The 61,216-nt window shown below is 46.0% G+C and overlaps 3 protein-coding genes and 1 non-coding gene across 5 annotated transcripts; all 4 read right to left on the bottom strand.

Annotated features, from left to right (window-relative positions):
* Positions 1-477: 477 nt before the first annotated feature.
* Positions 478-2,304, bottom strand: LOC123130406 (SNF1-related protein kinase regulatory subunit gamma-like PV42a). Its single transcript, XM_044550310.1, has 3 exons — positions 1,705-2,304; positions 1,268-1,607; positions 478-1,175 (listed from the first exon to the last, which is right to left on the bottom strand). The coding sequence occupies exons 1-3, from the start codon at positions 2,223-2,225 to the stop codon at positions 720-722; spliced, it is 1,317 nt and encodes a 438-aa protein (XP_044406245.1). The 5' UTR covers positions 2,226-2,304; the 3' UTR covers positions 478-719.
* A 7,764-nt stretch (positions 2,305-10,068) lies between these two features.
* Positions 10,069-15,396, bottom strand: LOC123129518 (5'-nucleotidase SurE-like). Its single transcript, XM_044549654.1, has 5 exons — positions 15,242-15,396; positions 14,255-14,349; positions 10,605-10,672; positions 10,408-10,451; positions 10,069-10,171 (listed from the first exon to the last, which is right to left on the bottom strand). Exons 1-5 carry the CDS (start codon positions 15,394-15,396, stop codon positions 10,069-10,071), a joined length of 465 nt encoding a protein of 154 aa, XP_044405589.1.
* Positions 15,397-17,737: 2,341 nt separating this feature from the next.
* LOC123132849 (U6atac minor spliceosomal RNA) lies at positions 17,738-17,866 on the bottom strand. Its single transcript, XR_006465077.1, has one exon. It is a non-coding gene; the product is annotated as a U6atac minor spliceosomal RNA (small nuclear RNA).
* A 375-nt stretch (positions 17,867-18,241) lies between these two features.
* On the bottom strand, positions 18,242-24,258 carry LOC123132354 (protein PECTIC ARABINOGALACTAN SYNTHESIS-RELATED). 2 transcript variants are annotated; one of them, XM_044552128.1, is made up of 11 exons: positions 23,859-24,258; positions 23,728-23,778; positions 23,546-23,636; positions 22,537-22,613; positions 22,026-22,114; positions 21,227-21,346; positions 20,104-20,235; positions 19,740-19,883; positions 19,520-19,643; positions 19,212-19,403; positions 18,242-18,923 (listed from the first exon to the last, which is right to left on the bottom strand). In XM_044552128.1, the coding sequence occupies exons 1-11, from the start codon at positions 24,195-24,197 to the stop codon at positions 18,561-18,563; spliced, it is 1,722 nt and encodes a 573-aa protein (XP_044408063.1). In that variant the 5' UTR covers positions 24,198-24,258; the 3' UTR covers positions 18,242-18,560. The 2 variants fall into 2 exon arrangements, with proteins under 2 accessions (XP_044408063.1, XP_044408064.1); XM_044552129.1 differs by having other exon boundaries at positions 20,104-20,220.
* Positions 24,259-61,216: the final 36,958 nt, after the last annotated feature.

Genomic DNA, 61,216 nt, shown 5'->3' with positions numbered 1-61,216 from the left:
GGGGGAGGTGGGGAAGACGGTTCGAGCGAGGCGAACGTGGAGCGATACGTAGGTGTAGCATTGCTCAGGGGAGGAGGGAGGGGTTTTGGTTGGAAGAGTAAATTGGCCCAGGCCCACCCAGGGGAGGAGGGAGGGGTTTTGGTTGGAAGGGTAAATTGGCCCAGGCCCACCCATGAAACTCAGGGGCGGATGTTTAGTTGAGAAGGAAGGAAGGAACGTAGCTTTACGTATCAAGTTACGTAGGTCTAGCATTTTTGGTGAGGGAGACGGTTCGAGCGAGGCGGACGTGGAGCGATGGCTCACACATCAGCGACAGAAAAAATGAAACGGCTCGCTGGAACGTGTCGCGTCGGGTTTGAAATGAACGGTATCCAGATGGTGTGGCGTTTTTGTAAATGAAACACGCATTGCCATGCAATTTTTTTTTTAGCATTCCACCAAAAGAAGAGGTATCCAGATAAACGATTCGAATCCTTCTTGCCGAAAATTTGATTGGTTAATTGAGAAATTAAGGTTACATCCAGTTGAAAGGCTTTTAAAAACACAAAGAGGAAAGCACCAAAAAGTTATGCTAGTGGCAAAGTCTGGCTGAAACAATCTAAAACCGAGACACGTTACACTACACGACAGTTCTAGCAAAAGACGCGCGGCATGGGCAGTGTGGGACACAAAACGTAACACGCCCGCCCACCGTCGGAAGCACACCGCTAAATGTTCCTCTAGGACGACACGATGCCGTGGAGCTCCATGTCCTCGCCGATGGCGGCCTCCCTGACCACCCGGAGCACGTCGGTCAGCGACACCACCCCGCGCAGCATCCCCTCCTCCTCCCCCTCGTCGTCGACCACCCACAGCCGGTGCACGTGGCTCGCCGCCGCCTTCTCGATCACCTCCCCGAGCGTGCTCTCGAAGGAGCACGTCACCATCTCCCGCGGCCGCGGCGGCTTCTCTTCTTCGTTGCCGGTGCCGGCGTCCACGGCGGTGTTGGTGTCGCCTTCGTCTGGGGATTGGACGCCGGCCGCCGCGTCGAGGGGCCTGCTGCCTTCGCGCCGGTACTCGGCCACCTTGTCCTTGAACTCCGCCACGCTGGCCCCCAGCCACGACCGCAGCTGCGCCACCGGGCAGTCGCGCAGGTCCGTCGCCGAGAACGTCTCCACCACCTTCTTCCCTCTCCCCTGCCAGACAAACAGAGAAGCCGTGTCAGGTTGATGAACACGAACAGAACGAACGGAGCGACATGCAGGAGGAAGGAGCGGCGGCGTCTTACGTCCTGCAGGATGTAGGCGTCGACGGGGGCGTCGACGACGGGCACGGCCGTGAGCGACGCCGCCCGCATCGTCCTAATGGCCTCGATGACCTTGGTGCGGCTCGCCACCGCGAGCACGGCCTCGCTCGCCGCGCCGAGCTCACGGACGGTGCGCGACAGGACGCCGCCGAGCTCCGCGCCGTGCGCGCGCAGGAACCTCACCACGTCCATCTGGGTGAGCATCCTGTACACCGGCGCCGACTCCACCAGCTCCACCGCCACCACGTTGTCCGCCGAGCTCTCCAGCGGCACCAGCGCGCGGTGCACGCCCTTGCTGAACGTCTCCATGCAGTCCAGCAAGCTTGAATCGCAGTTAATCACAACAAGTCAGCAATGTGTGCCGGTTCAGTTGTATGATCTGAATTTCGCGAGGAATTAAAGCGGTACTCAGTAAGTACCTCGTGTTTGGGTGGAGCGTCCACAGGGTGAGGCCCTCCAAGGAGTGGCCGATGACGGAGGACACCGGCACGGACATGCGGCGGTCGAGGTCGACCGGCGGCGAGCCACCGCCATCCTCGACGGCGGTGGCGTCGGCGTCGTCGTCGTGGCCGGTCTCAGCGATGTGGGTGAGGATGTCGAGCATGTTGACCATGCCGATGTAGTGCTTGCGGGCGGCGCCGGTGGCGGGGTCGGACTCGACGATCAAGGAGCCGCCGGCCCCGATCCAGTGGCCCGGCGGCGCGGCCACGGTGGCGGCGGAGACGCGGCCGGCGAGGAGCGCGTTGGCCGCGTTGGCCAGCGTCGCCGTGTAGGGGACCTCCACCAGCCGGCGCTTGGCGCGCGCCAGCTCCACCACCTTGCGCTCCCGGAGCACGCCGCACAGGCCCGCGCGCGCCTTCTTGTTGCTGTTGCTGTCGCCGCCGTGGCCGTGCAGCGCTTCTTGCTGCTGCTCGTCGGCGAACGCTCTCAGCTGCGCCATTTGCCAATTCTGAAAGTATTTTTTGGAGGTCGTGGTAGTAGTTCACTGCACCAGCACTGGAGTGAGGAAATGTGGAGATCAGCGTCTGTCCGACACGAGTTTTTAATGCCTCCGGATCGGGTGTTTCGAGTGAGGGTGTACGTGGCGAGCAGCGAGGCTGCATCGCCTGCCTAGCTGCCGTGTGGAAAGCAACGTGGTGTAGCGAGCCACCGACCACCACGTCTAAAGTTTCGCTGTAGAAGGGAGTAGCCACATCAAGCATAGAAGTATCCCTTTTTTTAGAATAGGAAAACATATCTCTAATGGAATATAAAAAATATCATTATCAACATTCAACATAAGCAAGTGGTTTTTTCTGTGCCTATGTTTGGCCAAAGCATGAAGGCGGCCTCCTCATTATGCCAGATACTATCCAATTCACTTTTGATACTATTCATCCTAAGGGTCATCTAACTTTTTCTTCTGAGAAAAAAAATCTTTAAGGTTATCATATTCAATAGTTAAATCTCTTTTTCTTCTTCTACAAGGCAGCCTCAAGATTGATACTCCAACCTTTGGTTTTCTTCCTAAGAAGTATAGTTTTATTCTGCTAGATCTTAAGGTTGAAGTACCAAATGTGTGGGCATTCCAAACATTATGACCTTGTTATAAAATTAGGGTGATTAAGCCACCATTTCTCAAACATTCTCTAGGAGTTAACCCTCCTAGCACCAGTATCCAACAAAAAGGGGTGTGATCACTTTCCATTCTAGGTAAACCACTTAGAGCTGAAAGTGAAAATGAGCACCCCAATCAGTAGAAAAAAGACATCCATGGCAGAAAAAATAGTGTCCATTTGATTGTGTACAACCAAAAGGACAAGTAAAAGTAACGATCCTCGGGAAACACATGTATTTTAACCAAAATAACCATCAAGACAACAAAAGTGACTATTTGGAGGCGCTAGTTTGATAATATTTCTAGTATTTGATCGATAAAAGGCAAAGAATAATGATGTGGCACCTCTGCCTCCGGACAGCCTCCTTGTCGTCCTTTCCTCATGTATTAACGACGATAGATGATACTACTAGCTACCATACAAAGGGGATCCCACGGACACGGTCCCCACACTTGAACGTTTGTTCTTACGCGGGGCTGATTAAGGATGGTATTTATTTTGGAAAGAGGAATACCTCTTGGCCTCTGAAAGAACAATGGCTTTAAAACGAACAAGGCATCTCCCCTCCATGATATGCATTTTTGAGGGATTTGTGTTCAAGTTGATTCATTATCTATCGGTGTACTAAAGTAGGGGTGCTTTAGTACCCCTGACTTGTGCAAGCTCCCACTACTTGTCCACCACTCCACCTCAGCGACCAGCCCGTCACTTATCAAATAGGCGTCGAGTGGGCATGCTGTTTGGTGAGCTCTATCTGGGCACGTGTCAGCTCACCGCCGAAGAATCAACTTTAATGACACCCGTCCCAGAGGCATGATAATATGAGGTAGCTGAACAAACGACACAGAAGGAGAGACCCCTCTTGCCGGAGATCACCACCAGCATGGCACCTCATGGCGCATTTAATGCTTTTGTCCTAATCCGGCAGGGTTAGGTATGATAGCCCTGTAGCCACTATTCACATCATGTAATCACCAAATTGCCATTGTGGTGACCCCTTAAACTATAAAAGGAGGCTCATGGCTACCTTTACAAAGGTCGACACTTTGCTCATTTACCCGCATAGCTACACTTCCCATGCATCCTTCCCGGCAAGTTGCGCTCCTTTGTAAATTGATCTCAAACACTTCCAATACACCAAAGCAGTAGTAGGGTTTTAGACTTCACGGTGGCCGAAACCTAAGTAAATCGCTTGTGTGGATTGCTGATTCTGCTCTTTGTGCTCGTCGATCCCCACAGTCAAACCGCAAAGGGACCTTTGCCAGTTCCATAGATCGTCGTATGCATGACATTATCCCTGTTGTTTCATGACGAATAATTTAGGTTTAAACGGTAAAACACCATTTTTCCCTAGATGATGAAGTTGTTGGTATTGCGGTGGTTGGTATTTTTATGATAGAAATACTTTTTGATGTGTATAGCAAGCATAACAGAAAGAAATAACTCCACAACAAGAACAGATAAAATGGGCAGGGCAAGGCACCCCTTACTTCTAGTAGGTACCATGTCAAACATAGCCATGCATCCCTTCAGAAGCGCGCGGTGCATCGATCCCCAATTGCCACCATAGTGGCTGATGCAAATATTGCGAGGTCCATAGAATAGGAAAGCAGAGCCACGCTAGGGCTTGCCTAATGACTAACACAACGCATCCATAGCCACGTAAGCCTGAGTGCGTGGCCAAATTTCTCCAAGTCTTAAGAGGTTGACAAACCTTTCATCATCCTACAAGAATCCTCACCTCACCAAAGACGGGCATGGATCCTGCTATTGATCCACTTGGGGCGTGATTGATAGATTGTATCGATCTTATGCCTCCTGCATCTATGGGTCGCTTGAGCCTGCATGAGTTGAAACACAGCTTGGGCCATGTTCTACTGCGTTCAGTAGCCTGTACCGAATAACTGGTCATATTTCCGCATGGTGTTTGGTCACCTGCATCTGTGGTTTCTAGATGAGCAGATGCAAAGCTAAAATGTTTAATTGTGTGCAATGGGGTGTTCTAATCACCCCTTTCAAACATGATGACCTTTCCACCCATATGTAGCACACTAACGAGCACATGACAATATTAGCATCTAACAACATAAGCACATAACATCATAATGATTAGGGGTATTTGTGTTGGGCATCTCATGCCACTGCACACTTATTAACATCAGGGGTTGAAACACCTTATCAAAACAATAAGTTTTGGGTATCCCATGCCCCTAACCAACACCAAAATGTACAGTTCACCACGACACTACTACTACTACTACTACTACTACTACTACTACTACTACTACTACTTACTTCGGACCTTGACAATGTTCCACCACCTAGGCATGCTTAATGCCGTTGTGCCGCTTGCTAGTCAAGTTTATGCGGTCGAAGACTTTGACCTCTAAGCCCAACCCGTCAGCTTCAACATGATGATGTCACTGGGTATCCTTTGGTGCTTGCGGCTGAACTCACTCCAGTTTTGCCCCCATGCCACATGGTTGCCGAACTCGGTGACCAGCATCCATTGCTCACAATATCGATAGGCAGTCACCGGCATGGAACAAGGAAGGAGGGGTGTGGATCTAATCCCTGAGTGTCTTCTGGAATATTTTCGGGGCGAGAAGCATGTCAACATCGTTCTCGTCCATCTAGACATAGAAATGGCATGCCACCCTTGTCGCCTCCACCTTGTGCCCAAGCTTGGGTTTGTGGTCATGCTTTGTAGAGGCAACGTCACCGCCTCCTGTCACCCAGTCCCCACTGGTTGCAAGGGAGCACATCCTTGAAGTCGCCCAGTGGATGGTAGCCACCCCCACGACGTTCCATTTGATCTTTATCGCCTTATCACTTAAGTAGACATAGATGAGTATCATAGTAGAATCAACCAAAGGAAGTGCACAAGCACAATTGAGCATATATATGATCCTACAATGAAGCACATGAACAAAGCAATGCACAAGCACAATAAAGCGTATTTATGATGCTACATTGCTATGATCCAATATATCTATGACCCTACATTGAAGTACATACACAAAGCAGTGTACCAATACAATGAAGCATAACTATGATCCTAAATTGCTATGTTCCTCCACTGCTATGATCCTACATTGGAGCACACTGAAGAACATAAACAAAAGTAGTCCACAAGCACATGAACAAAGCAGTGCACAACCATGGACCTACAAAGACATGCATAGTGCACATTGGCACGATTTAATTCATGACAGTGAACAACCTTGGCATGATCTAATCCATGGAAGTGAAGAGCCTAGAAATGTGGCATGTTTAATCTAATCTAATATGTGAATCAATGTAATCTACAAAATTGAAATATTGTACCCGCTTATCCAATCCCATGGGATCTTACCAGTGTTGTTGGAGGTGGAGAAGAAATCGCCGCGAACCATCCTAAAAAACCTAACCTCCTATGCAATCTTCACTTTCGTCGCGCAATCTACACCTAAGAAGCATGTACGGATAAAAAAACTTGCATTGTTTGCCTCCTCGGGTAGAGCAAGTGCCGCCAGAGCCGAAGAAGACGCTCACGGTGAGGAGGCCGCAATGTCCATCACAAACCCCAACCTCAAAGCTAGGGAAGTCCACATCACCGCAGAGGAAGTTCTGACCGCCACAACCGTCGAGGTACCCACCGCCGACGAGTGTTCAATACAAGCTTTGAGTTGCCTCATGCAAATGGGGGAAAGGGACTTCAGCATCCTCTCCAACAGGTAAGAAACCCTACCAGCCTGCCGGGGGTGGGGGTGGGGTGGGGGGAGGAGTCGAGCGGTGCACTGTTGGGAGCGCCAACGGCTATCGAGTAAAACAAAAGGGTGGCAAGAGCAATGGTGTTTGGGCGGTTAAGTGTTGGGGGACGTAGTAATTTAAAAAAAAATCCTACGCACACGCAAGATCATGGTGATGCATAGCAATGAGGGAAGAGTGTGATCTACGTACCCTTGTAGACCAACAGCGGAAGCATTAGCACAACGCGGTTGATGTAGTCGTACATCTTCATGGCCCGACCGATCAAGCACCGAAACTATGGCACCTCCGAGTTCTAGCACACGTTCAGCTCGATGACGATCCCCGGACTCTGATCCAGCAAAGTGTCGGGAAAGAGTTCCGTCAGCACGACGGCGTGGTGATGATCTTGATGTACTACCGTCGCAGGGCTTCGCCTAAACACCGCTACAATATTATCGAGGATTATGGTGGAAGGGGGCACCGCACACGGCTAAGAATATGATCACGTGGATCAACTTGTGTGTCTATGGGGTGCCCCCTGCCCCCGTATATAAAGGAGCAAGGGGGAGGCCGGTCGGCCCTTGTGGGCGCGCCAAGGAGGAGTAGGATTCCTACTCCTAGTTGGAGTAGGTTTCCACCTTTCCTAGTCCAACTAGGAGAAGGGGGGGAAAGGGGGGAAGAGGGGAAGGAAGGGAGAGAGGGGCCGCGCCCCAAACCCCTTGTCCAATTCGGACTGGGCTTGGGAGGGGCGCGCGCCACCTCCTGGTCCTTTCCACTAAGGCCCATTAAGGCCCATTGCTTCTTCATCGTATTCCCGTAACTCCCCGGTACCTTCGAAAATACCCAAATCACTCGGAACCTTTCCGATGTCCGAATATAGTCGTCCAATATATCGATCTTTACGTCTCGACCATTTCGAGACTCCTCGTCATGTCCCCGATCTCATCCGGGACTCCGAACTCCTTCGGTACATCAAAACTCATAAACTCATAATATAACTGTCATCGAAACCTTAAGCGTGCGGACCCTACGGGTTCGAGAACAATGTAGACATGACCGAGACACGTCTCCGGTCAATAACCAATAGCGGAACCTGGATGCTCATATTGGCTCCCACATATTCTACGAAGATCTTTATCGATCAGACCGCATAACAACATACTTTGTTCCCTTTGTCATCAGTATGTTATTTGCCCGAGATTCGATCGTCGGTATCTCAATACCTAGTTCACTCTCGTTACCGGCAAGTCTTTTTACTCGTTCCGTAATACATCATCTCGCAACTAACTCATTAGTTGCAATGCTTGCAAGGATTATGTGATGTGCATTACCAAGAGGGCCCAGAGATACCTCTCCGACAATCGGAGTGACAAATCCTAATCTCGAAATATGCCAACCCAACATTTACCTTTGGAGACACCTGTAGAGCTCCTTTATAATCACCCAGTTACGTTGTGACGTTTGGTAGCACACAAAGTGTTCCTCCGGCAAACGGGAGTTGCATAATCTCATAGTCATAGGAACATGTATAAGTCATGAAGAAAGCAATAGCAACATACTAAATGATCGGGTGCTAAGCTAATGGAATGGGTCATGTCAATCACATCATTCTTCTAATGATGTGATCCCGTTAATCAAATAACAACTCGTTTGTTCATGGTTAGGAAACATAACCATCTTTGATTAACGAGCTAGTCAAGTAGAGGCATACTAGTGACACTCTGTTTGTCTATGTATTCACACATGTATTATGTTTCCGGTTAATACAATTTTAGCATTAATAATAAACATTTATCATGATATAAGGAAATAAATAATAACTTTATTATTGCCTCTAGGGCATATTTCCTTCATTAAGGGCATCTCCAGCCGCGCCCCCAGGAAGGCCTCCCCAGGCGTTTTTTTGCACCGGCGCCGAAAAATCGGCCCAGTCGCGCCCTCAGGAGCCCGATTTTCGCCGGCTTGGGCCGAAAACAGCGCCGGCGGACCCAGGCCGAACCCGGCGCGCTGGGGGGGCGCACGTGGGCGCCCGGGCGAACTGTTTTGGCGCGAAACAGCGGCGGGCCCGCCGCGTCAGCGACTCTACCCTCTTCTCGCCCCTTCGTCGTCCTCATCGCCTCGTTTCCCGCGGCGAATCAATGCCAAAGCTGCCGCGCTGCCGCGCCGGTCAGCCTGCGCCATTGATGCCTCACGGGCGGCGCAGTGAAGACCGGATGACGCGCGTCCCTCGCCCTCCCTCGTCCGCCACGCGTACTCACGGCGGCTCGCGCACGGGCGGCACCTCGGCCTATATAATACGCGCCCCAGCGCACTCGGCGGCTCGCACTCTCTCGCTGTCGTCGTTCCTCCCTCTCCTCTCTCTCGCCGTCTCTAGTTCATCACACCCATGGCCGAGCGCTTCCCAGGCGACGGCGCGGCGGCGAACGGCTTTGGCCGCCGCCATCTTCATGAGAACGAGGCTCGCCTCCTTTTCGAGGCCGAGTACCGGTCCCGCCGGACATGCGGGTGCCCGGGGCGTGGAGGATTAGCGCCGGCGGCGTGCCGGTGCCCCCGATACCCACCGACGCGGCGCGGCGTGCGGAGATCGCACGCATCCACTCGTCCCTGCCGCGTGCGGCGAGGGAGGGGCCACGGTACGTCCCCGACAGCCCGCTCTGGGAGCCTTATTTCCGCCGCCGTCACGCCGAGCAGCTCGAGGCCACCAACGGCGTCGAGCCCTCCGGCAGGCTCAACGCCGTCGGCCGGCGTCGGTGGTGGGGCGTGCCCGGGCGCATGTTGGAGGCCGTCCTCAAGTACATCGAGGGCGGCAACACACCGCGCCTCGAGTACCCCGCTCCCCCGTCCTTCCCACGCCGCCGGGGAAGCTCCTGGACCCCGAGGTGCATGGAGACCGGGGGGTCCTCCTCCTCGTCCGGCGGCTCCCCCTGCCTCCACATCCGCCCCGTCAAGCCGGAGCCCCAGGGCACGCCTGTCAGCGCGCGCACCCGCAGCTCTGGAATTACCTAAATTTCCCAAAGAGGAAATGAGGAATATTTCAAAAAAAAACTATTGCTTACGCAAATCACTGGTGACTCCTGCTTTCTTATATCAGCCACAGCCATTTCAGATGCTGAAAGATAATTATGAGGTTTCAGAGCTTCAGGTGAGCAAACTCTGCTGCTTCTTTGTTTCACATGTTGGACAAAATCATTTATTTGTTGCGCTTTTTGAAGGTTTTGAACACATCAGAAGTACAGCAAGCTGCCAGTTCGTTGTTACTTTGCAGATAACAGTATTTCAAATGATACATGATGACAATATCACAAATATGAAGAAAAAAGACATTGAATAAATAACATAATATGAACATATAACAAATTTGTTATCACGTTCCAGAATGTACAGATGCCTGAAACGTTTGGTTAAAATATGAATGTACTATTTGCACATTAAAATGATAGTAAATACAGAGAATTATATTAGAAGAAACATCGCATACCAATTGTATGACATAGCTAATGCAGGAATCCCATATATAAATGCCTCCCTAGCACCAGCAACTGTTCCAGAATATACACTACACACGAAAAACACAAGTGCTCACAATTCATTGATAAGATCAAAGCAATACAATTAAGTTGATGGTAATAATTCCAATAAACAGTTAGACTGCCCAAAACACCGCATGTGGTTCTACTTGTTGCTTTTGACCTTTAATGGTTTCTATTGATACTCTGGCATCGGTTAACATCAAGTAATTTTGATGAAAAATACAAACATGTCATTTTGGCATGCACATGCAAAGATACTTACACATGTAATCCACAATTATTGCCAATGTTGATTCCGCTAAGCACCTGCATTAAAAATAAAATGAAGAAACATGGAATCCGAAATTATTTCAGACAAGATTATCGGTAGGTAGTTATGTACACAGAGAGCCACTTCTTACACACTTGCGTAAAACCATAAAAGAGCATAATAATCCATGAAGAAACTCCAAAACTTACCAAATCAGGAACCAAACCATCAAAGAGCTTCCCAGAGATGCCTAAAGAGGCACAGTCAGCGGGAGTTCCTTAAAATCAATAAGAACAAATGAGCATCTAACATATAATCTCATTGAAATCCAAATACAATTAAGAATTACTGTTATATTTATGAAGAGAAATTCTTCATTCATCATGTAATAAGGAAAATAGCCTCTATCCACCCCCACCCCCCCAGGCTATACCCCCGCATCCATCCACCGTTTGATTCACTTGATGCACGGGCAATATTCGGTTGTTGAATGTAGCTATATGTTTAGAGTATTGTGATAGCCATATGGTCATTAACTATAGCAATTATCCCCTAAAAAAATTAACTATAGCAATTAGGTCTGACATGTACAGTGAAACATAGCAGTTACACGTCAGACGAGCATATAACATCTATCATTCAATGGGACGATCTTTTCACGTATGAATCGAAGACGCCACATGTCTTGGCTACATTGGATGAATCAAATCACCCTCTTTATCTCCTCCTTGTTTCAACTAACCTATCAAAACCACCTTATCTTGAGTTTGGATAAACCCCTGTTACTACGGACGGATGCGATTGTCTAGTGCTTCCGCTGTTACTACTGCATAACTTAACTGGAAATATTAAAAGGAAAACTAGCAGTAGCAGAGGAGCAATGAAGAAGATAGCTGACAGTATTGAATAAATCTTAATATCACATTGACTCCAAGTTTCTCATGTAAAATAAAGTATAAACAGTTCTGTTTTATGTCTATAAAGACCACAGCCCCACATTGACACTATCAAATTTGGCAAAAATAGTATCGACAAAGCTTCTTAGGAAATCATGGCACCGTATATAATTCTAGTCTTCTCCTAGTCTGGAATCGGTTGCAGGTAATGATAAAAACAAATGGTCTGTGCGAATAAGCTGGACCTAGCACTGGCATGTGTCCTCATTTAACCATCAACAACAACAACAACAACAAAGCCTTTAGTCCCAAACAAGTTGGGGTAGGCTAGAGGTGAAACCCATAAGATCTCGCAACCAACTCATGGCTCTGGCACATGGATAGCAAGCTTCCACGCACCCCTGTCCATAGCTAGCTCTTTGTCGATACTCCAATCCTTCAGGTCTCTCTTAACGGACTCCTCCCATGTCAAAATCGGTCGACCCCGCCCTCTCTTGACATTCTCCGCACGCTTTAGCCGTCCGCTATGCACTGGAGCTTCTGGAGGCCTGCGCTGAATATGCCCAAACCATCTCAAACGATGTTGGACAAGCTTCTCCTCAATTGGCGCTACCCCAACTCTATCTCGTATATCATCATTCCGGACTCGATCCTTCCTCGTGTGGCCACACATCCATCTCAACATACGCATCTCCGCCACACCTAACTGTTGAACATGTCGCCTTTTAGTCGGCCAACACTCCGCGCCATACAACATTGCGGGTCGAACCACCGTCCTGTAGAACTTGCCTTTTAGCTTTTGTGGCACTCTCTTGTCACAGAGAATGCCAGAAGCTTGGCGCCACTTCATCCATCCGGCTTTGATTCGATGGTTCACATCTTCATCAATACCCCCATCCTCCTGCAACATTGACCCCAAATACCGAAAGGTGTCCTTCCGAGGTACCACCTGGCCATCAAGGCTAACCTCCTCCTCCTCACAGCTAGTAGTACTGAAACCGCACATCATGTACTCGGTTTTAGTTCTACTAAGCCTAAACCCTTTCGATTCCAAGGTTTGTCTCCATAACTCTAACTTCCTATTTACCCCCGTCCGACTATCGTCAACTAGCACCACATCATCCGCAAAGAGCATACACCATGGGATATCTCCTTGTATACCCGTTGTGACCTCATCCATCACCAATGCAAAAAGATAAGGGCTCAAAGCTGACCCCTGATGCAGTCCTATCTTAATCGGGAAGTCATCGGTGTCGACATCACTTGTTCGAACACTTGTCACAACATTATTGTACATGTCCTTGATGAGGGTAATGTACTTTGCTGGGACTTTGTGTTTCTCCAAGGCCCACCACATGACATTCCGCGGTATCTTATCATAGGCCTTCTCCAAGTCAATGAACACCATATGCAAGTCCTTCTTATGCTCCCTATATCTCTCCATAAGTTGTCGTACCAAGAAAATGGCTTCCATGGTCGACCTCCCAGGCATGAAACCAAACTGATTTTTGGTCACGCTTGTCATTCTTCTTAAGCGGTGCTCAATGACTCTCTCCCATAGCTTCATTGTATGGTTCATCAGCTTAATTCCACGGTAATTAGTACAACTCTGAACATCCCCCTTGTTCTTGAAGATTGGTACTAATATACTCCGTCTCCATTCTTCTGGCATCTTGTTTGCCCGAAAAATGAGGTTGAAAAGCTTGGTTAGCCATACTATCGCTATGTCCCCGAGACCTTTCCACACCTCAATGGGGATACAATCAGGGCCCATCGCCTTGCCTCCTTTCATCCTTTTTAAAGCCTCCTTCACCTCAGACTCTTGGATGCGCCGCACAAAACGCATGCTGGTCTCATCAAAGGAGTCATTCGGTTCAATGGTAGAACTCTCATTCTCCCCATTGAACAGCTTGTCGAAGTACTCCCGCCATCTATGCTTAATCTCTTCGTCCTTCACCAAGAGTTGGCCTGCTCCGTCCTTGATGCATTTGACTTGGCCAATATCCCTCGTCTTCCTCTCCCGGATCTTAGCCATCTTATAGATGTCCCTTTCACCTTCCTTCGTGCCTAACCGTTGGTAGAGGTCCTCATATGCCCGACCCCTTGCTTCACCAACAGCTCGCTTTGCGGCCTTCTTCGCCATCTTGTACTTCTCTATGTTGTCTGCACTCCTATCCAGGTATAGGCGTCTGAAGCAATCTTTCTTCTCTTTAAGCGCCTTCTGGACATCATCATTCCACCACCAGGTATCCTTATCTTCGCTTCTCCTTCCCCTGGACACTCCAAACTCCTCCGAGGCCACCTTACGAATGCAAGTCGCCATCTTCATCCACACATTGTCCGCATCCCCTCCTTCCTCCCAAGGGCCCTCCTTAAATACCCTCTCCTTGAACACCTGAGCTACCTCCCCCTTGAGCTTCCACCACTTCGTTCTAGCGACCTTGGCACGCTTATTCCGCTGGACACGAATCCGAAAGCGGAAGTCAGCAACCACCAGCTTATGCTGGGGTACAACACTCTCCCCAGGTATCACCTTACAGTCTAGGCACGCACGCCTATCTTCTCTTCTCGAGAGGATGAAATCAATCTGGCTAGAGTGTTGGCCACTACTAAAAGTCACCAGATGTGATTCTCTCTTTCTAAAGAGGGTGTTAGCTAGCCTCATTTAACCATGCCAGAATAAAATAAAATAAATAAACAAACAAAAATTACACGCAGTAGTAACCAAATATCCTTCTGCCACTAGCTGACATGCTGCACTATAGTTGTCGGTGCAATCGTCTTAATTAATTAATGGTAACTTCTTATTAAATGGCTGTGTGAGTTGGCTCTACAACTGCGGAGCAAATCTCGAGGCAGCGACGGGACGGCAACCCATGCAATGGTATAGCCCACGGGTGGCAAAAAACCTGGCATGTATGTAATATAAAAAGATGAAACTCATAAAACTAAACCAGACAAACCTGAAACTCCAAATGCTGTAGCACCATTGATATTGACACGTTTACAGCGAAGTGCAGAACGCCATGTAATGCAGTGGCTAACGCCCGACCTGTCTCTGCATTTTACGAGAAAAATAAATAAACAGCATTACAAAATTGGTGCCATAAGGTGGGCGTGATCGATTGCAATCAGTTGTTATATTGATTGTCTTTATTTCTTTCTTTATCAATTCAATAGTTACCCACTCAATTAAAGGTGGGTTGAAAACACTAATTTAAGCTAAACATTGCATTACAAAGTTCTTACATATGAGGACGACATTTTCATACCATAGGGACAAAATTTGTCGCTTTTTAGCTACTATAGCATGTTTTTGAGCCCCGCCACATCAATAATGAATGATATGGATGGGGCACATGTATATGTGACGAGTCAACTTTTTGTCTAGGAATGGCGGTGTGACGGTCTGGTGATCTCGTCTTCATCCCATTCCCACCCGTGTTGTCGAGGTCGAGGTGGGTCACTTGATTACACTCTTCCTTAGTACTCCCTCCGTTCCAAAATAGATGACCCAATTTTATACTAAAGTTAGTACAAAATTGAGTCATCTATTTTGGAACGGAGGGAGTAGCTTTTACCACTATATTTGTACCTCTTCTCATCATGGCGGCGATCTCCTGGATGATAGCGGCATGTTGTGATCTGTTCCTCAATGAGTTGGAAATAATTGCAACCTCTTTGATACTATCCGTCTCAAGAATAAACAGAATCGAGCTTCAATCCAAGGCTAATGTGATTCCCTTTCTACAAGCGTCAAGTTCCGCTGCAAGAGCATTATCGCATGTGAATGAATGTCAACAAGACGTGAAGATGATGCCTCCCAAGCTATCTCGAAGGACCGTACCAAAGCCTCTTTGTATTATCCGATGTGCTCCCTCCCCGCCTTTAAATCCGCTTCTTTACTCTTTGAAATGGAGCCCCACGACGCGGTCCCTCTCCACCCCAACGCATGCGCAGCGACAATCTCCTTGAAAATTTTGCCGGGGCGGACGAGCGAGGTGTAAGCAACATAGCTCTCATTCCATACCTTCTTAACAGTGAGGCAACGAGAAGCATGTGATGGCCTATATGAGATGTGTATGGGGAGCTCTTTCCTGTCCATACGGGATTTGCACGTAGCCATACTGGATATCCCACTCAATGAAGTGTGTTTTGAGATCCCAATCCGGCCACTCATCATGGGGCTGGATCCTCCTACACAGTGTCCAGTGCATCACGGTGATATCATTTCCTCATTGCGAATGAGGGCGGCCTTCTCCTCATCCATGGTCCTCTCCTCCTCCTCCCCGAGAGCGGCACCCAGTTTGGGCGCAGGGGAAGCGACATGGCAACGGGAGGGAAATGAAGGATGTGGACGGCGATGAGGAAAGTGGAGGTTGTGGGCAACTGTGGTCTGAGCTATTCGGACACGACGACGGTTATTTCATAGCCGTGCCCCGTGGGCAGCAGGGGAAACGTGACGAGCGATGAGAAACTTGGCGGGAATAATCCTGGGAGTTGGCACACGGTGACTGCCATTAATTGGCACACTTCTAGATGCCATGGGCACCTGGCTGAGTGGTCGTCTACACCATTTGCAGGGAGAGGAAAGTGACGGGTCGATGACCCCCGGGTAGGCTCAAAGAGACAAGACAACATTTTCAAAACAATGTCGGGGGCAAGCCCCGGTGTGCCAAGCTCGTTCGGCCGGCTCAAGTCTGTTCGGCTGGAGCCGTCCGGCTAGCTCAAGCCCGTCTGGGTGGCTGGCGCCTGGCTGGAACCCGTCCGACTGGAACAGTCCGGTTGGCTCAAGTCCACCCGCTCGAGATGTTCGATTGGTTCAAGCCCATCTGGCTGCCTAGAGTCGTCCGGCTGCCTGGAGTCGTCCGGCTAGCTCAAGCCCGTCTGGGTGGCTGGCGCCTGGCTGGAACTCGTTCGACTAGAACAGTCCGGCTGGCTCAAGTCCATCCGGCTGGAGACGCTCTTTCAAGCCCATCCGGCTGGCTGGAGCCGTCCGGTTGGAACCCGTCCGACTGGAGCCCATCCGACTGTGGCCTGGCTGGCTGGATCCCGGCAAAGTCAATTACAACGTCTCATCGGACCTGCGCGGACACGACGGCCATGCTCTACAGTAAAGCACTAATGATGAATGGCAGACACTGTACACGCGTCATGTGTCATTTCAAATAGTGATTTCTTAGAGTGATTGTTAGGCGGTGTGGGCCATCCCTTGTCCCTTGGGCACCAGTTTATAAGGTGACCTAAGGAGCCCTCCCAGGGCATGGATCCACTCTCTCCCTCATGCTCACACACATGCGCGCGCGAGGTAGAGAAGAGGGCTAGAGCTCCTTCTTCTTCCTCCACCCAAACAGCTCAAGGAACAACCATATACACTTCATATACATCAGACATGCAAGAGTATGGATCTTGCCTCCACGTGAGGGGCCCGAACGTAGGAAAATCACCTTGTTGTCCAATTCCGTCCCGGTCTCCCGGATCTCCACCACCACCCAATCACGATTTGCAAGTGACCCCCTTGCCACCACCACCCAATCACGATTTGCAAATGACCGTGTGCCAGAGCAATGAGACCATGCGTCCAAGGTTTGTAACAAAAAAAACATGTTATCAAACTTCCAATGCGTCCTAGATTTGTAATATAAGCACATGTCATCGAACTTCCAAAAAAACAGTGTAACAAAAGCATGGATTTTTTTTAAAAAAAGCATGGCAAGTATAGGTGCAATAGACTGAATTTGTTTGCAAAACGCAGCAAATATGAAAAGTAATTTAAAACGTGATTTAGTATAAGGCGCTGCAGATACAAAACAATCAAACAGCTTAACATTTTGACGAGTACAGTGAAAAAGGCAGCACATGTGATTTTTTTTTTAATGCGTGACAAGTATGAGTGCAAAAGCGCAGGAAATGGTAAAAAAATTTGGGTAAGATCCGCCGAAGCGGGTAGCCTTAACCGCAGTGTGCTAGAGGAAAATCACCTTGTTGTCCAATTCCGTCCCGGTCTCCCGGATCTCCACCACCACGCAATCACGATTTGCAAGTGACCCCCTTGCCACCACCACCCAATCACGATTTGCAAATGACCGTGTGCCAGAGCAATGAGACCATGCGTCCAAGGTTTGTAACAAAAAAAACATGTTATCAAACTTCCAATGCGTCCTAGATTTGTAATATAAGCACATGTCATCGAACTTCCAAAAAAACAGTGTAACAAAAGCATGGATTTTTTTAAAAAAAGCATGGCAAGTATAGGTGCAATAGACTGAATTTGTTTGCAAAACGCAGCAAATATGAAAAGTAATTTAAAACGTGATTTAGTATAAGGCGCTGCAGATACAAAACAATCAAACAGCTTAACATTTGACGAGTACAGTGAAAAAGGCAGCACATGTGATTTTTTTTTAATGCGTGACAAGTATGAGTGCAAAAGCGCAGGAAATGGTAAAAAAATTTGGGTAAGATCCGCCGAAGCGGGTAGCCTTAACCGCAGTACACGATACGCAGGAAATGTCCGAAGACCGTTCCCGTCCCTGTCAGGGGAGATGCCAACCGTCTCTCCTTTTTACGAACACGATACGTGAGGCAGCGCTTCCCCTTATAAACCACGCAGCACACCGCTCGGGTAGCGAGGTGGGACTAAACGGCAGCCCAGGCTGCGCGTCTTCCCCTGCGCTGCGGTTCCCTCCCCTCGAGACTGAAGCGGACGACCGAACCTGAATTTTAAAATACCGCTGGCTCACACTCGTCGATCAAAATACAATAGCTTTCTTCGTGACTAGCCCGTGCCAAGAATAATACAATATCTGGATCAAGAGACCGTGCTTTGCAAAGTGTACACAGAAGCATACCGATCTTGGCGAGGCAGTAGCCTAAGATAGCCAGGAGCACAAGAGTACAATATCTGATCAGAATCAGAAAGGATTAAAAGAAACTGAGAACTGGCTAGCTCAAGAATACGATATCTGAATAATCAGCATTTCCCTTTTGTTTCTCGTGGGGTTTTATCGCACGATTAATCAGCCAAGAACGCAATATCTGTTTCGATAAACCGCGCCTCTGCGCCGTGCGTGAAAGCACCAATCTATCCGGTGAACCACTACTGAATTCTGATAATCTACACAACACAAAAACTTAGATAGCCAAGGCCGCAGGAGCACCTATTGCTAGTAGTAGTGTCGTATGAACAAAATCAGGAGGACATCAACGAAAGCGCTATAGCTAGCTTAGCAGTGGCTTGTCATTCGTCTGCCGCTACTCTGGTCTGTCTCATGCTCTGCACATGCAGGGGGTGAGGGGGTTCTCCCAGAGGTCGTAGCCGGGGAAGGTGGGCTCGGGGAGGCCGCCGCGGGCCTGGTGCGAGATGACGACGTCCTCGGTGAAGGAGGCCCAGGCCAGGTACGGGTCGCCGAGGGACTTGGACATGAGCCCCTTGTCGGGCTTGATGGACTTGAGCCGGTGGCGCCCGCTGTAGCGCCGCGCCCCCATGATGAGCTTGGCGAAGTTGCCGCCGTGCGTCATCACGAACACGTCCGACTTGAGGCACACCAGGAAGTCCAGCGCCGCCAGGCTCGTCACGTGCTTCCGGAAGTGCTCCATCTCCGCCGTGCTCGCCAACTCCTCCTTGGTCACCTGCATACCGTGTATATGCAAAGTTTATGTCTGTCGTAGTGAATGCATTCAGGGAGAAGAACAGGAAATGAATATACTGTTTCGTCCCTCCTCGACTATTTTCCAAGTCCGCAAGTCGATCCCTGCTTCGAAACCGGGCATTTAACGCTCCTCGGCTCGTGATTTTAGACTTGGGCAACAGTTGTGGGGTTTAATGGACTTATTCCAGAAAAAAAACTTGATGGAATGTGGTAATGTGTCTGCAAGGACAGTGAAGAAGCACTTCAGCTGAGCTGTGGAAATACTCACCAAGTTGGGGAACATGTTTCTGAGGGGAGCCATCCTGTTTTTGCCACCGTACACTTGCCCTGATGCAACATATATCTGTGTTTCCCTTGTGTATCCCAGTGCTCGCAGGATCACAGCTATCTCACCAGGCTCAAGGGGGCAACGCCCTTCTTTTCTCTTTTGTAATGCTAATGGCCACAGGTGAGATCCATTCTGCATGTGAATAACAACATAAAAAACCATTAGAAAGCTATGTTGTGGGCATCACTTTGAAGTTCGATGAGATAACTGCTATTCCAGAACTGTTAAAAAACGAAATTTGAGATGACCTTAAAGCGCCGTGGCCATTCTTTCTGTCTATAAGCTGCCATCATCACTTTCTCCTCACGTGTTCCAGCAAAATCACAAAAGGACAGGCCCACCATTCCTTTCTCATATCTCAGATGAAGGGCCCTTTAGAAGAAGTGGCAATTACTTGATCATCAAATAAGCATTCCCTAAACAATGAACTCCAAAGAGATTGAACAGAAGATATTCACTGTAGCTTACATGTATGGATTCCCGCTGCTAGTTCGGTTCCTCATCTGTGTTGCCAGCTTATCGGCCATTTCTTCAATATGGGGTAAGAACTTTAAGGCGTGATAATTAACTCTGCATCTTAGTCGGTTAATCTCCATCGGAACATTGTCATACCTGAAATTGAAGATTTGCATTATATTTATTTCTACTGCTACATGCACATTAGAGATTTCGTACAATGCAACTTTTACAGCACAAACTAGACAAAAAAAATAAAGAAAGAAACAACAATGTTCTCATTACTGTAGCATGGAAGCAGATTGGGCATTTTGGGTTAAGACAACAAATGTATGAATAATTGCCACAATATAGTTGCATTCAACTGTTGACTTACCCCAACCTGTCGACAAATGGCTTAATAGACATTATTGTTTTCTCTTTGATCCTTGGAAGTACATTATCAATGTAAAACTGTGCAGATGCATACTTTGGGATGTTCTTCACGGTACGCCTGTCATAGACCACACTGCAATACTGTTATATGAAGAACATATCAACACAACATAGTCATTTGATCCCTAAAACCCGCTATAAGCAGAACAGATATTACATTGAGACAAGTAAGAAAACAAAAAGACAGGTTTACCATGGTGAACATAAGACAAGGTGAAACTGCACGTAGTGAAAAGAAGTAACAGTTCCAGCAATTCCTGAACTACATTTAACTTCATAAGAAGGAAACTCAGAAAACAGTGTATTTCAAATATCTCTCCGCGAAAAGCAAAAATAAGAGTACACCTGGTTCGATTTACTATGCTTTAAAACTCCCATTCTATGTGGATACTGGTTAATTTGAGCATTTTATCTTTCAGTCCAGTTGTATTTTGAGACAGAAACGAGGATGGCCTTCAGGATAAACTGCTTCAGATCAGCAGTCTACACCTATGATGATGGACCTCACTCTAAGGCCGGGCGTCAACCTACTTTCCAACAAAAAAGTATAGCTATGAGCATATGATAGACAACACACAAGATTTACAGTACATCAAGATGGATGTAATTTTGGACTTCCCCATACCCATTGAGATAAATTCAACAGAATTATTGAAAAAATGCCACTGCTGACAGAAAATACCAAAAAGTTCAATGCCACTTGTGTTTGCGGGTTGCTCTGACGCCAATTTCAGAAAGGTAGTGGTAGTGTCCACTTTGACTCACAAGGTTCCAGAACACACACGGATAGGAATATTGTAGGATTGCAATGTCACACCTTGAATCATCTAGGATTGATTGCACCAAAGGAAACCGTATGTTTTTTTTAAGAAGTACTAATCAAGGAAATATTCCCACGAAATAGAGTCCTAAAATTCATATGGATTACAATCCTAAAATCAAACAAACCACATAGAAAAATCTAAAAGATTGCAATCTCCAAAATTCATACAAAAATCCCTCGAATCAAATATGCCCCAAGACTTAAGGCAGGGGAAAAAAATAGTACATAAGACATAACCTACTTTATACTGGTGAAGAGTTCATCTTTTTCTGTGAACCAGTCAGGGATGTCTCGGACAATGCGTACGTCGTCCTTCAGATAGTTTATAAAATGATCCACATCGAAGATATCTTCAAATTTACTGCAGAGAAAATAAATGTTGTTAACAATTTAAATACCAATGGCAAACACCATGTATTTAGCATAGTCGAATTATGTGATGCTGCAACTAAGAGAATTATAACTCTGCATTATATTCAATATCAATTACTCCTAGTTCTTTATTCAAAACCCTGCATTGGAGTAAGAAAACTTTAGACCTACAAAACATGATTTTGTAAATTTTCCACTTTATAAAATTCATATTGAAGCTCCAAGTGTTATATTCTATATACTACGTAGTTGTTTTCAGTAGTCACTAATTCACCAGTGCAGCATCAAGGAGGATTTGCCTCTGATTAGGATATCCTATAACAACAATACGATAATAGTTAAGCATGAAGAAGAAGAGTGACTTTCGCGAGCAGGTATTTTGATCATTCCAGGAGTAGTACAAGAAGAAAATTATCCTTAAGATGAACCCGATACTCAGACCAGAAGCATATTGGCGCCACATGCCTGCAGAAAAACTGACTGATTCTGCTAGAATAACTATAGTTCATTTTTGAAACATTCTAGTAGGAAACTATCCTCGGTTAATTGAAAATTTCATTAGCATATCTGTGAAGCGAATCTTGTATAATAGGACCATCAATTAAAGAACAATATACAAGTAGAAGAAGTAACAACAAGTAGAAGTAACAAGAGAAAGTAGCACTTACGTCTGGTCTTTCCATATTTGGTCCTGCTTCAGAACTGGCAAAATAAGTGTTGCTTCCATTATCTTAGCAATTGCAACAGCATTACATATCTGCAGAAACACTAAAGATTAGAAAGTAACAGATGGGCCTATGTTGTAACTGAAACTCAATGTCAGCTTAGGAAACTCGTTACCACTGTCCACTGCTTAAGAAATTGGCATGATCTTCTTAGGCAGGTACACAAATAAGTATTAAACGACAGGAGAATTTTATTTTATTTCTTAAATAAGCAACAGAAGATCATGCAAAAACATGCTATAAAAAGGAATTATCATGAATATGTTGAAGATATTGGCTGATTATGCTTAAGCAGCAACCACCAGCATAGGAAAAACAATTTCCATGTAACAGCGAGATTCAGAGACTCAGAACTATGCTTAAGCAGAAAAAACATTGCACCACTCAAACAAGTATTTAACAATCACACAAAATAAGGTGAGGAAGGCTGAGAACCACAGAAGTGCATACATACAGCTATTCGTTGCTGGTTCAGTCCACCCTCGGCATGAATAAAAATATACCCAGAGGTTTCCTTCTCAGGTGGAACATCTGCATTATATACAATGATATAATTATTATCACTTATCAGGGCCCAATCATGAAAGGACACAAATGTTTCATGTAAAAGGCAGAAGTTGATGTTTTCGTTTTGACCGAGAAGTTTATGTAAATGACAGAGGGTGCATGTCTCTCCACTGACTGAGGTATCCTTTCTTGCAGGGAAGCACTATGGTTCTACGGGGAAATATCACAAACTCATGGCTAGAAGATGTTTTCATAAGAACTGGCATTGCATTCATTTGCTACTAAGTCAATTAAGAAAAAACATTTTTCTAGTCCAAAAAAAGATGTATCTAACTATTACACGATTTAAATGGGATTCCTCGGGAACTCAAATTTATGTTCCATTACAAAATCAAAATATGATCTCTGAAAAAATCACCCACTTACTATGCAGACTTAAACCAAAATTTATTCCTTATCATGTAAAAGAAAATACATTAAATCCATAGAGCACTTCCGAAGGAACAATATCTTATTTTCATTGTGCGGTTTACATAGAAAGTATTCTGTGCTCTGACTCACATTGCTGACAGAAGTATATGAATGAGAAGTGCATTACAATTTTAACTCCACATTAATGTTGGCAATATTTTATCATTTCATAGCAATAAAACAAATTCAGTTCCCATATGCTGCGTCATAAATCTGCAACCTTACATGGAAATGAAAGTATGGAACTGTGGTTCACAATTCAACTCTCAAAGAACACTGTAGTTCAGGTTTAGCCACCCTTACAAATTCCATACATCAAAGTCATCACTAAACATGCCAATAGTTAAAAGAATTGCCATAAATCTAGGTTGTGTGATAAGCAACAAGTGACCTCACAGTGACTGGTACAGCAAGGCTAAAAGTACATGGTGCAGCATATGCTACTACATTTTTTGTCTTTCAAGCAATGTCAATGCTGGACTTGCCTGAGGGCTCATCACTTCGACGCTCTGCGCAGGGCTTCCAGGACGCGGTGGCAGCACGCGGGTTCTCCCACAGTGAGAGAGGCTCCTTCGTCTGCGCCCAATACAATTGAATTCATCAGAACAGAAGTTTCTCACGTGAACACGAATCGCCAGAACGGCTGCCGAGATCAGGAGCACTTCACCTGAGGGCAATGCAGCGTGATCCCCTCCTTCTGGCACAAGTAGGGCACGTTCTACGATACACAAACAAAAATGTAAGTGCTAGGTTAGGATTCTGATGAAACCGAGCGCAGAGGGAGGAACGGGAACTCACGAAGCGGGACCAGAGGGAGGGCGCGGAGAAGAGGGCCGCGAGCAGGAGGAGCGCGAGGACGGCGAGCAAGATCCGGTAGGAGAGGGAGGCGGTGGGGGGCCTGGGCTCGTCGAGGGCGAGGAGGGAGCGGAGGGGGGACGGAAGGAGCTGCTTGTGGTGATGGTGGTGCGGGAGGAGAGGTGAGGAGCGGTGGGCGTCCTTGCCGTCGTCGTCGCGGCCGCGGGCGGCGGAGGTGGAAGCGAATGGGGAGGAGGCGGAGGACGCGTCGGAGTCGCGCTTTGCCGGAGAGTTGGATGCGCGGGCGGCCGCCGCCGCCGTCGAGTGCCGAAGCTCCGCCATCTCTTCCGCCGGCGGCGCGGTGCGAGACGAGAGTGGGAGTGTAGTGCCTGTTTCAGCGTGCAGTCTCAGGACTTCGCTTTCGGTGCGTGGGAGCGCACCTGGGTCGATCTCGTGCTTCGATTCTCGATCCGACGGTTGTGAGTGGCCAGTCATCCCTGATTTGGGCACAGCAAGTCGTGCAAAGAAACCGTCCCTTCCATTTGGCTATGGAAGTTTCATAGCCAATGTCTTTTTTTATGGAAAATCCTTCATGGCATTTTATTAACGGAATTGCTAACTCACATCTAGATGAAATTTAAGGATGTCACATCTAAGTCTCTAGCCATTGGATCTGTTTGTTGTAATCTCATGCAAAAATCTTGATCTTTTGTTTGCCTCGTTGTTGTCGCTCGTTGCACCCCGTTTTTTTTTCCAGCCCATTCTTGTTTGTTGGCCCGTTATGGTCGTTACGCCAGGGAGGGGCGGGCCACTCTTTTTGTTTCGTTGAAAAAAAACTGCATGGTGTGCATGTTCGCGTCATATAGCTGGACCATTTTTTTTCGAGCTTCATTTTCTTGTCTATTTTTTGTGGTGTGTCCACTCACTGCAGAAATTTCATTTGTAAGTTCTTTTTATATTTTTCTTCTTCTTCATTTTTCTCCGTTGTTGCCCCTGTTGACCTGCTGTATGCTGCTGCTCTTTGGCATCTCTATGTGGGCTGCTGGCGTGTTTTTTTTTTGCCCTCTCTTGTGTGTTTTAGGCTTGGTTTTTTTCCTTTTTGTTTTTTTAGGCTGTGATGCTCAAGTTTTTGCTTTTTTTCTGTCTCTATATATATGCAATTTTCAATATTCATATTTTTAGCACGGCTCACGTGTAGTTTGTTGTCCCAGCACGAGCGATCTACGCATCCTTGTCCATTTGTTTTTCGGTCATTTCCGTATTTGTGTTTCTTTTTTCTTAGTTTTTTGAGCGGGATTGCTAAAATACATCTAGACAAAATTTAGTGATCGCACATCTAGATGTCCAGCCGTCCGATCCAATGTGTCTTTGTTTTCGCGCTAGAGTGATCACCCGTGTCATGAACGATCGGGGCCGCGTTGTAGAGTCTGTCGGGCCGAGAGGCCTACAGCGGAGCATGACTGTTTTCCCTTTTTTTTTTCTTTTATGTTAGGCTACGTTGCCTTTGTTTGTGTTTTTTAGAATACAAAGAGTGTAGCCGAGAGAATATTACATCGATACGGCAGCCTCCCTCGAGTCGTCACTCCCCTCTTATGTTCTTCCATTTTTATTGTTTTGTTTCGAATCCAAAGGAGACGACCTGACCTGGCGGATCTGAGGCTTCGAGATGGCAGGGAATGTTGTTTCTTGGTTTTCCCCTATTTGTTTCATGCACTCTTTTTTCCATGTCATCTTTTTATATACTGCGTAAGCAAGTGTTTGCCTAGTTGTTTTTTCACACACAATATATCCTGATTTTAGTTTGTATGTAAACCCCTCGACTCTAGAATAGAGCTATTTGTAGTTTTTGTAGTCACCTTATTTGGAAGTAGTCATCACAAAAATTGATTTTTTTATAGTTGCCTAAGTTGCAAGTCAATCGTCGACTCGCAACTACGGGGCCATATATTTGTACAGGCTCAATTGTAAGTCAACCATCGACTCGCAACTAGAGGAGAGCGTATGTTTGTAGGGCCCCTAGTTGTAAGTCAACCATCGACTCGCAACTAGGGCGGACGTATGTGTGTAGGATCCTAGTTGCAAGTCAACCATCAACTCACAACTAGGACGTGTCCTACTTTTTCTGTAGTTGCCCCAGTTGCATGTCAACCATCGGACTTGCTACTAGGGGGCATATGTTTGTAGGGGCCTAGTTGCAAGTCAACCATCAACACGCAATTAGGACGCTTCGTACTTTTTTGTAGTGGCCCCAGTTGCATGTCAACCATTGACTCGCAACTAGGGGGCGTATGTTTGTAGGGGCCAAGTTGCAAGTCAACCATCGGATCGCAACTAGGACGCACTGTACTTTTTTGTAGTGACCCTAGTTGCATGTCAACCATCGACTCGCAACTAGGAGGGGCGTATGTTTATAGGGGCCCAGTTACAAGTCAACCATCAAATCGCAACTGGGACATGTCAAACTTTTTTGTAGTTACCCTGGTTAAAAGTCAACCATTGACTCGTAACTAAGGGGACATATGTTTGTAGGGGCCCAGTTGAAGTCAACCATCGACTCATAACTAGGGGGGCGTATATTTGTGGGGAGCCAGTTGCCAGTGAACCATCGACTCGCGTCATACTTTTTTTACTTGCCCCAGTTGCAAGTCAACCACCAACTCGCAACTAGGATGCGTCGTACTTTTTTGTAGTGGCCCCAGTTGCATGTCAACCATTGACTCGCAACTAGGGGGCGTATGTTTGTAGGGGCCTAGTTGTAAGTCAACCATCGATTCGCAACTAGAGGGGGCATATGTTTGTAGGGCCCCTAGTTGCAAGTTAAGCATCGACTCGCAAGTAGGGCGGACGTATGTCTGTAGGAACCCAGTTGCAAGTCAACCATTGACTTGCAACTAGGATGTGTCATGTTTTTTTAGTGGCCCTAGTTGCATGTCAACCATCGACTCGCAACTAGGGGGCGTATGTTTGTAGGGGCCTAGTTGCAAGTCAACTATCGACACGTAACTAGGATGCATCGTATTTTTTTTTGTAGTGACCCTAGTTGCAGGTCAACCATGGACTCGCGACTAGGAGGGGTGTATGTTTGTAGGGGGCAGTGGCAAGTGAACCATTGACTCGCAAGTCGGACGTGTCATACTTTTTTGTAGTTACCCTAGTCGCAAGTCAACTATCAACTCGCAACTAGAGGAAGGGTCGTATGTTTATAGGGGCCCAGTTGCAAGTCGACCACCGACTCGCAACTAGGATGTGTCGTAATTTTTTGTAGTGACCTAGTTGCATGTCAAACATTGACTCGCAACTAGGGGGCGTATGTCTTTATTTACTCAGATGAGTGTCAACCATCGAGTCGCAACTAGGACGCCTCGTCCTTTTTTGTAGTGGCCCTAGCTGCATGCCAACCATTGACTTACAACTATCGGGGGGTGTATGTTTGTAGGGGCTTGGTTGTAAGTCAACCATCGATTCACAACTAGGACGTGTTGTACTTTCTTGCAGTAGCCCCAGTTGCATGTCAATCATCGACACACAACTAGGGGGTGTATGTTTGTAGGGGCCCAGTTGCAAGTTCATCGTCGACTTGCAATTGGCACGCGTCGTAGTTTTTTGTATTTGCCCCAGTTGCAAGTCAATGATCGACTTGCAACTAGGATGTATTGTATTTTTTTTGTAGTGGCCTTAGTTGCATGTCAACTATCGACTCGCAACTAGGGAGGGACGTATGTTTGTAGGGGCCCAGTTGCAAGTTAACCATCAACTTGCAACTAGGATGCATCGCACTTTTTTGGAGTTACCCCAGTTATAAGTCAATGATCGACTCGCAACTAGGGGGAGGGGCGTATCTTTGTAGGGGCCCGGTTGCAAGTCAACCATCGACTCGCAACTAGGGGTCAAATTTTTGTAGGGGCCAAGTTGCCAGTCAATCATCGACTCGCAACTAGGGGGCAAATGTTTGTAGGGTCCTAGTTGCAAGTCAACCCATTGACTCGCAACTAACTCTTTGATCTCCATGTTAAATTTAACCTTTTTTATTTCTCTCCAAGACAATCATTGATACAAATTATTGGAAAGTAAAATGATTTTTTGTGCAACCATGATAGAGATTAGCATGGCTCTCTCATTGAGGACCGAAAACAAACAGCCACCCATCCATGACAAAATGTTTCTTTTTAAAAAAAATTGAAAATGCTTGTGTTTCGAAAATGTACGCAAATTTTGGAAAAAAATCATGTTCATGTTCATGGTTCTATTTTTTACACAAATTCAAAAAATGTTCGCATTTTTAAAATTTTGTTCGGAGTTTTAAAAGATGTTCATGCTTCTAAAAAATGTTCATGTTCATGCTTCTAAAAAATGTTCCGATTTAATAATAATAATAATAATAATAATATAGGTTTGCATTTTCATGAAATGTCTGAGGTTTTACAAAGTATTTAAAAATAAAAAAGGTCCGTGTTTTAAAAATACTCACTTTTCTGAAAGAAAAAAAAATGTATTTTGAAGTTTCAAAAACCGGTCTCTAATTTCTCGCTGTTGATGGTTTCTTAATGTTGTCGTACCTTTTGGGACACGTAATCTACTCATGTCAACTAGTTAGTGGGGAGCGCAGGTAAGTTGTCAGGTCCCTAGTTCGATCTATGTTAACCTTAGTTTTTTTACTATTTCATTATTTTTACTGTTCGAAGGGCAAAATGGGCTAGGCCAGTTGGGGGTACCCTGTACGAAGAAAAACACAGCTGGGCACCAGGCGTGAAGGATTGTCCCATAAAAAGAAACCAGCGCAAAAGAAAAATCATCATCGGACAAAAAAACAAAAAAACAAGAGAGCTACAAACAGAACTTAGATGTGACATAGTTATGTCACATCTAGATGTGTCCTAGGTACACTCATTTATTAACCGTCAAATAGGCTTACATCATTCGCAAGAGCTTCTACGCTGAAATTAGGCAGATTCATCAGCCACATCATGGACAAAGATCCTTTCGCATTGCTAGCTAGCAAATGAGCTGCATTGTTACTTTTTTTAGAGCTTAGGACAATGAAAACGGGATATTAGAAAAACTCCAGGCTAAAAAGGTGCATTCCACATAGATAGTTGCTGCTAGGCCTATAGCTCCTTCAATCACATCTAATAACCTTGTTGAGTTCCCTACCATAATTGAACCGTCCCGGAAGGCACATGTTTCGGACATGGGGGCGTCTGCTACATACTCTATAGCACATGAACTAGCATATGTGAACCTGCCTTGGTCGTCGTGAATGGCCGCACACAAGGCACTGGACCCAGCTTCAACGGAAAATTTTGCATCAATATTCAATTTCACATAGCCTTCATGCGGTAGTCCCGTCCATGCCTCCGATCTTGCTAGTTGGTTTCGCTCCTCTTTCATAGTTAAGTAAGACCGCATCAATACCCTTAGCTGATCACACCGGAAGTTGAATAGGCTCGTTGCGAGCAATCCATCGGTGTTCCCACCACATGTACCAGCAGGCCGTGGCCACCAGTCTCTTGAAGCCAACATCGAGTAGGCATGAATACCAGACGACTTGGCCTCTAAGGATCGATTCCAGAGCGCCAGAGTCCGTGTTCTCCAACCCGCAAGATGCAGCAATAGAAGTCTAAATACCTAAGTGTTCCCATATTCCAGCAACTCTTGAGCAAAGGAAAATGTCATGCTTGATATATTTGCAGTGAATTTTGCAAACAGCAAAGACTACTCATCTGGATATGGCGATTTGCAGGACACTTTGCAAGGTAGACTTTTCTACCTCCTTTTTCATGTATTTTTCTGATCAGGAAAAAACAAAATTATGTCAGTTATCTCAAAGTTATTCTAATCTCGTACACACATAATTTTACAATTATTCATCTACTACTAGAATTTGAATTTATTTTATCGATGCGAATTGGGTCCCATGAAGCAATCTCCAGCACAAAATCTAGACCTTCGCCGGAATATGTAAGCTCCATAATTCCGCCCATAAAGGATTAACTTCCGCCAAACTGGGAGCATTCATTCTCACCAACTTCCTCCCATGTTGGTACTCCCAGTCAGTATAATAAGCGAATCTAACATGCTAGTCTTTGAATAATTCAAAGCAATGAAATCATCCATGTACCCCACTGTAAAAGGAATATTTAAATTTCTAGTTTCGTCAATTGGCAGGAACAAACTCCTCACAAGCTCCAGGTCCCATTGCCTTGAATCTAGGTTGATCAATTCCGATACAGTTGTCAAGAAAATGTTACCCCTTGTTGTAAGCACTTTTCTAGATGGACTGTTTGGGATCCATGAATAATTCCATATGTTTATGTCATTTACATCACCTACTCTCCAAATATAACCTTTCTTAAAGCACTGATGGCCGCATGGATACTCTGTTACTTGTACGAAGAACCTTTTTAATTCTACATTTAAAAGGTCACCTCAGGGGAAGTACCTTGCCTTCTGGAACAAAGCGATTTTGGTCCAGACAACGGCCTCTGTACCTGCTTGACTAACAGAAACAACAAAAACAAGTATGATGATATTGGATCTTTGTGAGGCAAGCCCTTGTAGGGCTAAAATTTTCAGTTTCATCATCATTTACCCGGACTTGATAACTAACAGAGGTTACACAAGCCATGATCAATCTGACCCAACTTGGATCAAAGCCAGTCTGTCATGAAGAAATTCCACTCAACTTTGTCATATGCCTTATGCATATCAAACTTAATGGCACAAAGGCTCTTCCTCCCGCTCCTTCTCTTGTTTATTGTATGATAAGATTTGTACGCCACAAGCACATTATCCGTGATCAGACGTCCTAGGACAAAGGCACGTTGGTTCGAAGATATAATCTCGGGGAGGATGATCTTGAGTATCCTTGCCAACACTTAAGAGATAACTTTGTAAACGACATTACACAAGCTAATGGGCGAAATTGGGTTACCTCCTCAGGGTTGTCCACCTTGGGATCAATATGATGATGGTGTCATTCCACTCTGCTAGAATATGCCTTGAATTCGGTGCAAACAGAACCTCATCCGTAAGAAAATGGCGTGCAAGCCATTCGGGTCGTGAGCCTTTAAATCTCCGATGCTAAGGAGCACCTTCTGACCTCCTCTCTAGTGTATGGGGAACATAAAGCCTCATTCATATCTTAAGTAACACACGGTTTAACTTTCCCAATTACGTCATTATTACTGCCAATTGACTCACTGGTGAACAAGTGTTGAAAGTACGAATGAATACAAGTTTTGAGAACCTTTGAATCTTCTATCCGGTTACCATTCCCATCTCACAGTTTCTTAATGAAATTAATTTTCCGTCTCATTGATGCAAAGCTTTGGAAGAAAGCATATGCATGAACCCTCTGGAGGTATATATTTAATTTCCCCTTTCTCATTGATCCGCTCAATCCGGACTTGTGACTCCTGCTGCTTTATAGTCACCATTCGATCAAGGTCCCGCAATAACCTTATAGAGTTCCATCACGTAATTAGCGTTGTGGATCCTTTAGAACGTTCATGTCCCATGCGTGCAAGGCTGCATGGACTTCCTTCACGCGTTGGGCCAGAGTACCTGGGTCAAACAAAGGCACACTCAAGCCTGTCCAACAACATCATCAACTGATTGCTCCACCAGCCAACGAGCTTCAATTTTTTTCATATCGACTGAGCAACACATTGGTCTGCCAAATATTCTGTGTCAATGACGATTGCTTTATGGTCCGATTTGAAGAAATTTCATTTGTGACACTCGCCAACGAGAATAAATTGCTCCATCTCTGATCACAAACTATCGGGTCTAATATCTCTCTGATTCTCCCTCTCTCCCAAGTGAAAGTCTCCTACGAAACCCAGGTCAAAAAGGTTGCATTCATCAAGAGCCCCGATAGGCTTACACCTATGAGGCCTAGTGTTGGTGAACGCGGTAATTTCAAAAAAATTCCTATGCACACGCAAGATCATGGTGATGCATAGCAACGAGAGGGGAGAGTATTGTCTACATACCCTCGTAGATCGTAAGCGGAAGCGTTATGACAACGTGGTTGATCTAGTCGTATGTCTTCACGATCGACGATCCTAGTACCGAAAGTACGGCACCTCCGCGATCTGCACACGTTCGGCTCAGTGACGTCCCACGAACTCACGATCCAGCAGAGTGTCGAGGGAGAGCTTCGTTAGCACGACGGCGTGATGACGGCGATGATGATGCTACCGAAACAAGGCTTCGCCTAAGCACCGCTACGATATGACCGAGATAGATTATGGTGAAGGGGGGCACCGCACACGGCTAAGAGATCAATGATCAACTTGTGTGTCTATGGGGTGTCCCCTGGCCATGTATATAAAGGATGGAGGGAGGAGGAGGCCGGCCTTCATAGGGCGTGCCCAAAGTGTGGAGTCCTAGTAGGATTCCACCTCCTACATGGAATAGGAAAAAGGGAAGGGAGAAGGAGAAGGAAGGAAGGGGGCGCCCCCTTTCTCTAGTCTAATTCGGACCAGTCCATGGGGAAGGGGCGCGACCACCCTTGAGGCCTTTCTCTCCTTTCCCGTATGGCCTATTAAGGCCCAATACGAATTCCCGTAACTCTTCGGTACTCCGAAAATTACCCGAATTACTCGGAACCTTTCTGATGTCTGAATATAGCCTTCCAATATATCGATCTTTACGTCTCGACCATTTCGAGACTCCTCGTCATGTCCCTGATCTCATCCGGGACTCCGAACAAACTTCGGTCATGAAATCACATAACTCATAATACAAATCGTCATAGAACGTTAAGCGTGTGGACCCTGCGGGTTCGAGAACTATGTAGACATGACCGAGACACATCTCCGGTCAATAACCAATAGCAGAACCTGGATGCTCATATTGGCTCCTACATATTCTACAAAGATATTTATCGGTCAAACCGCATAACAACATACGTTGTTCCCTTTGTCATCGGTATGCTACTTGCCCGAGATTCGATCGTCGGTATCTCAATACCTAGTTCAATCTCGTTACCAACAAGTCTCTTCACTCGTTCCGTAATGCAACATCCCATAACTAACTCATTAGTAACATTGCTTGCAAGGCTTATAGTGATGTGCATTACCGAAAGGGCCCAGAGATACCTCTTCGATATACGGAGTGACAAATCCTAATCTCGATCTATGCCAACTCAACAAACACCATCAGATATACCTGTAGAGCATCTTTATAATCACCGAGTTACGTTGTGACATTTGATAGCACACAAGGCGTTCCTCCGGTATTCGGGAGTTGCATAATCTCATAGTCAGAGGAACATGTATAAGTTATGAAGAAAGCAGTAGCAATAAAACTGAACAATCATTATGCTAAGCTAACGGATGGGTCTTGTCCATCACATCATTCTCTAATGATGTGATCCCGTTCATCAAATGACAACACATGTCCATGGCTAGGAAACTTAACCATCTTTGATTAATGAGCTAGTTAAGTAGAGGCATACTAGGGACACTCTGTTTGTCTATGTATTCACACATGTACTAAGTTTTCGGTTAATACAATTCTAGCATGAATAATAAACATTTATCATGATATAAGGAAATATAAATAACAACTTTATTATTGCCTCTAGGGCATATTTCCTTCAGTCTCCCACTTGCACCAGAGTCAATAATCTAGTTCACATCGTCATGTGATTTAACACCAATAGTTCACATCTTTATGTGATTAGTTCACTCCATGTGACTAACACTCAAAGGGTTTACTAGAGTCAATAATATAGTTCACATCGCTATGTGATTAACACCCAAAGAGTGATCATGTTTTGCTTGTTGGGGATTGTAGCAGAAATTTAAAATTTTCTACGCATCACCAAGATCAATCTATGGAGTCATCTAGCAACGAGAGGGAGAGGAGTGCATCTACATACCCTTTTAGATCGCGAGCGGAAGCGTTCAAGAGAACGGGGTTGATGGAGTCGTACTCGACGTGATCCAAATCACCGATGATCCTAGCGCCGAACGGACGGCACCTCCGCGTTCAACACACATACGGAGCGGAGACGTCTCCCGCGCCTTGATCCAGCAAGGAGGAGGGAGAGGTTGAGGAAGAGAGCTCCAACAGTAGCACGACGGCGTGGTGGTGGTGGAACGGCAGTACTCCGGCAGGGCTTCGCCAAGCTCTTAACGGAGGAGGAGAGGTGTTGGGGAGGGGAGGGGCTGCGCCTTTGATGTGGTGTGCAGCCCTCCCCTTGCCCCTCTATTTATAGGGGAAGGAGGAAGGGGGCCGGACCCCTCTAGATGAGATCTAGAGGGGGGGCGGCGGCCAAGGGGTGGCTTGCCCCCCAAGCAAGAGGGGCGCCCCCTCTAGGGTTTCCCCCCCAACCCTAGGCGCATGGGCCCAAGGGGGGATGCACCCAACCCACTTGGGGCTGGTTCCCTTTCCTCTATGGCCCATGAGGCCCTCCGAGAGAGGTGGCCCCTCCCGGTGGACCCCCGGAACCCCTCCGGTGGCCCCGGTACAATACCGATATGTCCCCGAACCTTTCCGGTGACCGTATGACAACTTCCTATATATAAATCTTCACCTCCGGACCATTCAGGAACTCCTCGTGACGTCCGGGATCTCATCTGGGACTCCGAACAACATTCGGTAATCACATACAAGTCTTCCTAATAACCCTAGCGTCACCGAACCTTAAGTGTGTAGACCCTACGGGTTTGGGAACCATGCAGACATGACCGAGACAACTCTCTGGCCAATAACCAACAGCGGGATCTGGATACCCATGTTGGCTCCCACATGTTCCACGATGATCTCATCGGATGAACCACGATGTCGAGGATTCAAGCAATCCTGTATACAATTCCCTTTGTCAATCGGTACGTTACTTCCCCGAGATTCGATCATCGGTATCCCAATACCTCATTCAATCTCGTTACCGGCAAGTCACTTTACTCATTCCGTAACACATCATCCCATGACCAACCCTTAGTCACATTGAGCTCCTTACGATGATGTCTTAACGAGTGGGCCAGAGATACCTCTCTGTCATACGGAGTGACAAATCCCAGTCTCGATTCGTGCCAACCCAACAGACACTTTCGGAGATACCCGTAGTGCACCTTTATAGTCACCCAGTTACGTTGTGAAGTTTGGCACACCCAAAGTATTCCTACAGTATCCGAGAGTTGCACAATCTCATGGTCTAAGGAAAAGATACTTGACATTAGAAAAGCTTTAGCAGACGAACTACACGATCTTGCGCTATGCTTAGGATTGGGTCTTGTCCATCACATCATTCCCCTAATGATGTGATCCCGTTATCAATGACATCCAATGTCCATGGTCAGGAAACCGTAACCATCTATTGATCAACGAGCTAGTAAACTAGAGGCTCACTAGGGACATGTTGTGGTCTATGTATTCACACATGTATTACGATTTTCGGATAACACAATGAAAGTGCAACTATCCCTAGGTGGTTTTGGTAATTCCTAACAACATACAACTCATTGAGCTAATGTTATTCCAAGATTAATATTTCAGGAAAAGCTCAATGAATGGCATGGCATGGATGAGGAAAGTGGACCCCTCAAAATATTAAGGACAAAAAGATTGGCTCAAGCTCAAAGCTCAAGACTCTACATTTTATATTTTAGTGATCCAAGATCACATTGAGTCTATAGGAAAAGCCAATACTATCAAGGAGGGATGAGGTGTTGTTTAATGAGGTTCTTGCTTCATAGTGCTTAGTGATATGCTCCAAAACCCTCAACTACCTTCCCACATCCACATATGACCTAAACCAAGAGTCAAACTCGGCCCCACCGATTCTCTCTATCCGGCACCACCAAGTTTCAAATGTCATAGCCACTGCCACAAACCCTAGGCAAATCCGTCTCACCGATAGGGATCTCGGTCACATCGAGATGGGGTTGTAATCTCTCTGTTTCCCTTCGTAACGTTTCGGTCCTACCGAGATGAGCGATCGGTCCCACCGAGATTGCAATGTAAACTCTCTGTTTCTCTTTTGTAACATTTCGGTCCCACCGAAATGAGCGATCGGTCCCACCGAGTTTACCTGACCAACTCTCTGGTTAGCTTATTATCAAAATCGGTCCCACCGAGTTTATGTAATCGGTCACACCGAGATTACATTATGCCCTAACCCTAACCATATCGGTCCTACCGAGTTGCATCTCAGTCCCACCGAAAATCCTAACGGTCACTAGGTTTGCTGAATCGGTCTGACCGAGTTTCTTAATTCGGTCTCACCGAGATTGGTAAATTGTGTGTAACGGTTAGTTTTTGTGTGGAGGCTATATATACCCCTCCACCCACTCTTCATTCGTGGAGAGAGCCATCAGAACATACCTACACTTCCAATACACATTTTCTGAGAATGAACCACCTACTCATGTGTTGAGGCCAAGATATTCCATTCCCACCATATGAATCTTGATCTCTAGCCTTCCCCAGGTTGCTTTCCACTCAAATCTTCTTTCCACCAAATCCATATCCTGTGAGAGAGAGTTGAGTATTAGGGAGACTATCATTTGAAGCACAAGAGCAAGGAGTTCATCATCAACACACCATTTGTTACTTCTTGGAGAGTGGTGTCTCCTAGATTGGCTAGGTGTCACTTGGGAGCCTCCGACAAAGATTGTGGAGTTGAACCAAGGAGTTTGTAAGGGCAAGGAGATCGCCTACTTCGTGAACATCTACCGCTAGTGAGGCAAGTCCTTCGTGGGCGATGGCCATGATGGGATAGACAAGGTTGCTTCTTCGTGGATCCTTCGTGGGTGGAGCCCTTCGTGGACTCGCGCAACCGTTACCCTTCGTGGGTTGAAGTCTCCATCAACGTGGATGTACGATAGCACCACCTATCGGAACCACGACAAAAACATCCGTGTCTCCAATTGCGTTTGAATTCTCCAAACCCTTCCCTTTACATTCTTGCAAGTTGCATGCTTTATTTTCCACTGCTCATAGACTCTTTGCATGCTTGCTTGAATTGTGTTATAATTGCTTGACTTGTGCTAAGATAGCTAAAATCCGCCAAAGACTAAAATTGGGAAAAGGACAGATTTTTATTTGGTCAAATAGTCTAATCACCCCCCTCTAGACATACTTTCGATCCTATAAGTGGTATCAGAGCTTTGGTCTCCATTTGCTTTGAGTTCCATAGCTTTTGGTGGTCATAGCCTTGGTTTCACAACCTAGGAGAGTATGACGTCTAGCGAGGGAAATTATCACCGTAGAGGTCCTTACTTTGATGGTACTAATTTTGCTAGTTGGAAGCATAAGATGAAAATGCATATTCTTGGACATAACCCCGCCGTTTGGGCTATTGTGTGTGTTGGCTTGCAAGGTGAATTCTTTGATGGGAGAGAACCGAATCGTGAAGTTACCGCGGATGAGTTGAAGATGCTATAGTACAATGCTCAAGCTTGTGATATCCTCTTCAACGGATTGTGCCCCAAAGAATTCAACAAAATCAGCCGTCTTGAGAATGCAAAGGAAATTTGGGATACTTTGATTGACATGCATGAAGGTACCGACTCCGTCAAGGAATCCAAGTTGGATGTGCTTCAAGGTTAACTTGACAAGTTCAAAATGAAGGATGGTGAAGGTGTCACTGAAATGTACTCTAGTCTTGCTCTTGTCACAAATGAGATTGCCGGCTTAGGAGGTGAAGAGATGATCGACAAATTCATCATCAAGAAGATCCTAAGAGCCTTGGATGGAAAATACTATACCGTATGCACATTGATCCAAATGATGCCAAATTACAAAGATCTCAAGCCAACGGAAGTCATTGGAAGAATTGTTGCTCATGAGATGTCACTCAAGGATAAGGAGGAGCTCCATAACAAGTCAAGTGGTGCTTACAAAGCCTCATGTGAAGCTCCCACATCATCAAGTGAGAAACAAACCTTCAATGAAGAATTAAGCCTAATGGTGAAGAACTTCAACAAGTTCTACAAGAGTAGAAGCAAGGAGAGAAGTTCCAAGTCAAGGTCCTACAATGACAAAAGATCTTCTAGTCGAGAGCGAAACTACTACAATTGTGGAAGACCCGGACACTACTCCAATGAGTGTACGGCTCCCCACAAGAGAAGAGAAGATTCTCCCAAAAGAAGAAGTAGAAGAGAAGAATCACCATCAAGGGAGAGAAGGAGTAGGGATGATCGATATGAACGAAGACACCCTCGGAGAAGCAAGGATTCGGAAAGGAAGGACAAGTCATCAAGGAGATACACAAAATGAAGACATCAAGCTCATGTTGGTGAATGGGTATCCGGCTCCGACTCCGACAATGACTCCGAGAGAAGCTATCACTCCGACTCCGAATATACTCAAGATGAAGGTGTTGCCGGACTAGCACTTGTGTCAACCAACTCCTACCACATATTTGATTCACCAAATGAAGGAATTGGAAGATGCTTCATGGCCAAAGGTCCAAAGGTATCACACCCCGAGTATGTTGATTTCAATAGTGATGAAGATGACTTGTTAGGTGATGATGAGTTACTTGTTGACAACTATAGTGATGAATACTATGATGAAACGAATGACAATGATAAGGAGAAGATTGAGTCTCTAACTAAAGAACTAAACACTCTTAAGTTAGCTCATGAAACCATCTTAGGAGATCATCGAGAACTTTTAAGGACTCATGAGAAATTACGTTTTGAAAAGCTCAACCTTGAGCAAGAGCATGAGTTCTTAAAGGCAATCAATGATGATCTTCACAAGAAAAGTTCTTCTTACATTGCCAAGTGTTTACTCTTATCCACTTACATGCCTCAAGTCAAGCCTAGTAACAAGAACAAGAAAGATTCTTCCTCTAGTAGTAACAATAATCATGCTAAATCCAATGTTGTTGCTTCTAGTAGTTCTCTTGATTCCACTAATGATTCTCTTAGCCAAGTTACACTTGAGCAAGAAAATAGCTTATTGAAGGGAATTATAGAGAAAGGTGTTTACAAGAGCCTTGCCGGGAGTAAGCAATTCGAGGAAATTGTACGCAAGCAAGGAAGGCATCAGAAGAATCAAGGTATTGGTTTTGAATGAAAGTTTAACGCCAATGGAGTTGAGTGGGAAGAAGATCAATACCCCAAGACGAAGTTTGTTCCTCAACAAGAGAAGTATGATCCTACTTCATCCAAAGGGACACAAGCTCAAGATGATCTTCCACCACAAGACCACAAGCAAAAAGGCAAGGACAAGCTTCAAGAGGAAATTGATGCATTTGAAGAAGCTCCTAAGGCCTTGGTCAAGTGGGTTCCCAAGACTACATCAAGTTCCACTTCATCAAGCACAACTACAACTTTGAGGATTCCCATCAAGATGGTGTGGATCCCGAAGAAGAAGAACTAGAGAGTTCTTGAGGGTGACTCCGCCAATATACTTCACTCTTATCATTTTGGCAAGAACAAGTGCAATCAACTTCCACATCTTGCACTAGTTCAAGGAGTCACAAACCCTCTTGTTGGTAAGAAAAGGGACAAGGTAACCTAAAGCTTTCATAGACATCATCTTGTGTGCATCACTCTATGTCTATGGATACCCTTGTTTGTTCCTTGTGGGACTAACCCGTGTAGGTATTGAAAGTGCAACTCACTCCAAAGGATAACTCCAAATGATCTACATCAACATAGAGCATCCACATCTTCAACACCTACATGAAGTCATCATCGACAAAACCCAAGGTTAGTTCATCCCTCTCAGGGGGGATCTCACATCTAGGGGGAGCTTTACTCTAACAATTGAGTTAAAGCAACTTTGATGGTGTGAACACAACAACACTTTATGTAAAAGTGGTAACCCCACTTGTGCTTAAACGATGAGTATGACCTATGATCAAATGTTCTCATTTGACTCCTAAGTCAATATACTCATATATAGATGATCTTGTCATCGCCAATTGCTTGATAGATGCTAGAATTGTTTGTGCATGCTTTGCCACATATTTCATTTGCCATTTTATTGTGTGAGCATGTTGGTTGCATAATTTACTCATTTGAGGACATCCACTTGTTGTTTTGATTGATTGGTTTCCTTTTCTTTTGGCCAAGTGGATGGAAAAGAATGCCTAAGAACCTTCTCTAGCTATCTATGCTTTTCTCGTCTCAAACTCTATTCATGCTGCATCACAAAATTTGATCAAGTCAAATTTGAACCACTCTGTGTGAGGAGCACTCGGAGTCCCCGATTCGTCATAGACTTAAACTTCCAAAACTTCTTTGTGCGTTTCGGTCTGACCGATTCACCCATTTCGGTCATACCGAGATCACTAAGTCGATCTAGGTTTTCAACCTCAGTGCAACCGATTCGAACTTTTCGGTCACACCGAGTTTCAGTAACTGCTTGCAGTTATGAATCTCGGTGCCACCGAGTTGTTCCACTCGGTCACACCGACAGGTTCGGGCTATATATATCCATGGGTCAAAATTTGGAAAACTTTCTGAACCTCCTCGATCCGCGCTTAGCCCGCTCTGCCTCCAGGGTCTCCGGATCGTCCTCCTCGTTGCCAGCCACCTCCTGTCGCTGGTCTCCGCCGCCGTCAACAGGAATCATCCCCGCCATTGCCGCCGTAGCGAGTTCATCGCCGAACTAGGGTATGAACTCGATCACTGTGCTATCCCTATCTGATTCCTAGCACATTGTGTTTGCCATGTATCTTGCCACGATTGAGATCATTCTTATCCAATCAAAACACTCCGTAGTTTAGTCGTGAATTGAAAATTTAGGGTTAGGTTTCCGCCGAAACCATCTCGGACCCACCGAGTTGTGGAACTCGGTACCACCGATTCGGCTCAGGCCATTGCACATGTGATTCTCGGTCTGACCGAGAATTGCAAATTGGTGTGACCGAGTTCAGGACTTTGTGAAACCCTAGCAGTCTCGGTGCCACCAAACTGTGACTCGGTCTGACCGAGTTCACTAGTTTAGGTTCCAACAGCTGCTTCGGTATCACCGAGTTTACAGATCGGTTGATCCGAAATGCTTTCTGTGGAAAACTAAAACTAAGTTTTTGACTCATTCTTTTGCAAAAACCTCTGCATTTTGTGATGCTTATCCACTCTATCTCATCTATATCTATTCACAGGGTCTGCTGTCAGTGTTTGCAATATGTCTGATCAGAGTGACAACCAGAACAAGTCAGAGGAGCAGGTTCACTTAAGTGAGGGCACTAGTCCCTCTAGCAGCTCAGATGATGGCAGCAGGAGCACCCCAAGCAACTTACCCAAAGCTGCCACCAGGGCCAGCAAGAAAAGAACTTCAGAGTCAGAGGATGAGGACTATGTGGCTGAGGAAGAAGAAACCACCTCAAAGAGAAAAGTCCCGAAGAAGGAATATGGCACAGCTGCTGCCACCAAGCCAGGCATGAAGCAAAAGGTTCCTGCCAAGAGAATTCCAATGTCTAAGGCCAGAGCATCTACTCAAGAGACTTTGGGATCTGCACCCAAAGAGCAGGTTGTGGCAGAGAAGAAGAGGAAAGAGAGGGTCAAGAAGACCACTGCCAGAGTGCTTGGGAGATCCTCAATCATGAGAGATTCTGAAGAGGAAGAGGAAGAAGATGCTGCACTAGCACCCAAAGCTCAGAAGCTTATGGGTGATGCCATCAGGGCAGGGGCTGTTCCATCTAAGCCTAAGACTGCTCCAAAGGCTGCAGCTGCAGCTCTAAAGCCAAAACCAAAGAGGAGCACCAGGAACATCCCTGCTGAGGAGAAGAACAAGGCCCCAGTGCCTGAAGCTGAAATGGAAGAAGAAGATGATGAGTCACATGTATTGAGGAAGCTGAAGCCAAAAATTCCAGATCACAATGATGCTCATACAGTAGCTGAGAACATGAAGATAAGGAAGGACTCAGGTCTAAGGCTATGGAGAGATTCTGATCCATATGCCACCAGGAGAAGGACTGCTTGTTGGGGAACGTTGCAGAAAACAAAAAATTTCCTACGGTTTCACCAAGATCCATCTATGAGTTCATCTAGCAACGAGTGATCGGATTGCATCTACATACCTTTGTAGATCACGCGCGGAAGCGTTCAAAGAACGGGGATGAGGAAGTCGTACTCGACGTGATCCAAATCACCGGAGATCCTAGCGCCGAACGGACGGCACCTCCGTGTTCAACACACGTACGGTCAGCGTGACGTCTCCTCCTTCTTGATCCAGCAAGGGGGGGGGGAGGAGAGGTTGATGAAGATCCAGTAGCACGATGACGTGGTGGTGGATGTAGCAGTCACCGCAGCTGGGCTTCGCCGTTCTACTACGAGAGGGAGAGGTGTAGCATGGGAGAGGGAGGCTCCAAGAGTCAAGGGTGCGGCTGCCCCTCCCTCCCCCCCTTTATATAGGCTCCCCAAGGGGGGGCGCCGGCCCTAGGAGATGGGATCTCCTAGGGGGGGCGGCGGCCAAGGGTGGAGTGGCCCCCAAGGCAAGTGGGGCGCCCCCACCCTAGGGTTTCCAACCCTAGGCGCAGGGGGTGGGCCAAGGGGGGCGCACCAGCCCACTATGGGCTGGTTCCCCTCCCCACTTCAGCCCATGGGGCCCTCCAGGATGGGTGGTCCCACCCGGTGGACCCCCGGGACCCATCCGGTGGTCTCGGTACAATACCGGTGACCCCCGAAACTCTCACGATGGCTGAAACTGCACTTCCTATATATAATTCTTCACCTCCGGACCATTCCGGAACTCCTCGTGACGTTGGAGATCTCATCCGGGACTCCGAACAACTTTCGGGTTACTGCATATTCATATCTCTACAACCCTAGCATCACCGAACCTTAAGTGTGTAGACCCTACGGGTTCGGGAGACATGTAGACATGACCGAGATGGCTCTCCGGTCAATAACCAATAGCGGGATCTGGATACCCATGTTGGATCCCACATGCTCCTCGATGATCTCATCGGATGAACCACGATGTCGAGGATTCAAGCAACCCCGTATACAATTCCCTTTGTCAATCGGTACGTTACTTGCCCGAGGTTCGATCGTCGGTATCCCAATACCTCGTTCAATCTCGTTACCGGCAAGTCACTTTACCCGTACCGTAATGCATGATCCCGTGACCAGACACTTGGTCACTTTGAGCTCATTATGATGATGCATTACCGAGTGGGCCCAGAGATACCTCTCCGTCATACAGAGTGACAAATCCCAGTCTTGATCCGCGTCAACCCAAGAGACACTTTCGGAGATACCCGTAGTATACCTTTATAGTCACCCAGTTATGTTGTGACGTTTGGTATACCCAAAGCACTCCTACGGTATCCGGGAGTTACACGATCTCATGGTCTAAGGAAAAGATACTTGACATTGGAAAAACTCTAGCAAACGAACTATACGATCTTGTGCTATGTTTAGGATTGGGCCTTTTCCATCACATCATTCTCCTAATGATGTGATCTCGTTATCAATGACATCCAATGTCCATAGTCAGGAAACCATGACTATCTATTGATCAACGAGCTAGTCAACTAGAGGCTTACTAGGGACATGTTGGTGTCTATGTATTCACACATGTATTACAATTTCCGGATAACACAATTATAGCATGAATAAAAGACAATTATCAAGAACAAGGAAATATAATAATAATCCTTTTATTATTGCCTCTAGGGCATATTTCCAACAGTCTCCCACTTGCACTAGAGTCAATAATCTAGTTACATTGTGATGAATCAAACACCCATGGAATTCTGGTGTTGATCATGTTTTGCTCTAGGGAGAGGTTTAGTCAACGGATCTGCTAAATTCAGGTCCGTATGTACTTTAAAATATCTATGTCTCCATCTTGAACATTTTCACGAATGGAGTTGAAGCGACGCTTGATGTGCCTGGTCTTCTTGTGAAACCTGGGCTCCTTGGCAAGTGCAATAGCTCCAGTGTTGTCACAGAAGAGCTTGATCGGCCCCGACGCATTGGGTATGACTCCTAGGTTGGTGATGAACTCCTTCACCCAGATTGCTTCATGTGCTGCCTCTGAGGCCGCCATGTACTCCGCTTCACATGTAGATCCCGCCACGACGCTCTGCTTGCAACTGCACCAGCTTACTGCCCCACCATTCAAAATATACACGTATCCGGTTTGTGACTTAGAGTCATCCAGATCTGTGTCGAAGCTAGCATCGACATAAGCCTTTACGACGAGCTCTTCGTCACCTCCATAAACGAGAAACATTTCCTTAGTCCTTTTCAGGTACTTCAGGATATTCTTGACCGCTGTCCAGTGTTCCTTGCCGGGATTACTTTGGTACCTACCTACCAAACTTACGACAAGGTTTACATCAGGTCTGGTACACAGCATGGCATACATAATAGACCCTATGGCTGAGGCATAGGGGATGACACTCATCTCTTCTATATCTTCTGCCGTGGTCGGACATTGAGCTGAGCTCAATTTCACACCTTGCAACACAGGCAAGAACCCCTTCTTAGACTGATCCATATTGAACTTCTTCAATATCTTATCAAGGTATGTGCTTTGTGAAAGACCTATGAGGCGTCTTGATCTATCTCTATAGATCTTGATGCCTAATATATAAGCAGCTTCTCCAAGGTCCTTCATTTAAAAACTCTTATTCAAGTAGGCCTTAATGCCGTAAAAAAGTTCTATATCATTTCCCATCAAAAGTATGTCATCTACATATAATATGAGAAATGCTACAGAGCTCCCACTCACTTTCTTGTAAACGCAGGCTTCTCCATAAGTCTGCATAAACCCAAACGCTTTGATCATCTCATCAAAGCGAATGTTCCAACTCCGAGATGCTTGCACCAGCCCGTAAATGGAGCGTTGGAGCTTGCACACCTTGTCAGCATTCTTAGGATCGACAAAACATTCCGGCTGCATCATATACAATTCTTCCTTAAGGAAACCATTAAGGAATGCCGTTTTGACGTCCATTTGCCATATCTCATAATCATAGTATGCGACAATTGCTAACATGATTCGGACGGACTTCAACTTTGCTACGGGAGAGAAAGTCTCATCGTAGTCAACCCCTTGAACTTGCCGATAACCCTTAGCGACAAGTCGAGCTTTATAGATGGTAACATTACCATCCGCGTCCGTCTTCTTCTTAAAGATCCATTTGTTTTCTATCGCTCGCCGATCATCGGGCAAGTCCGTCAAAGTCCATACTTTGTTTTCATACATGGATCCTATCTCGGTTTGCATGGCTTCAAGCCATTTGTTGGAATCTGGGCCCGCCATCGCTTCTTCATAGTTCGAAGGTTCACCGTTGTCTAACAACATGATTTCCAAGACAGGTTTGCCGTACCACTCTGGTGCGGAACGTGTCCTTGTGGACCTACGAAGTTCAGTAGCAACTTGATCTGAAGTTTCATGATCATCATCATTAACTTCCTCTCTAGTCGGTGCAGGCACCTCAGGAACATTTTCTTGAGTTGCACCACTTTCCGGTTCAAGAGGTAATACTTCATCAAGTTCTACTTTCCTCCCACTTACTTCTTTCGAGAGAAACTATTTCTCTAGAAAGGATCCATTCTTGGCAACAAAGATCTTGCCTTCGGATCTAAGGTAGAAGGTATACCAAATAGTTTCTTTAGGGTATCCTGTGAAGACGCATTTTTCTGACTTGGGTTTGAGCTTTTCAGGTTGAAGTTTCTTGACATAAGCATCGCATCCCCAAACTTGTAGAAACGACAGCTTAGGTTTCTTCCCAAACCATAATTCATACGGTGTCGTCTCAACGGATTTCGACGGAGCCCTATTTAAAGTGAATGCGGCAGTCTCTAAAGCATAGCCCCAAAATGATAGCGGTAAATCGGTAAGAGACATCATAGATCACACCATATCTAATAGAGTGCGATTACGACGTTCGGACACACCATTACGCTGAGGTGTTCCAGGCGGCGTGAGTTGTGAAACTATTCCACATTTTCTTAAGTGTGTGCCAAATTCGTGACTCAAGTATTCTCCTCCATGATCTGATCGTAGGAACTTGATTTTCCTGTCACGTTGATTCTCAACCTCACTCTGAAATTCCTTGAACCTTTCAAAGGTCTCAGACTTGTGTTTCATTAAGTAGACATACCCATATCTACTCAAGTCATCAGTGAGGGTGAGAACATAACGATAACCACCGCGAGCCTCAACACTCATTGGACCACACACATCAGTATGTATGATTTCCAATAAGTTGGTTGCTCGCTCCATTGTTCCTGAGAACGGAGTCTTGGTCATTTTACCCATGAGGCATGGTTCGCATGTGTCAAATGATTCGTAATCAAGAGACTCTAAAAGTCCATCTGCATGGAGCTTCTTCATGCGTTTGACACCTATGTGACCAAGGCGGCAGTGCCACAAGTATGTGGGACTATCATTATCAACCTTACATCTTTTGGTACTCACACTATGAATATGTGTAGCATTACGCTCGAGATTCATTAAGAATAAACCATTCACCACCGGAGCATGACCATAAAACATATCTCTCATATAAATAGAACAACCATTATTCTCGGATTTAAATAAGTAGCCATCTCATATTAAACGAGATCCTGATACAATGTTCATGCTCAAACTTGGCACTAAATAACAATTATTGAGGTTCAAAACTAATCCCGTAGGAAAATGTAGAGGTAGTGTGCCGACCGCGATCACATCGACCTTGAAACCATTCCCGACGCGCATCGTCACCTCGTCCTTCGCCAGTCTCCGCTTATTCCGCAGCTCCTGCTTTGAGTTACAAATGTGAGCAACTACACCGGTATCAAATACCCAGGAGCTACTACGAGTACTGGTAAGGTACACATCAATTACATGTATATCACATATACCTTTCGTTTTGCCGGCCTTCTTGTCCGCTAAGTATTTGGGGCAGTTCCGCTTCCAGTGACCACTTTCCTTGCAATAAAAGCACTCAGTCTCGGGCTTGGGTCCATTCTTTGCCTTCTTCCCGGCAGCTTGCTTGCCGGGCGCGGCAACTCCCTTGCCGTCCTTCTTGAAGTTCTTCTTACCCTTGCCTTTCTTGAACTTAGTGGTTTTATTCAACATCAACACTTGATGTTCCTTTTTGACTTCTACCTCTGCTGATTTCAGCATTGCAAATACTTCAGGAATGGTCTTTTCCATCCCCTGCATATTGAAGTTCATCACAAAGCTCTTGTAGCTCGGTGGAAGCGACTGAAGGATTCTGTCAATGACCGCGTCATCCGGGAGATTAACTCCCAGCTGAGTCAAGCAGTTATGTAACCCAGACATAGTGAGTATGTGCTCACTGACAGAACTGTTTTCCTCCATCTTACAGCTGAAGAACTTGTCGGAGACTTCATATCTCTCGACCCGGGCATGATCTTGAAAAACCATTTTCAGCTCTTCGAACATCTCATATGCTCCGTGTCTCTCAAAACGCTTTTGGAGCCCCGGCTCTAAGCTGTAAAGCATGCCGCACTGAACGAGGGAGTAATTATCGGTACGTGTCTGCCAAGCGTTCATAACGTCTTGTTCTGCAGGGAGAGCAGGTGCTTCACCTAGCGGTGCTTGTAGGACATAGTCTTTCTTGGCAGCTATGAGGATGATCCTCAGGTTCCGGACCCAGTCCGTATAGTTGCTGCCATCGTCTTTCAGCTTGGTTTTCTCTAGGAACGCGTTGAAGTTGAGGACAACGTTGGCCATTTGATCTACAATACATGTTGTAAAGATTTTGGACTAAGTTCATGATAATTAAGTTCATCTAATCAAGTTATTCAATGAACTCCCACTTAGATAGACATCCCTCCAGTCATCTAAGTATAACATGATCCGAGTTAACTAGGCCGTGTCCGATCATCACGTGAGACGGACTAGTCAACATCGGTGAACATCTTCATGTTGATCGTATCTTCTATACGACTCATGCTCAACCTTTTGGTGTTGTGTGTTCCGAGGCCATGTCTGCACATGCTAGGCTCGTGAAGTCAACCTAAGTGTTTGCATGTGTAAATATGTCTTACACCCGTTGTATGTGAACGTTGGAATCTATCACACCCGATCATCACGCAGTGCTTCGAAACAACGAACTGGCGCAACGGTGCACAGTTAGGGGGAACACTTTCTTGAAATTATTATGAGGGATCATCTTATTTACTACCGTCGTTCTAAGTAAACAAGATGCAAAAACATGATAAACATCACATGCAATCAAATAATAATGGTGACATGATATGGCCAATATCACATAGCTCCTTTGATCTCCATCTTGGGGCTCCATGATCATCTTGTCACCGGCTTGACACCATGATCTCCATCATCATGATCTCCATCACCGTGTCTCCATGAAGTTGCTCACCAACTATTACTTCTACTACTATGGCTAACACGTTTAGCAATAAAGTAAAGTAATTTACATGGCGTTTCTCAATGACACGCAGGTCATACAAAAAATAAAGACAACTCCTATGGCTCCTGCCGGTTGTCATACTCATCGACATGCAAGTCGTGATTCCTATTACAAGAACATGATCTCATACATCACATATATATCATTCATCATTCATCACAACTTTGGCCATATCACATCACAGAACACTTGCTGCAAAAACAAGTTAGACGTCCTCTAATTGTTGTTGCAAGTTTTACGTGGCTGCAAGAGGGTTCTAGCAAGAACGTTTTCTTACCTACATTAAAGCCACAACGTGATTTGTCAACTTCTATTTACCCTTCATAAGGACCCTTTTCATCAAATCCGCTCCAACTAAAGTGGGAGAGACAGACACCCGCCAGCCACCTTATGCAACTAGTGCATGTCAGTCGGTGGAACCGGTCTCACGTAAGTGTACGTGTAAGGTTGGTCCGGGCCGCTTCATCCCACAATACCGTAGAAGCAAAATAAGACTAGTAGCGGCAAGAAAGTTGACAACATCTACGCCCACAACAAATTGTGTTCTACTTGTGCAAAAGGAACTACGCATAGACCTAGCTCATGATGCCACTGTTGGGGAACGTTGCAGAAAACAAAAATTTTCCTACGGTTTCACCAAGATCCATCTATGAGTTCATCTAGCAACGAGTGATCGGATTGCATCTACATACCTTTGTAGATCACGCGCGGAAGCGTTCAAAGAACGGGGATGAGGAAGTCGTACTCGACGTGATCCAAATCACCGGAGATCCTAGCGCCGAACGGACGGCACCTCCGTGTTCAACACACGTACGGTCAGCGTGACGTCTCCTCCTTCTTGATCCAGCAAGGGGGGGGGGAGGAGAGGTTGATGAAGATCCAGTAGCACGATGACGTGGTGGTGGATGTAGCAGTCACCGCAGCTGGGCTTCGCCGTTCTACTACGAGAGGGAGAGGTGTAGCATGGGAGAGGGAGGCTCCAAGAGTCAAGGGTGCGGCTGCCCCTCCCTCCCCCCCTTTATATAGGCTCCCCAAGGGGGGGCGCCGGCCCTAGGAGATGGGATCTCCTAGGGGTGGCGGCGGCCAAGGGTGGAGTGGCCCCCAAGGCAAGTGGGGCGCCCCCCACCCTAGGGTTTCCAACCCTAGGCGCAGGGGGTGGGCCAAGGGGGGCGCACCAGCCAACTATGGCGTGGTTCCCCTCCCCACTTCAGCCCATGGGGCCCTCCGGGATGGGTGGTCCCACCCGGTGGACCCCCGGGACCCATCCGGTGGTCCCGGTACAATACCGGTGACCCTCGAAACTCTCCCGATGGCCGAAACTGCACTTCCTATATATAATTCTTCACCTCCGGACCATTACGGAACTCCTCGTGACGTTCGGGATCTCATCCGGGACTCCGAACAACTTTCGGGTTACTGCATATTCATATCTCTACAACCCTAGCGTCACCGAATCTTAAGTGTGTAGACCCTACGGGTTCGAGAGACATGTAGACATGACCGAGATGGCTCTCCGGTCAATAACCAACAGCGGGATCTGGATACCCATGTTGGCTCCCACATGCTCCTATGTCGAGGATTCAAGCAACCCCGTATACAATTCCCTTTGTCAATCGGTACGTTACTTGCCCGAGATTCGATCGTCGGTATCCCAATACCTCGTTCAATCTCGTTACCGGCAAGTCACTTTACTCGTACCGTAATGCATGATCCCGTGACCAGACACTTGGTCACTTTGAGCTCATTATGATGATGCATTACCGAGTGGGCCCAGAGATACCTCTCCGTCATACAGAGTGACAAATCCCAGTCTTGATCCGCGTCAACCCAAGAGACACTTTCGGAGATACCCGTAGTATACCTTTATAGTCACCCAGTTACGTTGTGACGTTTGGTATACCCAAAGCACTCCTACGGTATCCAGGAGTTACACGATCTCATGGTCTAAGGAAAAGATACTTGACATTGGAAAAACTCTAGCAAACGAACTATACGATCTTGTGCTATGTTTAGGATTGGGTCTTTTCCATCACATCATTCTCCTAATGATGTGATCTCGTTATCAATGACATCCAATGTCCATAGTCAGGAAACCATGACTATCTATTGATCAACGAGCTAGTCAACTAGAGGCTTACTAGGGACATGTTGGTGTCTATGTATTCACACATGTATTACGATTTCCGGATAACACAATTATAGCATGAATAAAAGACAATTATCAAGAACAAGGAAATATAATAATAATCCTTTTATTATTGCCTCTAGGGCATATTTCCAACAGTCTCCCACTTGCACTAGAGTCAATAATCTAGTTACATTGTGATGAGTCGAACACCCATGGAATTGTGGTGTTGATCATGTTTTGCTCTAGGGAGAGGTTTAGTCAACGGATCTGCTACATTCAGGTCCGTATGTACTTTATGTCTCCATCTTGAACATTTTCACGAATGGAGTTGAAGCGACGCTTGATGTGCCTGGTCTTCTTGTGAAACCTGGGCTCCTTGGCAAGTGCAATAGCTCCAGTGTTGTCACAGAAGAGCTTGATCGGCCCCGACGCATTGGGTATGACTCCTAGGTCGGTGATGAACTCCTTCACCCAGATTGCTTCATGTGCTGCCTCCGAGGCCGCCATGTACTCCGCTTGACATGTAGATCCCGCCACGACGCTCTGCTTGCAACTGCACCAGCTTACTGCCCCACCATTCAAAATATACACGTATCCGGTTTGTGACTTAGAGTCATCCAGATCTGTGTCGAAGCTAGCATCGACGTAAGCCTTTACGACGAGCTCTTCGTCACCTCCATAAACGAGAAACATTTCCTTAGTCCTTTTCAGGTACTTCAGGATATTCTTGACCGCTGTCCAGTGTTCCTTGCCGGGATTACTTTGGTACCTACCTACCAAACTTACGACAAGGTTTACATCAGGTCTGGTACACAGCATGGCATACATAATAGACCCTATGGCTGAGGCATAGGGGATGACACTCATCTCTTCTATATCTTCTGCCGTGGTCGGACATTGAGCTGAGCTCAATTTCACACCTTGCAACACAGGCAAGAACCCCTTCTTAGACTGATCCATATTGAACTTCTTCAATATCTTATCAAGGTATGTGCTTTGTGAAAGACCTATGAGGCGTCTTGATCTATCTCTATAGATCTTGATGCCTAATATATAAGCAGCTTCTCCAAGGTCCTTCATTGAAAAACTCTTATTCAAGTAGGCCTTAATGCCGTACAAAAGTTCTATATCATTTCCCATCAAAAGTATGTCATCTACATATAATATGAGAAATGCTACAGAGCTCCCACTCACTTTCTTATAAACGCAGGCTTCTCCATAAGTCTGCATAAACCCAAACGCTTTGATCATCTCATCAAAGCGAATGTTCCAACTCCGAGATGCTTGCACCAGCCCATAAATCGAGCGTTGGAGCTTGCACACCTTGTCAGCATTCTTAGGATCGACAAAACCTTCCGGCTGCATCATATACAATTCTTCCTTAAGGAAACCATTAAGGAATGCCGTTTTGACGTCCATTTGCCATATCTCATAATCATAGTATGCGGCAATTGCTAACATAATTCGGACGGACTTCAGCTTCGCTACGGGAGAGAAAGTCTCATCGTAGTCAACCCCTTGAACTTGCCGATAACCCTTAGCGACAAGTCGAGCTTTATAGATGGTAACATTACCATCCGTGTCCGTCTTCTTCTTAAAGATCCATTTGTTTTCTATCGCTCGCCGATCATCGGGCAAGTCTGTCAAAGTCCATACTTTGTTTTCATACATGGATCCTATCTCGGATTGCATGGCTTCAAGCCATTTGTTGGAATCTGGGCCCACCATCGCGTCTTCATAGTTCGAAGGTTCACCGTTGTCTAACAACATGATTTCCAAGACAGGGTTGCCGTACCACTCTGGTGCGGAACGTGTCCTTGTGGACCTACGAAGTTCAGTAGCAACTTGATCTGAAGTTTCATGATCATCATCATTAACTTCCTCTCTAGTCGGTGCAGGCACCTCAGGAACATTTTCTTGAGTTGCACCACTTTCCGGTTCAAGAGGTAATACTTCATCAAGTTCTACTTTCCTCCCACTTACTTCTTTCGAGAGAAACTATTTCTCTAGAAAGGATCCATTCTTGGCAACAAAGATCTTGCCTTCGGATCTGAGGTAGAAGGTATACCAAATAGTTTCTTTAGGGTATCCTGTGAAGATGCATTTTTCCGACTTGGGTTTGAGCTTTTCAGGTTGAAGTTTCTTGACATAAGCATCGCATCCCCAAACTTTTAGAAACGACAGCTTAGGTTTCTTCCCAAACCATAATTCATACGGTGTTGTCTCAACGGATTTCGACGGAGCCCTATTTAAAGTGAATGGGGCAGTCTCTAAAGCATAGCCCCAAAATGATAGCGGTAAATCGGTAAGAGACATCATAGATCACACCATATCTAATAGAGTGCGATTACGACGTTCGGACACACCATTACGCTGAGGTGTTCCAAGCGGCGTGAGTTGTGAAACTATTCCACATTTTCTTAAGTGTGTGCCAAATTCGTGACTCAAGTATTCTCCTCCATGATTTGATCGTAGGAACTTGCTTTTCCTGTCACGTTGATTCTCAACCTCACTCTGAAATTCCTTGAACCTTTCAAAGGTCTCAGACTTGTGTTTCATTAAGTAGACATACCCATATCTACTCAAGTCATCAGTGAGGGTGAGAACATAACGATAACCACCGCGAGCCTCAACACTCATTGGACCACACACATCAGTATGTATGATTTCCAATAAGTTGGTTGCTCGCTCCATTGTTCCTGAGAACGGAGTCTTGGTCATTTTACCCATGAGGCATGGTTCGCATGTGTTAAATGATTCATAATCAAGAGACTCTAAAAGTCCATCTGCATGGAGCTTCTTCATGCGTTTGACACCTATGTGACCAAGGCGGCAGTGCCACAAGTATGTGGGACTATCATTATCAACCTTACATCTTTTGGTACTCACACTATGAATATGTGTAGCATTACGCTCGAGATTCATTAAGAATAAACCATTCACCACCGGAGCATGACCATAAAACATATCTCTCATATAAATAGAACAACCATTATTCTCGGATTTAAATAAGTAGCCATCTCGTATTAAACGAGATCCTGATACAATGTTCATGCTCAAACTTGGCACTAAATAACAATTATTGAGGTTCAAAACTAATCCCGTAGGTAAATGTAGAGGTAGCGTGCCGACCGCGATCACATCGACCTTGGAACCATTCCCGACGCGCATCGTCACCTCGTCCTTCGCCAGTCTCCACTTATTCCGCAGCTCCTGCTTTGAGTTACAAATGTGAGCAACTACACCGGTATCAAATACCCAGGAGCTACTACGAGTACTGGTAAGGTACACATCAATTACATGTATATCACATATACCTTTCGTTTTGCCGGCCTTCTTGTCCGCTAAGTATTTGGGGCAGTTCCGCTTCCAGTGACCACTTTCCTTGCAATAAAAGCACTCAGTCTCAGGCTTGGGTCCATTCTTTGCCTTCTTCCCGGCAGCTTGCTTGCCGGGCGCGGCAACTCCCTTGCCGTCCTTCTTGAAGTTCTTCTTACCCTTGCCTTTCTTGAACTTAGTGGTTTTATTCAACATCAACACTTGATGTTCCTTTTTGACTTCTACCTCTGCTGATTTCAGCATTGCAAATACTTCAGGAATGGTCTTTTCCATCCCCTGCATATTGAAGTTCATCACAAAGCTCTTGTAGCTCGGTGGAAGCGACTGAAGGATTCTGTCAATGACCGCGTCATCCGGGAGATTAACTCCCAGCTGAGTCAAGCAGTTATGTAACCCAGACATAGTGAGTATGTGCTCACTGACAGAACTGTTTTCCTCCATCTTACAGCTGAAGAACTTGTCGGAGACTTCATATCTCTCGACCCGGGCATGATCTTGAAAAACCATTTTCAGCTCTTCGAACATCTCATATGCTTCGTGTCTCTCAAAACGCTTTTGGAGCCCCGGCTCTAAGCTGTAAAGCATGCCGCATTGAACGAGGGAGTAATCATCGGTACGTGTCTGCCAAGCGTTCATAACGTCTTGTTCTGCAGGGAGAGCATGTGCTTCACCTAGCGGTGCTTGTAGGACATAGTCATTCTTGGCAGCTATGAGGATGATCCTGAGGTTCCGGACCCAGTCCGTATAGTTGCTGCCATCATCTTTCAGCTTGGTTTTCTCTAGGAACGCGTTGAAGTTGAGGACAACGTTGGCCATTTGATCTACAATATATGTTGTAAAGATTTTGGACTAAGTTCATGATAATTAAATTCATCTAATCAAATTATTCAATGAACTCCCACTTAGATAGACATCCCTCCAGTCATCTAAGTATAACATGATCCGAGTTAACTAGGCCGTGTCCGATCATCACGTGAGACGGACTAGTCAACATCGGTGAACATCTTCATGTTGATCGTATCTTCTATACGACTCATGCTCGACCTTTCGGTGTTCTGTGTTCCGAGGCCATGTCTGTACATGCTAGGCTCGTCAAGTCAACCTAAGTGTTTGCATGTGTAAATATGTCTTACACCCGTTGTATGTGAACATTGGAATCTATCACACTCGATCATCACGCGGTGCTTCGAAACAACGAACTGTCACAACGGTGCACAGTTAGGGGGAACACTTTCTTGAAATTATTATGAGGGATCATCTTATTTACTACCGTCGTTCTAAGTAAACAAGATGCAAAAACATGATAAACATCACATGCAATCAAATAATAATAGTGACATGATATGGCCAATATCACATAGCTCCTTTGATCTCCATCTTGGGGCTCCATGATCATCTTGTCACCGGCTTGACACCATGATCTCCATCATCATGATCTCCATCACCGTGTCTCCATGAAGTTGCTCGCCAACTATTACTTCTACTACTATGGCTAACACGTTTAGCAATAAAGTAAAGTAATTTACATGGCGTTTCTCAATGACACGCAGGTCATACAAAAAATAAAGACAACTCCTATGGCTCCTGCCGGTTGTCATACTCATCGACATGCAAGTCGTGATTCCTATTACAAGAACATGATCTCATACATCACATATATATCATTCATCATTCATCACAACTTTGGCCATATCACATCACAGAACACTTGCTGCAAAAACAAGTTAGACGTCCTCTAATTGTTGTTGCAAGTTTTACGTGGCTGCAAGAGGGTTCTAGCAAGAACGTTTTCTTACCTACATTAAAGCCACAACATGATTTGTCAACTTCTATTTACCCTTCATAAGGACCCTTTTCATCAAATCCGCTCCAACTAAAGTGGGAGAGACAGACACCCGCCAGCCACCTTATGCAACTAGTGCATGTCAGTCGGTGGAACCGGTCTCACGTAAGCGTACGTGTAAGGTTGGTCCGGGCCGCTTCATCCCACAATACCGTTGAAGCAAAATAAGACTAGTAGCGGCAAGAAAGTTGACAACATCTACGCCCACAACAAATTGTGTTCTACTTGTGCAAAAGGAACTACGCATAGACCTAGCTCATGATGCCACTGTTGGGGAACGTTGCAGAAAACAAAAATTTTCCTACGGTTTCACCAAGATCCATCTATGAGTTCATCTAGCAACGAGTGATCGGATTGCATCTACATACCTTTGTAGATCACGCGCGGAAGCGTTCAAAGAACGGGGATGAGGAAGTCGTACTCGATGTGATCCAAATCACCAGAGATCCTAGCGCCGAACGGATGGCACCTCCGTGTTCAACACACGTACGGTCAGCGTGACGTCTCCTCCTTCTTTATCCAGCAAGGGGGGGGGGAGGAGAGGTTGATGAAGATCCAGCAGCACGACGACGTGGTGGTGGATGTAGCAGTCACCGCAGCTGGGCTTCGCCGTTCTACTACGAGAGGGAGAGGTGTAGCAGGGGAGAGGGAGGCGCCAAGAGTCAAGGGTGCGGCTGCCCCTCCCTCCCCCCTTTATATAGGCTCCCCAAGGGGGGCGCCGGCCCTAGGAGATGGGATCTCCTAGGGGGGCCGCGGCCAAGGGTGGAGTGGCCCCCAAGGCAAGTGGGGCGCCCCCCACCCTAGGGTTTCCAACCCTAGGCGCAGGGGGTGGGCCAAGGGGGCGCACCAGCCCACTATGGGCTGGTTCCCCTCCCCACTTCAGCCCATGGGGCCCTCCGGGATGGGTGGTCCCACCCGGTGGACCCCCGGGACCCATCCGGTGGTCCCGGTACAATACCGGTGACCCCCGAAACTCTCCTGATGGCCGAAACTGCACTTCCTATATATAATTCTTCACCTCCGGACCATTCCGGAACTCCTCGTGACGTTCGGGATCTCATCCGGGATTCTGAACAACTTTCGGGTTACTGCATATTCATATCTCTACAACCCTAGCATCACCGAACCTTAAGTGTGTAGACCCTACGGGTTCGGGAGACATGTAGACATGACCGAGATGGCTCTCCGGTCAATAACCAACAGCGGGATCTGGATACCCATGTTGGATCCCACATGCTCCTCGATGATCTCATCGGATGAACCACAATGTTGAGGATTCAAGCAACCCCGTATACAATTCCCTTTGTCAATCGGTACGTTACTTGCCCGAGATTCGATCGTCGGTATCCCAATACCTCGTTCAATCTCGTTACCGGAAGTCACTTTACTCGTACCATAATGCATGATCCCGTGAACAGACACTTGGTCACTTTGAGCTCATTATGATGATGCATTACCGAGTGGGCCCAGAGATACCTCTCCGTCATACGGAGTGACAAATCCCAGTCTTGATCCGCGTCAACCTAACAGACACTTTCGGAGATACCTGTAGTATACCTTTATAGTCACCCAGTTATGTTGTGACGTTTGGTATACCCAAAGCACTCCTACGGTATCCGGGAGTTACACGATCTCATGGTCTAAGGAAAAGATACTTGACATTGGAAAAACTCTAGCAAACGAACTATACGATCTTGTGCTATGTTTAGGATTGGGTCTTTTCCATCACATCATTCTCCTAATGATGTGTTCTCGTTATCAATGACATCCAGTGTCCATAGTCAGGAAACCATGACTATCTATTGATCAACGAGCTAGTCAACTAGAGGCTTACTAGGGACATGTTGGTGTCTATGTATTCACACATGTATTACGATTTCCGGATAACACAATTATAGCATGAATAAAAGACAATTATCAAGAACAAGGAAATATAATAATAATCCTTTTATTATTGCCTCTAGGGCATATTTCCAACACTGCTGTGGACTACAGGTTCCATACAAAGGAACAACAGGACTTCTATGAGACAATCTTGCTTGACAAGAAGCCCATAGTGTGTGACATGAGATGGGTCGACTGGGAGTACATCAGGGAGAATGATGAACATTATCCAGGTGTGTATGACAGTTTCAAGGCGTGTGGAGTCAATGAGTTTGTGGCTCAGAAGCTCACAAAATGGAATGATGAGCTTATCATGCTGTCCTACTCCATCAGCTCCATCTACTTCGACCGAAGCCTTCGTTCTTGGAGTTATCCGAACACCACCACCTGAAGACCAAGCCTGAGAGACGATTTAGTGCTATGCATTTTCTAGGAACTTTTTGGTAACTTGTTGCCTAAGGGGGAGAAAATGTATAGATCATAGGCTTCGAGAGAGAGCGTTGCTTTTTATCCTCTCTTGCTTTGGTGGTTGAACTTTATTTGCTTTGCTTGTTTGAGATACCTTTTGTCTATGTGATACTTGGATGATCATGTGTTTGATCATATGCTACTTTAATGCTTATTGGATGACATTATCATTTTATCCCTATATGATCATTCACTTTGCTTGGTGATGAGTGCATGTATTTAATTATTATCATTTTGAGCGCTCCACCAAGATGTATGTGACATGAAATAGTAACCCATGAGCCTAATTCTCTGTGCATTTGCAGTCCAAAGCAAATCATAAACTATGCACAAATTTAGGGGGAGCTCTTGCTTTTCACATACTTCTCAAAGCGACAATGTTTTTCACTCTTATTATCATTTGTCGAAGCTTTGATCTATATGTTGTCATCAATTACCAAAAAGGGGAGATTGAAAGTGCAACTATCCCTAGGTGGTTTTGGTAATTCCTAACAACATATAGCTCATTGAGCTAATGCTATTCCAAGATTAATATTTCAGGAAAAGCTCAATGAATGGCATGGCATGGATGAGGAAAGTGGACCCCTCAAAATATTAAGGACAAAAAGATTGGCTCAAGCTCAAAGCTCAAGACTCTACATTTTATATTTTAGTGATCCAAGATCACATTGAGTCTATAGGAAAAGCCAATACTATCAAGGAGGGATGAGGTGTTGTTTAATGAGATTCTTGCTTCATAGTGCTTAGTGATATGCTCCAAAACCCTCAACTACCTTCCCACATCCACATATGACCTAAACCAAGAGTCAAACTCGGCCCCACCGATTCTCTCTATCCGGCGCCACCGAGTTTCAAATGTCATAGCCACTGCCACAAACCCTAGGCAAATCGGTCTCATCAATAGGGATCTCGATCACACGGAGATGGGGTTGTAATCTCTTTGTTTCCCTTTGTAACGTTTCGGTCCTACCGAGATGAGCGATCGATCCCACCGAGATTGCAATGTAAACTCTCTGTTTCTCTTTTGTAACATTTCGGTCCCACCGAAATGAGCGATCGGTCCCACCGAGTTTACCTGACCAACTCTCTGGTTAGCTCATTACCAAAATCGGTCCCATCGAGTTTGTGTAATTGGTCATACCGAGATTACGTTATGCCCTAACCCTAACCATATCGGTCCTACCGAGTTGCATCTCAGTCCCACCGAAAATCCTAATGGTCACTAGGTTTGCTGAATCGGTCTGATCGAGTTTCTTAATTCGGTCTCACCGAGATTGGTAAATTGTGTGTAACGGTTAGTTTTTGTGTGGAGGCTATATATACCCCTCCACCCACTCTTCATTCATGGAGAGAGCCATCAGAACATACCTACTTCCAATACACATTTTCTGAGAAAGAACCACCTACTCATGTGTTGAGGCCAAGATATTCCATTCCCACCATATGAATCTTGATCTCTAGCCTTCCCCAAGTTGCTTTCCACTCAAATCTTCTTTCCACCAAATCCATATCCTGTGAGAGAGAGTTGAGTATTGGGGAGACTATCATTTGAAGCACAAGAGCAAGGAGTTCATCATCAACACACCATTTGTTACTTCTTGGAGAGTGGTGTCTCCTAGATTGGCTAGGTGTCACTTGGGAGCCTCCGACAAAGATTGTGGAGTTGAACCAAGGAGTTTGTAAGGGCAAGGAGATCGCCTACTTCGTGAAGATCTACCGCTAGTGAGGCAAGTCCTTCGTGGGCGATGGTCATGATGGGATAGATGTAACGCCCTCGATGCGGCTATATCTCCCACGTGTCGAAGCACGGCTTAGAGGCATAACCGCATTGAAAGCAATGTCGCAAGTGAGGTAATCTTCACACAACCCATGTAATACATAAGGGAAAAGATACATAGTTGGCTTACAATCGCCACTTCACACAATTACATGAATAAAGCATTACAACATCCAAATACAATCAAGGTCTGACTACGGAACCAAAATAAAAGAAGAACCCCAAAAGCGACAAGGTCCCCGATCGACCCCAACTGGGCTCCACTACTGATCAACTAGAACGAAACAACACAAAGGACACGATCTTCAACGAGCTCCTCCTTGAGCTTGGTTGCGTCATCTGCACGGACTCATCGACACCTGCAAGCTGGTTTTGGAAGTATCTGTGAGTCACGGGGACTCAGCAATCTCGCACCCTCGCGATCAAGGCTATTTAAGCTTATGGGTAAGGTAAAGGTAAGAGGTGGAGCTGCAGCAAGCGACTAGCATATATGGTGGCTAACATACGCAAACGAGAGCGAGAAGAGAAGGCAAAGCACGGTCGATAAAAGTATGATCAAGAAGTGATCCTAAAACAACCTACGTCAAGCATAACTCCAACACTGTGTTCACTTCCCGGACTCCGCCGGAAAGAGACCATCACGGCAACACACGCGGTTGATGCATTTTAATTAAGGTCAACTTCAGGTTTTCTACAACCGGACGTTAACAAATTCCCATCTGCCCATAACCGCGGGCACGGCTTTTGAAAGTTCAAATACCTGCAGGGGTGTCCCAACTTAGCCCATGACAAGCTCTCACGGTCAACGAAGGAATAGACCTCCTCCCGAGACATTCCGATCAGACTCGGTATCCCAGTTCTACAAGACATCCTCGACAATGGTAAACCAAGTCCAGCAAGACCACCCGCTGTGCCGACAAATCCCGATAGGAGCTGCACATATCTTGTTCTCAGGGCACACCGGATAAGCTAAGCGTACAGGAGCCGACGTAACCCATGTTGCCAAGGGATGGCCCTGCACGGTGCTCTGGGTTGGACCAACACTCAGAGGAGCACTGGCCCGGGGGTTTAAATAAAGATGACCCTTGAGTCTGCAGAACCCAAGGGAAAGAAAAGGCTAGGTGGCAAATGGTAAAACCAATGTTGGGCCTTGCTGGAAGAGTTTTATTCAAGGCGAACTGTCAAGGGGTTCCCATTATCACCCAACCACGTAAGGAACGCAAAATCCGGGAACATAACACCGATATGACGGAAACTAGGGCGGCAAGAGTGGAACAAAACACCAGGCATAAGGCCGAGCCTTCCACCCTTTACCAAGTATATAGATGCATTAATTAAATAAGAGATATTGTGATATCCCAACAAAATATCCATGTTCCAACATGGAACAAGCTCCAATCTTCACCTACAACTAATAACACTATAAGAGGGGCTGAGCAAAGCAGTAACATAGCCAAACAGCGGTTTGCTAGGACAAGGTGGGTTAGAGGCTTGGTTCAACAATATGGGAGGCATGATAAGCAAGTGGTAGGTATCGCAACATAGGCATAGCAAAAGAGCGAGCAACTAGCAAGCAAAGATAGAAGTGATTTCGAGGGTA

This window comes from Triticum aestivum, chromosome 6A, assembly GCF_018294505.1.
Source record: "Triticum aestivum cultivar Chinese Spring chromosome 6A, IWGSC CS RefSeq v2.1, whole genome shotgun sequence".
Taxonomy (NCBI): Eukaryota; Viridiplantae; Streptophyta; class Magnoliopsida; order Poales; family Poaceae; genus Triticum; species Triticum aestivum.
This window is presented reverse-complemented; position numbering and strand designations above follow the sequence as displayed.

Bases quoted from the DNA above. Each gene is read 5' to 3' on its own strand.
- LOC123130406 (XM_044550310.1), bottom strand. From the start codon at position 2,225: ATGGCGCAGCTGAGAGCGTTCGCCGACGAGCAGCAGCAAGAAGCGCTG. The intron at 1,608-1,704 runs GTACTTACTGAG...CTGCGATTCAAG, and splicing joins ACGCTCCACCCAAACACGAG to CTTGCTGGACTGCATGGAGA. The intron at 1,176-1,267 runs GTAAGACGCCGC...TTTGTCTGGCAG, and splicing joins ACGCCTACATCCTGCAGGAC to GGGAGAGGGAAGAAGGTGGT.
- LOC123129518 (XM_044549654.1), bottom strand. From the start codon at position 15,396: ATGGACAGGAAAGAGCTCCCCATACACATCTCATATAGGCCATCACAT. The intron at 14,350-15,241 runs GTTGGGGTGGAG...CGTAAAATGCAG, and splicing joins GAGATTGTCGCTGCGCATGC to AGACAGGTCGGGCGTTAGCC. The intron at 10,172-10,407 runs GTAAGTATCTTT...TTTCGTGTGTAG, and splicing joins AATAATTGTGGATTACATGT to TGTATATTCTGGAACAGTTG.
- LOC123132354 (XM_044552128.1), bottom strand. From the start codon at position 24,197: ATGGCGGAGCTTCGGCACTCGACGGCGGCGGCGGCCGCCCGCGCATCC. The intron at 23,779-23,858 runs GTGAGTTCCCGT...TGTGTATCGTAG, and splicing joins CCTCCCTCTGGTCCCGCTTC to AACGTGCCCTACTTGTGCCA. The intron at 19,884-20,103 runs GTAAGTCAACAG...CTTCAATTTCAG, and splicing joins CCATTTGTCGACAGGTTGGG to GTATGACAATGTTCCGATGG.